Here is a 67099-nt window from a genome sequence, read left to right as displayed (position 1 = left end):
TGTAGCAGTTTGAAGAGGCAGTAGCTTCTTTTCTGGTCCTTAAACTTTCAAGGGCTGGAACCGCAACAACTGAGTAAGCAGGAATTATACCTGCCCCATTAGTCAAGAGGCCTGAATGAATAAATTTGATTTTCCATTAAAGTACAATCTAAGCTTAATTTACCTCTTGAGAGCATCAGAAAGATGTCAGAATGTGAGCTTTATGGAAGCTTAAGCTTAAGCTTCAACAAATAAGCCCTCATCTGCTTGTATGTTCAACAAGAGGACATTAAACATCTCAGATTATAATCTCCCTTATACCTCACAAAGTGTATAAATGCTGGTAATATTTTTCAAGTCTCTAGAAAGAACTCATGATGACATGTCCATATTAATTGTGTCTTGAATTTGGGCCAATTTGTATTAGTTACTGATCTAGGGTAGGAGGTATGTGAAGAGAAGCATATTTACAAATTGTGTATGTTGACGTGGGCTGCTGATTTTTTTTTTTTCACGAAGTCAGATTCATCATCATTATTTTTGGGAGTAAGTCCGTAGTTAGAAGATAGTGATCTCACTTCTTTAGAATAGGCCTGACATAAGAAACATTAGTCTTATTGTATAGGTAAAATCTACGCTACATACATGAATTATTTTATTTATCACCAGTGTACATTTTAAAAACTGCATATAGCAAAACCATACTTCTTTAGTATCAGGATAGGTGTGTCGTAGGCAGTGATTAGGATTTAATGAGTCCTGTCAGGTTAAGATGGACAAGCAGAATGGCTTTGTGTCCTGAGCTCCAAAGTTTGCTCAGTGTTCTTAGAATACATTAATGACTCTAAAATCATGTGTTATATTTTCAAGACTCATATATGTGAACTACCCTGTGCTTTTACTGTAACTAGTAGTGCAGACATCTTGGTATAAAGCTGGCTTCTCAAGTGGAATATACTGAAAACAAAATTCTGGAGAAGAATATCAATTCCTTTGTGTTAGTAAACTTTTTGTGTTTTTTTTTTTAAGGCCTCAGTCTTTCTCTTTCTACTTACGTCCTCCTTTCCAGCAAAATCTGTCTTCAAAGCTCCTGTATGTGTCCATTACTAATTGCTGACTTCTGTCTAACCATTGGAAAGATGTAATACTTCTTTCTGATCTGCTTAAATGGGCCTAATTTATGATGGACAAAATAGGATATGGTCTGTTATTCTTTTCTAAGCACTTGAACTTTATTAAAAGATAATTTTTTTTTTCTTTTGGCAGTTTACATAAATGGACTTGGGCTATTTAGTTTAGCTTTTGGGAAGGCAGTAGGACTCTAATGAATTAGTTCACTGTCCGCTGTAATGGAACCTTTCTTCAAGAAGAAAAGTAAGCTTCTTGCCAGCCATTCAGGATTCCCCCTTGTTCTTGTGGCAGAACAAGAATAACCCCTTGAGCAAAATGTAAGTGTTTCAGGATGATCGGAATTTACAGCATTAGAAAGCTGCCAAAAAAGCAACTTCTAGCTGAGGCTATATTTGCCTAAATTGAAAAGTTTGCAAAGCTCATAATTGACCTTTTTCTTCGTGTGTTTCTATGCTTCCCATGACTTCACTGTCATATGCCTGCGGTGACTTCTTACTGCTATTACCCATGGTGACAGTAATGAGTCTGAAGTATTTATAATTATCAAAAGATACTAAGACAGAGATTTTAACTACAGTTATTGGAGGAGGAAAATTCTGTAGCTTCAGGCAGGTGGAATGATGTTTCTGGGTGCTCGGTTTTTACTTTTCTTCAGGCCTCTTCTCTGCCCACTGACTTGGGAGCAGTATTTCATTGGGTTCAAGTCTTGGAAACTTAAGTATTTTTGGCATTTTGCTGTTGTTGTAGCTGTGTTATGAATACAGCTGCATGATGTATGGTGGCATCACAAAAGTAGTCCAAGTCTGATTAAACCAGTAACTGCCCTTTCCAAAATAAATTCTGTTCCTTCTCGGTGTTCAAGGGCATTAGGCTAAGTGAATTCCACTTGTTCTACTGCACTTAGGAGTACGATTTATTTCCATGTCATCTCTGCAGGGTGACAGGGGTTAGTACTGTGCCGAGGACAACTTGCTTGTCTCAGATGGGAGCTTCTTGCTGGAAAGCGGAACTGAGATCCCATCTTCTTGCACAAACAAGACTCCCAGGAAATAAGAAAACTTGAAACAACTTACACTCAGGCACAAATGATGCAAAATTACCTAAATTAAACTAATGACATCAGCAAGCATGCTCTTCCAATCTAAGCAAAACCGTGGGATTGCATTTTGCTGTCAAAAATGTTGTGGCATTACTTCAGAAGATTAAATAAACCACTACCTGTTTAAAATCCCAAATTCACGTGTTTGAAGACTGTCCCTTACAGAGCATTTAAACTACACCTGCAGACCATACACATATGTGAATACTTACTTGCAGAAGCAGGAGCAGAAGCTTGCATTCACGCACTATGTGTGCACCTGTAGTTACAGTTAGTATGTGAGCCTGCATGTTTTATAGCCTGCAGTTGTGTTTTGTGTAATCTTAGCCCCCAAATTATAAAAACCTAACAGGCTTATATAAACCTAAAATGGAGGTTGGCCAGCTGTCTGTTCCTAGACAGGTATGGTTGGTTTTCAGGGTTTTTTGTTTGTGAACAATGTATGTATGTCCTATTCGAGAAACTAATTTCTCAGTATTCTTCTAGAAGATCTTTGTGTTCATCCATTTTTGATCTGTATGTTCAGAAAAGCAATGTAGTTTAACTCACCTTTGAAGGACTTTTAATTCAGCTGTTAATCATCAAATGGGATCTTAAGATTCTTTTGTGCTGTGTTATCACAGAGTTAATTAAAATATGACATCTAACTGTTTCTGCATTCAAAGAGCATAATAGTAACAAAAATAATTTATAAGAAAATCCCAGAAAGTTTTTACCACGTTCCATTTGTCTCAGGGCCAATAACCATGTTTAGAGATTGAATACCCTATTGAAAAGCAAATTACTGAAATAACAAATACCAAACACTTTGTATTCCAGAAGGCAGTACCATTTTTAAAATAGCCCTGCTCCTCCCAAACTTGTGCACTCCATACTACAAGTCCTTAAGGAGTGGTGGTGATCCTCTCTAATACCAGTCTTAGCTTTTATTTAATATTCTTGAGGTTTTCTCATTGTGAGTGTAAATTATGTATTATGCGGTCAGTGTTTTGTTTTAACCCTGACATGTCTTCCCTGGTTTGTATCAGGAAAAACTTCGGTAGAAGCACAATTCAGTTCTCATTTTGTGTTCGGAACTGAGGGACTGGTTCCATTAGGTTTACAGCTTTGGGAACTGTGGTCTGAAATACAGGGTAGGTTTGTTCCAACTCACAGTGTATGCAGATAAAAGTAAGTGAATTGAGCTGTTTGCATTGCTGTGGACTAAGAACCTGTGGATCGGGTGGTCTATGGTGACATTCCTTGGGAAGGAATAGCTCTGAGCTGTTGCCCATCCTCTGCACTGCTTCTGGGTTTGTGAATGAAAGCGCAGCAGCAGGAAGAGGCAGTGCTCTTGTGGGGCAGAAGGTGAGAATTTGGAGAAGACCAGGTATGCAATAGAAAGGTAGATTAGGGAGGTGACTGGGGGTTGAGGGCCTGGTTTGAGGAGGTGGAGCTAGAGAAGATGGTGGGAGAAACAGCTTGGACTTGTCTTTTATTCAAGGTTGAACTTCTTAAGCAGGCAAAAAATAGTCAGTTTTGTCTGCCTTTGTATTTGCCATGACCTCATATTTAGGTAAGGACTTTATAGTAGACACAGGAATATATTGACCATTATACTGACCATTCCAGGTTGTTCATGTGCTACTTGCTAGCAGTGCTTACCAATACACAAGAAATTAAATTAGCGATGAAGTACAGCAGTAGCTGTTGCAGCATGACTGGAGTAGCATGACTGTATCCAAGCCGGCCAACTCCAAGGGAGATTCTAGAAGCTGGAAATGACTAGACTGTAATGATTCTTATGCCTGAGTTCCTAGGAAACAAGGGAATTAACACAGCACCGCACATCCTGAAGTTACCTTTAAATCAAGAGTTTTAATAAAAAAATATTTAAGCTCTCTGGTTCCATATGCTTTGCATTGTTATTGGTGCAAAGCTGCGCAAACAGGACCATCGAACCCGGGCCATAAAAGCTAATGGCTGTGGGAAATGAGTCTCTTCTAATGATATAACCAAAGTAAATTGTCCTGTGTGGTTTTATTTCCAATAGACAGAATAGGTTGGTTTCAGAAGCCAAACATCTTTTGACTCATTGTTTGCAGACATGGATTGCATCAACAAAATTTAACCATCTCCCGTAAAAGCAGGAAGTTTCATAGAAAGGAGAGGCTACAAGTAAAGTTGGCCAAGGAACAAAAATTGTGTTGTGAAAAATTTCAAGGTTACATTGCTTGTTTTCATTCTGTATTGCGGCTTGGGAACAAAGTCAGTCTGGAGTAGTCAATAGCTCTGTCTCCCACAGTCAAGGTCATGTTTGAGGCTGTGGTTTGAATGTTCTGTTTGCGAGCCCTAACTGCTGTACCCGTAGCTATTTTGGGTAGTACCTTTTCCAATATGCTGCTATATGCATCTTTCTGACAAAATAAAAAAATCCTGTAAATTGATAGATATGTATGAAAAACTTGAGTTTATATGCATCTGTATGAGGCTTCTCCACGTTTTCCTCTTGAATGATGTGCAACATTCATATAAGTGGTGGAACTTTTCAGAGAGATGAGGCTAAGACAGACCCACGTAGGCTCAGAGAGGTGTCAGGAGTACCTCCTTGAAGCCTAGCATCTATATCCTTCCCTAGTTACTGCAGTGTCCAAGCGCTGCTTGGGAACTGCATCTCCACATGCCATTACACAGCAGACTTCTGCTGTATTTGCTGTCCTCCAGCCTCAGCTACAACAGTCCTTTTCTGCCACAGCTTTCCTAATGCTGTGCTGACAGAGGTTTCCCCCTTTTCCTCCTCCCCCTTTGCCTCTGCCTTGTTCAGCTGATATCCAGCATCCGTTCTCTCAAGTGGCGTCACTCAGAGCTTGCACAATGTGCAAAAAAAGGAAGATCTTGGTTATTTTGCTGCATAGCTTGCAAAGGCATGAAGTCTGTCATACAATGAGGCAGACTGCTGCATTACTTTGCATTTTGGTGGCTTTTTATATCATTTGTGTCGCTCTCAACACTGCCCCTCATGTTCATAGGGTAATGCAGATTAATTGGGGAACCCCAAAAGTATCAGAGGGATATTGGCAGGGTTAGGAATGGGAGTCCATACCAGTCATCAGGACTTGTTCGCTAGTGATGCTTTTCACTGCATCTATCCACGTGTGCCTGTATACCTATTATTTATGTCTCATTTATATCTCTTATCTTCTCTATAGCTACATTATGGTTTATCTCTTCCAGTATACTCCATTTTTCTTTCTAGGAACACTGTAACACTTGATTTTTTTTTTTTATGACTAGGGTGGGGTTTGGTTGGGTTTTTTTGTTGTTTGGTTGTTTGTTTTAATGGAAAGATGTTTTTACTCACTTGCCATGTCTACAGAAGTATTTTTGCTTTTACTTACTTGCCAGGTTTACAGAAGTATTTTTCCAGAGCTCAGGATTTAACAGTGCCAGTCATGTTTTGCACCTTTCTTTTACACATCTTCTTTTTCTTAGCAAACATATGTGTCTCTTACATGCCAAGTTTTAGTTTACTGCTGCTTCTCTTGAAAGGATATTTTCACATCAGTGTGCAGCTTAGCTCCTGTCTGAATAGTGAAACTAAAGTGGACAACCATTAATAGAGAAGTGAAACCAATTAACAAATCCAGTATGTAATAGAAAAAAAATGGGAGAGGGAATAAAAGTCTGCTATTTTTGCTCAAGTAATCTTAGGAATTTATTATAAAGCATAATAGGTGTACAGTTTTCAAGTTGAAATCTCCTTTTCTGGGCAAGGGTGAGGACCTCTTGAAGCTGATCCTGAGGCATATCTTGTAACCCTCTTGGAAAAGCTGGTGGTGACAAAACATGTTTTTAAAGCATGGCATTGTGCACAAAGGGTAGAGATAATTATTGCTTCTTTGGAAAAAGGGGGGGAAAAACCCTAATTCCAGGATTATGTTTTAGGATTGGCAGTTAAAGCACAGGCACTCATTTTTTCCTTGTAATCTGAGCGAGTGAGTGTCAGACACAATAATCATGGCAAAAAAATCCCCCTCTAACATTTTTACAATGCTTTTCATTGTATCTGCACATTCAGCCAAAGTGAATTGAGAAGCTGTGTGTTAGCTGGGACAGTTACTGCCTGTCCCCTCTGCAGGAATTGCGTTTAGCTCCTGAAGACAGGCAGAAAGGTGAAGATAACTTCAATATACTGCATAAAAGCTGCAACTTCCCTCTGAAGTGATGCTACACGCAAGTTATTGAAGGCCACATTACCTGTGGGGAGGGACAGCCTGGCTGATCATTGCCCTAGAACAAGATTGGATACAGAATTTAAGGAAAAAAGCTCTGTAGAGGCTACGTGATTTCTTATCTTCTTGCCTTAACTAGTGTTGAACAGTCTGAGGAGCACGATCCGGGAGTATAAGCTGCTAGTTACAATTTGGCTTTCTCTTTAAGAAAGCAAATGGTAGTACACCCTCCAAAACCAGCACAAACGTGTACCAACAGTGAAGTTGATCTAAATCCGTATTCTTGGCTGTACTTGAACAAAGTGCTGTCTGTTTGAAAACCTGTTTAACATCCCCTCTCAAATGCCAGTGTGCGTTATTGTTATTCCATCTCTGAGATAAATACCCTCATCATGATAAAGTTATTTTCATAATAGGGAGGCAGGATATGATTATAACATATGTGATATTTGTCTTGCCTTGATCCCTCTTGTTGCTGAGAGTTTAGGCTTGCCACACCTGTGATCACTGTAAGTAGCTGTGGTCTTTGAAGCACGGTTGTATTTTGTGGAGGGGGCTGGAAAAGCGCAGTTTAACCTGCTGCACTCACTTTTTATTATATGCATATGCCTGTGCAGTTCCCAGCATAAAATTTGGCCCTTGTTGAAAATACCTTTTGGCATACATCAGTTATAACTAAGCCAGTAGAAACTTGCCCTTAGCTTTGGCTGAACAGTAACTCAGTCTTGTCTGGACTCTGTTTTTGGTGAAGTGGCAGGAAAAATCTCAGTTCTTTTTTCAGCCAACTCATTAAAAAAATGTTTCTTGCTTTAGCATATGATTTTTAAAAGAAACTGAGAAGTTTATACTAAATCAGTTATGGTTTTAGAGTAGGCTTATAACTAAATAATAAATATTTGGTGAATGAAAGCATGTCCATAAATGTTACTGCTGTAAGGGACTATGTACTTGGGAACTACAGTAGTGCTGTAGCCAGAATGTGTCTCAGGCATTAATAAACCTTTTTCAAGTTTCTCTTTAGTCCAAAAAAATCAGCTCTTTGAGCCAATGGTACCAAGGTTGTCAATTGCCAATCCGTGACTTCATGGTGTGAAAATGGGGCTCTTGAGATTGGAGAGTTATCAGCAAAGAGATTTGCATCCAGCAATCCTGTATATCTCATTTGTTAAAACATTTCATCTGCCATGATCACATTGAAAACCCAAACTGGATTTTAAGATCTTGTCTTCTGCCTGAGCAATTCAGAAACACGCACTCCTCTCCCCACCCCCATATTTTACCACATAGGTTGTATTAATAAATGAAATCAAGCTCCAATGGATTCAGTACCTAAACCAACCATACAGAAAAAAAATTTGGGGCAACTATTTTGCAGTCAGTTTTCTGATGCATCTGGAAATGTTTCAGTCATAGACACATACTATATATTTTTAGCAAGTACACATTGCAATACGACATGAATGTTTTGTTAGATGGTCAATGGCATTTAATTTTGGGAAATGCGTGCTATGCAGACAGGATTATCCAATTTAAGAAAGGAGTCTCAGAAATTACTGCAGGAAATTAATTAGGCCAAACTCATCATTTGGTTTACTTTTGTTTACTGATTATGATGACCAGGAATTAATTTGGCTTATTCCTTGTCTGTATAGCTAGATACACAGATCTCTCCTTTCTTCCTCTTAACTATTATTCTTATCAGAACAGCTCTGTCTTTTATGGTGGATGTTACTTGATTGCTAACCTCAAAGTTCACATCATCTCTTCCCTGTTTTGTCCCATGGTAGTCTGTACCTGCTGTTAGCGCTGCACATCAGCAATTCTTATCTTTCCTTGTCCTTTGACACTTTTGCTGAATCCATCACTTTATTCTCTTTTTCTTATAATGTCTTTCATCTCTGCTGTCTTTGGTATCCAGCTGAAGATGGGAGTGATGTTTCTGTGCTAAGAACAATTACATTCCTTTTATTTTTACTCCTTCAACAACTTTTCATCCCGTGTCTTTGCGCTTTACCAATACCGTCTAGAAGGGGATCTGTGGCAAGCTCCACAGCCCTGTGCGTGTTGGTACCTACCTGGAATCCTCACCCTCGTTCTCCTCTCCTGCGGTTTGCGGTAACTTTTTCTGTGGCCTCCAGCTCTGCTCTTTCGGACTGCAGAACATGAAGTGCTGTTGCCATCATCTTATAAATGCAAAGAACTTTTATTGTATCAGTGCCGAATGAGCTTGCTGTCATTTCACATCCAAGTCAAACTTGCTGTGTTTGCTTTTATAACAAACAAAAACCTTTTGGATTTTGTCGTGTTCTTTTCTCTCTCCTTAGTGACTCCTCCTTTATTTATCCCAGCCCACCTCTCCCACCCTTTAATCAGGTTTCCCTTTGTTCCAACACCTTCCCGGGCTGCTTTTCAGCTTATTGTTTCTATCATATCTGTAAGAGTTTCTCTCCATTTCACATACATTTCTTTTCTCACATCATCTGCATGGCAAAAATTGTAAACAACAGTTTATATGAAATAGAAATATGGGTCTGACCTTTGAAATTAATGAAATTGCCATTAACCTGTATGTTATCAGTATAATGCTGCAATTGTGCTGTGCTAGGCTTTTCTATCTTGTTAATACTGATAATGGTATATATGTTATTGATACTAATAACTTCCAAGCTGTGATTAGTTCCTTGGATCATCAGTTATTCAAAGTGACCTATGGAGGACTAGCTGTTCATGTGATACAGGACCTCATCTTTGAATCCATAGCTGAAATCAGTTAACTAAAGATAAAAAAGTTATTTCAGTACATGTTCTCCCAATACAGCTTTTCACTGTGAGACGTTGCTCTCATTACTCTAAAAAGAGAGATGGTTTGCATTATTGCAGGTTGGAAAGAAATAATCTGAGACACGTACATGTAGCCAAAACTTTGGATGAAAAACAAACCTTTCTTCAGACTATTTTGGTATAATGGTATGCACTTTATCATGATGGATCAGTTAAGAGATATAGCCTTTCCAGTATGCAATAATTCATTTTATTTTGTTTCCACTATATTTTATAATCATACGATATGCCATGCTGAATGTGCCACTAAGCAGTGTTGTTAAACAGCACAACTACTGTGCTGTGCACTGAAGAGGCATACTATGGGCCTTCCTCATAGCTCTTGGCAGGCAAATTCTGTCTCATGTAGAGGCACACTGGTCTGCAAGAGCCTTGTGCTGAACATGCAGAAAGGATACCCTAAAGCTGACATTCAGGTTGAGCTGACCAAGTCCCTTGAAAAGGCTATCTCTTCTCAATGCCAATTGCCAAAGTTGCGTATGAAAGAGTGGTAACTTAAGCAGCAACCTGAAAAGCAAAGCTGTGAAAAGGGTATAAAGGGCTTTGCTGATAGACCTGTCGGTAGGCACAATTTTTGCAGTTGTTAGTACAGAATGATGTGTCTTCAATCTGTGACACACATAACGTTGGATAAATTCATATTCATTTCTGAAAAAAAAAAAATCTGCCTCTTCTGGGAAACTATTCATTCCAGAAAATGTGGAGGGGGAATATTTATAGAAGGTGAGAAAATATTTTGGGTTCCATGCAGAGTGAATAATGAATAACTCACTCAAGTGTAAATGACTTAAAAGGAAAATGTCTATGAAGAGATAAGCTACCTGGTAAGTTTTTTCTGTTAGGCAGTAAATCAGCAAGGTACGTGCCAAAGATAAACTTTTACTTCAAAATTATTCTGTATCAGGGTCTTAAAAATTTGGCTTTGAGAATGGAGTTTATTCAATCTGTACATATAGTTCCAGACTGTAGATTAAAAAAAAAATGCTGCAAGTATTCCCTCACTGGGCTGCCTTTGTTCTGTTTTACTTCTGTTTGGATACGTTGTCATCACTCTTAATCTGGTGAAGTAATTTTTGAAATCTTGGTTTAAAATTAGGTATTTTACAATTCCCACATATCATCATAAATCACGAATGTTTGGTTTTATATTTCATTGCAGCGGAAAACAGATGTGCCACTTCAAATGCAGTAACATGCACAAAGTGTCTTGCCTTGGGTCCAGAGTGTGGATGGTGTGCTCAAGAGGTATGGCATTTTGCTTACTTACTTTTGACTTTATATTTTAGCTGCTTCTGATCTTTATAAAGACAGAAGACTTTTAAACCGTGAAAATTACAGTGAGAAATAGTAAGAAAATCTTTAAGTGACCTCTGGAGACAGAACCTGAGAAATCATGTGAAATATATTTTGTTTCCAAAGGAGAAAATGCAATCTTTTATTTGGAAAATTGCAGTAATTTTAAATAAAGTGAGAACATTTTAATGCATTCCATCTGCTTTGTAGACAGCTTTGGCAGACTTATAATAACTTTGGGACTTCGACAGTTTTTGGCTTCAAAAGCAAAATTACTTATCAGTAGTTTATATTAGCCCTCATTATATATCAGAGCAAATCTATACATATATGCCTATTGAATTTAGCAGAAGGTTGTACTAATAGTAGAATTAACTTTGACTTCACCATATATTATGACCCTTTCACAAATGGAAAAAAAATTGTATTTTTCTTGGTTTGACACTTGAAACTATCAGTTCTGAGACTTATCACAGAAGACAGATCTTAGGTAGCAAGAATAATTATGAAATGTTTATTGCTTTGTGAACTGTAAGAATACGGGAATTTCTGGTTTTGTTTGACAGAAAAAAAAACAGTTGATTACCTGATTTCAAGTAAGGCTGGACCATTTTAAGCACTTCAGAGGAGCGAGGCTTTTAAGAATATCACTGGCAATTAGAAACTCATATGCTTTTGAAGGTCACATGCAAATTATCTGTAGTAGCTTTCACTAGCAAAGATGGTAGAAAAATTCCTAGGATAAGGAATGTAAGGCACTGGAGTAACTTTATCTGAGATGTTGTGTCTTGGGATGATATAACTTAGTCTGAAACAAGCATAAGGAAAAGTAATGCAATAGAGTCATGGAGGGCTTGTTTTCCAAGAGGAGCCTTAGGGCATGTGTAGATGGCACAACAGATTACAATGTCAAGTGGTACATTATTGTGGCTTGATGTCCTGTCTTACAAAGGGCACGATTTTATCCTGCTACATCTGTAATTATCACGGAACAGCACTTCTTAGCTTTCCATAGCTTAGTGCTGTGGAGCTGCAGTAGGTCTCCTTCTAACTGGGTGCTCAGATGTGACCAGGTTTCACTTCTGCCCTGCTTCTCTTGCTTCACTTCTCCTGTCAATCCTCAGAGCTGGTCAGGGAAGCCAGGGGTTTGTCAAATCTTCTTAGACCATGCTTTGATAGCTGGTTTACCTACGCACAGTCCATGGTTGTGGAATGGCAAAACCCGTATTAAGGCAGATAGACATTTTCCAGAGCAAAGTTACAGGAGCGATTTTCAGCTTAGCATGCCTGCTTCATTGAAACAACTTTTTTTAATGGGAAAATCAGCCCTGAGGAACACTTGAGATGCTTTGACTTTATACGCCCCCCAGCAAACTTCAGAAAATGCTACATTCATCGTTATTGATAACAATGAGAGTGGCTAAGTTCTTTATACATTTAAAAATCTACCTTTTTGAAATGTAGATACATCAAAAAGGGTCTATAAATAACAGTAACCTAAAAAAGTAGTCTCTGTTGTCTACATTAAAGAAGGTTATGGAAAAAATATATCAGAAGTAGACTACAAAAATGAGTTGGAACTTGGAAAACAAGATACATGGTTGTTGAGTCTCATTCTTCAAGGGCTTTCTCTGGTCTTTTCAGGGTCTGGATGACTATTCTCTAATACACAGTTGGCTGTACGCACTTTTTGATTGTTTATTTTCCCCATCTGCTTCTGAAATATCAGAGATTGTCCATTGTTTGGTCTCCAGCTGTGGCTGGGATGGACCAATGCTTTGAAAGAGTACAAAGGATCCTGTCTTTTTTTTTCCTTGCATGATCAGGATCATTTTAATCATCAGATTTGTGGTCAGGAAGGAATTTTGCATTGGATCATGTTGGCACGATTTTGGCAACTTTGCCCTTTCACTGCAACAAAGGATGTGCTGCTTCTGAGATCATCCTACTACTAATCACATTTTACAGGGCCTTTTTTATGTTAGTGGCGTCTTAAACTGTCTAGTCTTGTACTACACAGCTTCCTCTTTCTGGGGATTGAAATGGTATAGTCCAGCTGGTCTTTGGATTTGGTGTAGAGTATGGGGTAAAACTTCTATCTGTGATAGACAAATTCAGGTTAGGTAAATCTAAAGCTGACTTCTGCTGCTACTTTTAAATGTTAGCCTAAGTAACACTACCAGTGGATTCCTGTGAAAACTAACCTGGTTTGATGTTATATGAATGACACTTTCTTGGTATAACTAACACGTAGCGTAGCACAGGACTTTTTGTAGAGACAGTACATAGTTTCCTTTTTCTTCAAAGTCAGCTTGTTCTGATTGTGCAAGATCCTCTTTCTCATACAAAAGTTTTGTCCTTTGTAGAAAAAAAGTCATCGTGGCAATTAGGTTTAGTTTCTAATTTAAATATTTTGTCATTGCCCTTATTAAAAACATATGGCTTCCATGAACTTGTTCTACAATTTGTGCAATTATAGGAGCATATTTTATTGTTTCAAAGACTACTATTTTTTTCTTTTTTTCCTTTGAAGATATTACAGTTGGTTTTTTTCAGCTCAGATTGTTTTGTACTTTTTTGTCTCTTATAAAACAGGATTTCATGGCCGACGCAATCCAGAAGGGACGCTGTGACACTGTTTTCAACTTAATGAAAAGAGGCTGCCAGTCTGATTTTGTAGAAAGTCCCACAGTTCATGTCACAATCCCCAGTGACCATGAAACAAACACACAAGTGACACCAGGAAAAGTTTCAGTCCAACTGCGTCCAGGTTGGCTTGTCTCTAACACATTGATATTATAGTCAATTTAAACAAAATACAGTAATATTAAGTACAAATATTTTGCGAAGAAGCTGCTGGAATAATTATTTTGAAGAATGATGCTATAACATTATGTGGTAGGACTATGATGGTGTTGCTCCCATATTCAAGTATGGTCTTAAGCATGAAGTGTTTCTGTCAAACACAGCTGATGGTCAGAATAATGCAAGTGATAAGTGGAAGAGGGATTTTAGGTAGTCTTTTCAGTTGTGGTCTTTATTCTTTTTCTTTAGCCACTTACACAAATAGTTTTCCATGCATATAAACTGCATTCCTTACTGAAAGTAAATTGGGTTAGAATTCCTAAATTCATCATTTGATAAGCTTCTTGATTATTTGGTTACTTTTAAGTGCCTTGACTAGACAACTGTGAAGACACCAAAGCCAATATATAAGAAGGGGACTGTATTCCTAAAGGTGACTTAGGTATTCACTGCCTAACATTTCATTTATTAAATGTGAGACACCTGACCCTAATAGAAGCTACAAGACCTTTTATGGATCTGAGATTTTCTAGTTTATCTGTTTGCCCTCAGCTGAACTCAAGTTAAATCAATGCATGTTGTCTGTCTCTAAAAGAGCTGTAGTCAACAGCAGAAGTGGAAGGCGATATAAAGGGATGCAGAGTATGTTTCATATCATACAATTTAATTTATGTATTTATTTTGCAAACGATAGTTGGAGAAAGAAATCCGTGATTTAAGAGGGATCAATCGTTTGTAGAAAAACATTAAGTGAATAGGAAAAGTCTGAGTTATCATAGTATCTTGCTGATCTTCACTGTGTAAAAGATAATTTTCTGTCAATTACAAGGGAAAAAAAGGATCTGCATGAGTGTAAAGCACAAAGGAACTCTGGTTCTCCATCTTTATAATAATAAAACTAAGAAAGTAACATCGTCTCCTTGCCCTACTCTCCTTCCAAAGAAATGACTGGTACTCTGCTTTGTACTGAGAAATGTTCTCAGGAGCTGAGCTAGCTCTAGAAGTGTCTGTAGTCACATTTATTTCCAAAGGCATACTGGATTCATAGAAAACACTTTGCTTTCTAAAATTTGGTTTAATGAACCTTTTTGCCTGTAAATAGTGAAATTAAATTTGGAGTTCCATATGCTTTGCTGAAGCTCTTGCATCAGGGAGGCAGAAGACTGCAGTTCCGAAGACTCCAGAAGAATAACTTTGGATATACAGACATCCTGCCCATATTTTATTCCCCCGGGAAATACACAGATATACAGCTGTAGTTGTGCCTCAGAACAGAAATTTGATACAGTATAATCATGCAGACAAAGATGGTTTTGTTTTGATACTAGGTTTATTTGTCACTGTTTACATATACCCAACTGTCAGGATTCATGTGGGAAAAAATAAAAGCTGCACTCAGCATCTCACTATATGCGAACTGGAGACTTGCAAGGGTCATTTACAAAAGGTCATTTGATTTACATTGGCAAAGAGGAAACACATAAGTTACAGCACACTGAAATTCTGTTTTCTTCATGCAAGACCTGATACAGACAAATCCTGAAATTTTCAGGTGGATTAGGTTCAAAGACCATTGGAAGAAAGTACTTTGCATGTTTAACTTCTCTGGGTCAGATCTTTGTAACATGCACTTTGATTATGCTATCTAGCAATGTCATATGCAGTAGTAAATGTCATGAATAGATAAGTCACATTTCCGGTGATTTTTTTAGTGAATCTGTTCCTGAATGTGTTTAGATAGCTTTTATTGAAAACCTACATAATTCTTCTATGTCTCCTTTCCTCCTGTGCTTCGCTGTATCTTCATTGCATAATCCTGAATTGCATTCTGCACTCATCATGCAGCAATCCCACTCCCTCATTTAATCTGTGAGCTCACACTTCGCATGAACAATTTGAAGCCATGCATTACTGTACCTAACGTTGCCCATACTCAAGTCACTTCACTCTTTTTGCTGGCACTACAGAATATTAGGCAAGCAAAAATGTGAGACTTTTCTTACTGGCTTCCAAACCATTAACGTTTTTATTACATATGATGATGTAATGATGTGGTTTTGCAGGAGAGGCAGACATTTATCATCCTGAAATATCCACCAAAACATGGATTTTTTAATATTAAAACCTCTATTTAAAAAAAAAATATTTTCATCCTACCGAGTTTTCTTATTGAATCTTTGGAAGTAGGTTGATAAAAACCTGAAGCATAATTTACCTGAGTTTTTCAGGCTGTGCTGTCTTTATGGTACACATATAGTTTTAGACTCATATATGACAAACTATTTGCAGGATATACTTACGTACTTAGAATTGTCAACCTTGAAATGACTGACCACAATTGGCGTGCAGACCTGTGTCCTTTGTGAGTCATAACTGCTTTTTAGTATAATGCCAAAGGGATCGAATAACCAGGAATTTAAAAGAAAATGGGCAGAAGCCAAATTTTTACAATAAATTGCACAGTGTTCTTGCAAGAAAAGAAAACCAAGATGTTCTGCAAAGAGCCCCTTTACGGCATATTTTTGAATGATGCTTCAAGATTTCATTTACTCTTGGGAGGTTTTCTTGTTTGTTTGTTTTTCTATTTGCTGACACAAACAACTGTGCTGAGGTTGCTGCAAGAATAAATGTATTTTTAAAAGTGTCCATTCAAAAATAGTAAACAAACTTATTTGTTTCCTTTGAATCAGGAAGTGAAGCAAACTTTATGTTAAAAGTTCGTCCTCTAGAGAAATATCCTGTGGATCTTTATTATTTAGTTGATGTCTCAGCCTCTATGCACAACAATATAGAAAAACTAAATTCCGTTGGATTTGCTTTATCTAAAAAGATGGCAAATATTTCTCTTGATTTTCGACTTGGATTTGGATCATATGTGGATAAAACTGTGTCACCCTATATTAGCATTCATCCGGGTAGAATCCATAACCAATGCAGGTATGTAGTCTTTTTATATTTACTGTAACACCAAGAAATTGTTTAATTACACAAATATGCATTATGCATATTTCTTTTTAAAGCTCTTCAGAATCTCTTTCTTTCATTATACCTTGGTTCTCCAGCAAAGTTCCTAAGAAAATGCTGAAAATTATTATGCAATGTTTACTTCTGAAATATCTGGTGAGTGATTTCAGAAAAGCTTTCTATATCAGAAAAAATATGCAATATTTTCTTTACCAAACCAAGCCAAGCAACATGCTGCTTTGGTATATTTGAATATGTTTTGCATTTCATTTTATAGTCAACTGTTGTAGTCTTAGTTATTTTGGATACATGTTGCCTAGATTAATCACAAAGTTTTGTACTTTTTGGCCTAGGACTTCTCTTCTTGTGTATGGTCATGTATTCATTAACTCTTTACTTAAAACTCTACTTTTGTTGATGGAATGCAGTTTCTTTCAGCTTATTTAATGAACAAAAGCGATCCTCTGATCTAATGCCACAGTTGTAATATGAATGAACTCCCATTTTAAGTAAGAAAGGTGTTCTGGCTTGCATTTCTTTTTTCATGCCATGTCTTTTACACCTTGCATTCAACACTTACATAAAGTGAGGGATTGCTTCCAAAACCTGGAGAATAAGATTATTCATAATCAGTTCAAGTCTGTAAATAAAACTGTAATACTCGGAAAAGTGGATATTAACTATTCATACCTTGTTGCTTACTGCTATCTTTCCTGGGAAGATATGATCCAAGGTTCTATGAAGTCCATAAGTATCTTTTTTGATTTCAGTGATTTTTTGAATTGGGCACTAGCAGTGGAGTTCATTAGATAGATATAAATGTCTGTGAAGTAGTCCTCTAGGCTGCCTATATAGTCAGTGGAGATCAGTTAGCACTGCCAGGACACGATTCATTTTGCCTAGAAGTAGACAGCTGCAGAGGTCTTAATCCCTCCAGTGCCAGTTTCTCTTCCTTGACTGTAAATTGAGGCGGGGGCAGGCAGGTTATGGTCCAGAGGCCTGCACTGTGTGCATCGGAGGGTAAGAGAGATGAAACCTGCTCAGCAGCTCTGAATCGGATGAGCACCTCAGCTTGTGCTGTAAATTCCACTGCCCTAAATGGGTCGCAGAGCAGCGACCTGTACAACTGCTATGGCATTAGCTGACTTATGTCAGGCTTCATCCTTTCTCTCCTTATATGTAATTTGAAAAAGTATCACTTACAACTAAGACCATAGAGTAAATGGAGTTTCCCATCCATTTAATGAGGTAATTGTCACTAATCTCAATATTAGTTTTATGTACATTTGCATACTAACAGTGGATGTAGACACTTAAATTTTGTTTTAGTTTTGATCCAGTAGCCCATGTATCAAGCTATTAAAGGATCTTAATGCTGCGGTGTAATAGCCCTTTCTCAGGATAATGAAAAGCAAAGCTGTACAGCTCCGTAGATGTTCCAAAAGGGGTGGCATACTCTCTGAGATCATACTGTCACTCACATCATGTTTCTTCTCATTCTGTGCAGAAACACTACATATGTACTGTTACTATATGAACTAAATTATATTGTATACATTTCCATAACTTACCCTAAAAACCTGTTCTCAAGAGTAAATTCAAATTAATCCCTACTGGACTTAATCTCACTTGAAGTTATTTTCCTTTCGTTAAGTATTTATTTTACAGTGCATATATACATCTTCATTAGTAGAAGGATTTTATGACTTGATAGGGAATATTTTCATCTCCTTCAAGTGGAAAATATAGAATGTGTTAGACTTTTGTTTTGTTTTGTTTTTGTACAGTGATTATAATTTAGATTGTATGCCTCCTCACGGTTATATTCACGTGCTATCCCTGACTGACAATATAGCAGAATTCAGAAATGCAGTGAATAAACAAAAGATTTCTGGGAATATTGATACACCTGAAGGGGGTTTTGATGCGATGCTCCAAGCAGCTGTCTGCCAGGTAAGGAGCTTATTAACGAAAGACTAAATGGTATTTCAGACACAGATAGATAGATATAGATATAGATGATATAGGTGTAGGTATATCAGTGCTCAGTGTTCCTGAATTCAAAATGTCATGTCAGTTCCAGGATTGATAACCATAAGATTTCTTCCTCCTTTTCCATTATTTCCCCTTTAGCTATACATTTCTGTTTCCCATTGAAACTGGTAAAGGAGAGTATAAGGCCATATTTTTCAGTATTGATTAATGATGTTCTTTAACCAATCTAACCAGTGTAGGATGGATGATGAAAGCAACTGCTTCTTGCTTGAACAGGCACAGGTACTAATTTCAGCCTATTACTAAATTTGTTTAAAAATTATTAAAGCCCCCCTTGTGTTCCTAAGTGAAGAGAAACCATTTGACATTCCTTCTACTTAAGAATGTGTTTGAAAACTGAAGGATTGGTTTCATATCTGCCCATGTAGATAAGGAAAACAAATACACTTTGGTGTTATCTCATCTTTTAAAGAATTTAAAAACAATACAAATCAACTAAGAGTTCACTTTTGCATATTGATAAAATTTCATCGCCACTTCTCCCATGCAGAAAAGGATGGAAAGGGTGTGCATCAGTAGTTCCCAAGCTATAAGCATATTAAATAATACGAATTTGTTTGCTCTAGAGGGCTCTTTTGCATATTTTTTTTCTTCTATGCATAGTAGTGCAATAGCAATTTTGAGAGTTGGCTGATTCATATGGGTTTTCTAATGCTCTTTCTGGTGCTCTTAAAGAAAGTAATTCAACTCCTGTCCAAATCACAGGCTTGGTGTGTTTCTCATCTCTTGGGATGATGTCAGGACAATTCTTTTATCTCATCCATCTTCACATTCTCTTTTGGAGCACTAGAATGAATCAAGGCCAAAAAGGAATCCAAATGGTGTTAAAAATTAATACTTTGGCCCCAATTTTATTTTCACATTTTGATGAGCTGTAAAACAGGTAAATAAAAGCCACTCTTCACAGACACTGTGATCACAGCTGTTATAAAAAAATCATTCTGAAGCTTTGGAAAAATTCCTTAAATCAGTGTTTCTCATTGGACACATTCCACACTTATGACATGTGAGCTCTAGAATAATATATGCTTCCAAAAACAATAGGATGGAAAATTCATGAGAATAGGGAGGCTTTCCTGCTAACCAAATTGTGAACCAAAATGGATGAGAACAATGTGTAATTCCTAACTACCATCATGGACTATAATTTATGTTAATGTGCACTCATTTTGCCTGCGACAGAACTTTAGAACTTGCTTCATCTTGCTTTAACCAATACACCTCTGTTGCCAGCACTAGCAGGTTAGGACATGAAGCTTCTTTAAAATTTTGGTTGCTGTGATGTATGTAGGTAAGAGACTTGAGGTGACAAAGTGAGATGATGGAGTCTAGGAGCAAGAAGTTTCTACTGTGATGGAGAAGAATTTGAGACTATTTAAGATATAACCTGTTTATAAATAAAATTTTAAATGCCCCTTTTTAGGGGAATGCTGTCTAGGATTGTCTGAGGGAGGCTGAGCCTAATGCGTAAGATGGAGAAGACACCACATGCATCTGTACTTCTTATCCCGACTATTAGGAGATACTCCTTCCCCATTCAGAGCTAGCATGAGCCTGAGAAGGGAGCTAAGTTCCTCTTTGCGAAGCAAAGAAAGGAAAGGTAGAGAACGAGAAGTTATGAAGCCTGGCTGAATACGTGGACCATATTGCAGATACATGTTTTTCGTGAGATGAAAGATAGCTGGCAGCGTTAAGGGAAATAGTAGAGATGAGACAGCATTGTAGGGAGGAGGAGCAAGGAAGGAGGAAAAGGAGGAAAAATGGAATAGTCGAGAGAAGGAATAACGAAAAAGAATATGAGGTGACTCGTGTGCCTCTAAAGTTTGATTTGAAGCAGCTGTTTAGTACTTGCAGGGAAATAAATGTTATGGAAATACAAACTGGTACCTAACCCAGTTTAGATACAAGCTTGACCTGCTACCTCCTTCACTTCACTGAATTCCTAAAACACATTAAATTCACCCTTGTGGATGCCACTTTGCTATTGATCCCTTAGGATGGTGGATGGATGTAGTATTTTGCTGCATAATAAAAAATTTCTCAATTTGCAGGTGCATGAAGGCACTCAAACTTCAGTTTATTGGTTGATCATATGCCAATGTCCTTTCTGGAAGTCTGTGTAGGAAAAGGAAATTACAGAATGATGAGACTATCATGTTAATAAATAGAAAAGCAAAAACGGAAGAGAGCACCAAGTACCAGTATGAATGAATGCATATTTGTTAGTTGTAATACTTTTTGAATCCCAGAAAATTACACAAGTGCTCTGCATTGGCATTTGTATGTAATAGTGACACACGATGTGGCAGCTGTTACCCAAGCGCACTGTATAGTGTATAACTTGTATATATTTTAGAGAGATCTTTAAAAAGCAAAGAAAGTGGTAGGTGGGTCTCTGACTCACAGTAGTAGTTTTCAGATACAGGACATCTGTTATGTTTCCACGCAAAATGCTTTAAGTAGCCTGGTTTAAATCAGTGCTGCTAAGCCGTGCAGTATCTGAACGTAGACTTTCACATTCATTTTTTTATTTATTATTTTAGAAAATAGGTACTTACTGCTTTCTTATGCTTAATTCTGTTTTCTTTTTAGAGCCACATTGGATGGCGCAAAGAAGCAAAGCGACTGCTTCTTGTGATGACAGATCAAACTTCCCATCTGGCTCTTGATAGTAAATTAGCAGGGATAGTAATTCCCCATGATGGAAACTGTCACTTGAAAGATAATGTCTACATCAAAGCTACGAGTATGGTAAGGTATATGTCGTACATCCTGCCTTCAGAGAAGTGGTGTAAAGCTGCATAAATGAGGTTTTTGAATTGCTGGCAAAGCATTGATTTTAATTCAGTTGTTAGAATAGTGTTTTCCCAGGTAGGCAAGATGTGACATGAAGAATCAATCACTGGGAAATATTGACATTGGTTTTGTCTAGGATACAGTATTTTTGAGTCAGAGGCACAGCAGAGGAGAATATGTTACTGGGTTTGGTGTGGGGTTTTTGTTACCGTTTCATAATGATGAGCAATTCTTACATACGTATGTAGGAATTGCATGATGCTGCTAGTGAGACAAAGGTAGTGGTCATGCTTTATGGTCAGAAGATGCATAGTTGCATTGATTGAAAAGGCTTGGTAAGACTAAAACAGGAGATGTACAACAGCAATGAGCTAATTCAACTGTGATGGGCTAGAAAATATTTTTGTGGCACAAAGCTTTCCTGCGGTAATGTAGCATGAAATACATGTGCAACTCACAGTATAAAACCAATGTGTGGTAATACATGCCTGTTTGAAAAGTCGCATCAAATCCTCTGTAGCGAGATAATTCACCTTCAGCAGATATTTTTAGCAAATTTCAAAATAATTTCTTCAAGAATGTATAGTCATGAGTGATTGAAGACAGGCATTTTTTTTTCCTAAGATTTGTAGGTTTTAATTGCTTTGGCTATTTCCTTAAATACATATGAATCATTTATTTAAGAAGCGTGAATCACTACTTAATTGCCATGTAATCACCAGAGAAGAGAAATACGAACTGTGGTACCATTAGAGCACATTACAGTTCTACTCTCTGTGCTAGCTGCACTAGTGAAGTCAGTGAGGGCTGTGTGTAAATTAAGCCTGAACTGAATCCCAGCAACGGGTGTTTACAAGGATGGTGGGGCAGCAGGAAGCAGCCGCCGTGTGGTGTGTGATCATGAAATACGGGAGGTTTCTGGGAATCGGTGGGTGTTCGGGACCTCGCTGAGCGGAGGAGGGAGTTGAGCGTGTGCTAACAGGAAGGTTGTTTGGATTTCTGATTATCTGATGTTCTTGCATTCATATACTCCCTCTGTCACCTCTTAGATGTCAGGGTTATTTATTTCCCTCTAGCCAGTCTGTTCTGTTTCAGTATTTCTACAGTGTCCCTGGGATAAAAACAACCCCTTCCTTTATTCTACTTAAAGCAAATAATCCCAAAACCTTCCCTTCCCAAAGCAGAGCATACTTACAGGTTATGGTGTCCCTGTATCTATTTTTCTTTCTTCCCCCCCCCTCCTTATTTCAGTGGTATAAATGAGAGGAAGTTTGCTCTGCTTATTAACAATTGCTGAAGGTACAAATCTTATTCTGGTGTTCAGAACTCCTTTGGTAATAAAGATATTGTCTGTTTCAGGAAAAAAAAAACAACTATATTTATTTTCTGTTCAACTTGAGAAATTAACTTCTATTTCAGCTGGAAAACCTCACTGATATAAAATACAGGCAAAATTTATTAATCTCTGAGGAACTATGACAGATTGATGGCTGGCTGAAGAAAGTGTTTTCTGGATTCTGGGCTGAACGATCATGATTTTACTGTCCCATATGCAATAAGAAATCACCATGATTATTGCTATTGATGCCTTTTGTGAAATGAGGTGGTCTTTTCAGCCACCCAGATGAAATGACCTTGAAAGATGCTTAGACCTGTGGTGGCACGTTTTGGCCCATGTGTTCTCTGACTGCTAGCCCATATCTTTTTTAACCATGGGCTAATTCTTGTATGCCAAAATGTAATAGCGGGCATGCACTTAGTAGTAGAAAAGGGGTAGAATGGAAATCTTTCTCAGTATTAGATATTTTCTGGAGTAGATTGGACATGGTAGACACAATAGTGTCTATAAGGGTAGGTGTACTGGTTTCCTGCTTTTTGTCTTCTCAGTGGTGTATAGCCTGTGATTATTTTAGTCATAGAGACACATAAAGACATTTCAAGTAAACAAGTAAAATCGGGGGGGGGGGAGGGGAAAGAGCATTTGATATTTAAATGACATTTCATGAAAGGCTATCAGCTTTTTTAAGAATACATCATATGAAACATAATTTTGCTTCTCCTTATCAATGCAATTTTTTTGTGCTATGCTAAATTAAAGAGCCGTCTGTAATCACATTGTTTTCCTACTTTGATCCTTAGCTTCTGGTAGTCCTGAGAAGATTGCGTTTTGGCATATTTTTATTTCCTCCTTGTGCCAAAGTCCAAAGCGGACTTTGTTTTATTTATTTACATAAGCTTAACCCTTAGATCAGAAGTGTTTCCAGTTAGCCACTTTTCTGCCTGTTTCTTTCTAACTTTTGCTAAGCAGTCACACAGAGGTCAGCAAAAAAGCATAAGGCAGGAAAGAAATCTAGTCCATCTGTACTTGGTTACCTCCCTTTCTGAAATACTTAGCATGTGCATTAGTTATCCTCTCAGCTTAACATATTAGGTTAAAATAATAAAATGAATGATGTAATTGGACCAAGAGAGATGATCTAAAATGAAAGTACATTAACCTGAGCAATACTGGGAAGAGATAAGGTAAAAATACATAAAGTACAGCAAGCAAAACGAGGCTCCATGAGTGACCAACAGCTCCTTGCATCATCTCATTACATGCTTAAAATGAAAAAGATACTGTGGGTCTGTTGATGGTTTTTTTTTTTTAAAAAAAGTGTCTTCTAATAAAAAGAAAATTTTTCTTTCTAATGTGAGGTGAAGCTTTAATGTACTACTAACCAAGCTGGACACTCTAGGGAGTTAGATCTGACAAGTATATTTGTAAGCAGACTAGGTAATTTGGGGATCTAGTCCCTGCAACCCTTGCACATCTATGCCTGTCATCTCTTGACTTCAGTAAGCTCCATCTGAATAAGTTTGTGTTTCATGAGGGCTTGGAAACCCATTTCTGATAGCACTGATCCCAGTGTTTTGCCATTAGCTGTAGAGATGTTGAAGGGCCACTTTGCTGGAATTCGAACATACGTAGCATCATGTGTTAAGCAGGAAGACTGACTTATTTGATCACCATCTCATGATCCGTCAGTGCTGGTCCTGTCTTTCACACAGTTATGGTGTAGGAGGTATTTGCAGAATGTCTGGCTTCACTCGCCTCTGTCCTGGGACCACTTGGTGTGTCTGTGATCTGGCAGACAGTTGCATGTGGCCTGTAGGGTTGTGCAGGCCAATGCAGGCCCCACCACTGTGGGTCTGTGGTCGTGGAGAAGGCAGGATGCTGTAGAACAGTGTTGCAGGCTGTTGAGAATGGCAATAAGGCTGCTGCAGTCCCCCCACAGCTGCTGTGTAGTGGGAATGCACGCTCGCTGAAACCCTCGCATATGGCATGATCCCCAGCTGCAGCTGTAAGAAGGACCATTAATTGCTACCTTTCATCACTTACCTTAAGGAATATAATCTCTTACCAAAGGGTAGAAAAGTTGAGAGAGGCGTGGACCCTGGCTAAGATCAAACTGCAGCAAAAAACTCCTCTGTTCTTTATATACGAGGCTCTTTAAAATGGTTTAATATGATGGAAAATGGATTTTGCCCCCTTGCATAACTTTGTCTCAGCTGTCTTGGCATTCAGATTACTGTTAGGAGAGCAGTTGACTTGCAGGGTGCCGTGAGTGACAAGTGGCACTCTGAGGAGGAATGAATTGTACAGGGAAACAGAGTGTGTTTGTGTGAGAGAGAGATGGTGAAAAATATCAGGAAAAGAAAGACAGCAGAAGTAAATGGGGGAAGGAGGTGGACCTGACATCAGTGGAGGTGTCCAGATGAAATCTCTGTAAGGGGAAACAAAGGCCAAGGCTCCAGTCACTCCTCTGTGTTTAGTCATGAATTTTAAGTGTTGAATTTACTTCTTGAGAAGTATTCACAGATGTATGGTAAATAAGTGGTGACTTTCAGATACAGTTTGGTTTAGAGTACTGGAGCTGGAGGGATCTCACATCGCCCAGGGACAAAGCTCACTGGGACCACACAGGCACCCTTGTGCTTCTCCAGATCTTAGATGAAGAGATAGCAACGCCCCTCTTGTTCTCAAATCCATGTCAGATCTCTCAATGAGAAGTGTAGAAGGGCATGTCACTGGCACAGGGCATGCCATCATAGGGACTTCACCAAATAGAGCAATGTCATTTCTAGGGAGAGATGTGAAACTCATGCTACCTACTTCAAGCACCAGTGTGCTTAAGAAAACATAGCAGATGATTGTCACAGTGAGGACTGCAGGCATCACTCCTAAGGCAGTTCTTGGACATAGAGAGAAGAAGAAAGCTGTCAACTGTAAGAAAGATATGTACAGGATACTGACATTGATAGAACCTGACCCAGTGGCTGCATTTAGCTGACGTGTCTGATCCCTGGTGCCAAAATATATTTCGGAGAAACAAACTTTTAATTACTCTCCTTGCTATTCCCACAAGTACACCTCATCTCTGTGCCCACATGTTGTTATTTCTCCCTGACTTGCACAAGAACCCACCTGTCATTCTCAGGAATCTTGTTATTCTTCCAGGTGGATCATGGACAACATCACATCCATATTTCTTAAGCATCAGACTAAACCCAACAAAATAGTACTGTATGAGTTAGTCCTCCCACTGTGCAGCACCCGTGCATGCAGTCTGGCTGATGCCCTGATGATTTTTTTTTTTTTGTCATGATCTGTTTGTTTGTTTGTTTGGTCCTACCTTCTTTTAAATGTAGGCCTAGCATTTCTTTGTACATTTAGAAATAAAGATTGGGGTGGTTCTGGAATCCTGTATTGCATCATATGTGACATATAAGGGTTTTCCCTACTAATCTGCAGACTTCTCTTTTCTGTTGTATTTTGCAGGAACATCCATCTCTTGGGCAGCTCTCTGAAAAGTTGATTGACAATAACATCAATGTTATTTTTGCAGTTCAAGGAAGCCAGTTCCATTGGTATAAAGTAGGTTAGAAACCTGATTTCTTTTTCCAATTTTGAAACCACAATATTTCTATTAAAAATTAAAACTGTGAATAAACGATTGTATTTTTTCATAGGATCTGTTACCTCTGTTGCCTGGTACTGTTGCAAGACAGATAGAATCACAAGCAGCAAATCTCAATGATCTGGTGGTAGAAGCCTATCAGGTATGATGAGAGTGACAATGCTGTATGCCATGTTTATACAGGGATTTTTCACCTTTCATACCCTAAAATTGGAATTTCCAGGATCCTGGCTTCTCTCTGAAGTCCTCGAGGATAAGTTCCCTACTTTTCTGAATGTCCAGGTTGGTGTTGGTGGGTGACACAATTCCACGATACCTCTCAGATTCCCAGGGTGTCGGGGTCTCAAAGGCAAGAGCTAGTACTTTTTCTTTTCTAAGGATGCTTCTAAGTATGCTGTTTGAATCTCTGCACATGTTGCCATGTAGCTTCAAAAGAAATGTCTGACTTATTTGAATTTTGGCATCTCCGATCTTTAGTTAAAGACCAGACCCCGCTGTGTAGGCACCATATAAATTCAGAGCAAAGAGATAATGCAGTATCTGGGGGGGGTTCCAGCATAATTCTCAAAAAATAGGCAACACGTGTGAATTTACAAGGAGGTAGTTTGACAACAGTGGATATTGTGGAAAGCAGGATTTACACGGCACAAAGCAATGTAATGACTCAGGGGTTTGAGGCATGGCAGTGAAGAAGAGTTTTGATAGGGATTTGGGAGAGAACAATGGAAATGGCTTTGTGAATTCTTGCCTGGAGTTCTCAACTGAAAGTAATAGTATGGGAAAGAGCGTAGAGTCATTTCCCACAAATGATTGACAGGGAATGGCAGCTTGAAAGTGGAAATTGGCATCTTGATAGTGAATGAAAGACAGCCTGGTAAGAGGGGGCATGAACAGCTATTACAATGAAGCCAAGTGGTATACGTTTAATGTGCTAGAGCACAGGGAGCCCATAAAGCAGCATCAAAATGAACGTGATGGGTTAGATGGTTGAATGTTGTTAAGGTGTGCAAGTTACACAAACATGCAAGTTCCAAAAGTTGAAAAACCAGTTATAAAGCTATATGCAAGGTATTAACATGTATCACATTATTTTTAGTTAGTTGGACATGGGAGGCTGAAATTATCCATTGTATTACATTAACCATCTAAATCAGGCTATTTGCTTTCAGCAGATTGGCTGTAATGAAGAGCCAAGTCCCATGTCTGTTCCTAGTCAACAGAGTGGGTTTGTGCACATTTTTCTCACTGTCATGTCGGAAACATTGGCAGAAGGCAAAGACACTCAAAAGCAGAGGAGGTTAGGTGTAATCAAATTGCAGAGCAGTTCTCACTGATACTGTGCTTCCTCTTATAAAACTGAGAAATCTCATTTTGAGTATGGGGCGTTGCAGGAAATTGCTGGCAAAAAAACGAAGATCATGGTCCTTTTGTATGCCACTTTTACACTGTCCATCCTAAATTGTATCCTGGTTCTTAGAGCACAGTGCAAGGCAAACATTCAAGGAGAGGAAACGAAAATTTACAAAATAATAATTTAGTTCAATGGAAGATTCTGTGGGACTTTCCTGCTCCAACCACCCCCAGTTCGCTCTTGCCTTATTTTCATTTTTTAGACAGTATCTTCCTGCCCATCCTAAACTTCACTGGATTTGATACTTTGAGATTTTTATCATAGTTTTAGGGGCTTATAATATACAAACACACAGTCAACAGCGCTTGAATGTTTTGCTTTCTTGAAAGCAAAAGTACTTAGATGAGAAAATAAATTTAGTGTTGATGTTTGATGACAGTGGGCCTCTTGCACTCTTGTTCTAGGCAGGGAAACCTTAGGCTTAGTTGTGGAAAACCCTGGCTGAAAATCCCTGGCTAAAAATCCAAAGATGAGTCACTAATTTTCAAAAAGTTACTAAGATAAACATCTGTTCAGTTTCATGTAATTAAATTTCCATTTGTAGCAGGAAAAATATACCATTAAACTAATTTTTAAACACTAATATGCCATGAATTCTAATGATCTCTTTGTGAAATTTTCAGGTTATAGGTTTGTACAGAGCTTTAATAAATATTCAAAACATCAAGAAGCAATATTCCTTCTTGGAAGGAAGTAGGATTTGAGAGCATGCAGTAAATAAAAGTTACAAAGTAGCTGGCTTTTTCATTGTTTTATATTGTAAAAAGCCGTAATGGGAATCAACCAGTTGTTGGCTTAAGTAGTCCTAGCTGACCCAAATAAATCAGTAAGAATAATCCCAGTAGCCTTTAGATCACCCCAAGGTTTGTTCAGAGAAATCTTTTCCAAGACAGATGCAAAATATCAGTTTATAGTGTGTCAAGTCCATTAGGAACCTTTTCTGCTGGATAACAATACTTGTATGCATGTTTACTGTTTTATTTTAAATGTCTGGCTAAAAGGCAGTGTAGGCTCTAAAACAATATGCATTTTTTGTTGCACACAGTTGTTAGAATAGATTTTCAAATTGCCAAAAATACAGTCTCAAAACCATTTTAGAAAAGCTGAAAACGTTTTTATCTGGAAAGCATAATCCTCTTTATCAGAATTACCAGTTCAGTGGTTGTGTATATTTGGAATGTAATTGGGTCTTTATATGGGAAACAATGCTTTAATTCATTCCTTTATTCACACAGACAAGCTTTCTTCATTTTTAGTCAGACATAGTAGTCGTACTTGGTGTTAGTCACTAATGCACATTATACGTTCAGATGCAATGCAACTAAAACTTGTTTTCTGGTTACAGAAACTAATCTCTGAAGTGAAAATTCAAGTGGATAACCAGATCCAAGGTCTTCATTTCAATGTCACTGCAATCTGTCCTGATGGAAGTAAAAAAACTGGCATGGAAGGATGTAAAAATGTGGGGTATAATGAGGAAGTATGTTGATAGTTCTCGTTCTTCAAGGAACTGGAATACTTAATTTTCTGTTCGGTTGGGTGGCAAGGGTGTGAAATCCTCTAGGGATTTACTTAAACTGAAAATGGATTTATGTGATTAATGATCACAGACGCTCTATTATTCTCTGGTTTTATTTTTCCTGAATCTTATTTTAATTCTCACTAATCTTATGGAACTGAGGCTCAAAGCTTTTCCTGAAAGCTAACGTCCATTAAAACTCTCCTCCTTTGTCCTCCACTGGGCACAATGGCCATGTTCATTGTGATGAAATCTGTATGTAAAGAGACTGAAAGATAATCACCCGGTGGAAAAGAATCACTGGGATTTGTGTTCCTTGGGTGTGTATGAGATGCCACCTTTCCCTCCCCTTGCTCTAGTAGTCTCCATGCACACTCAGGGTTGTGGATAATTAGTTTATTTTATAAATCCAATTAATAAAATGATTTATCCCCATTTGGATTGGTGCCACCTACTGAATGAAACAGATTGTAAAACTGGAGGATCATGCACCGTGAAAATGCAGGGGAAAATGTCTGGCTAATGTAAAGAACGCGGTTTTCTTCCCAGAACAACTTCTCTGTGCCTTGATATATTTATTTAATTGCCTGGACTAGCAGAGTAATTCATTTAACTTGCCAGGAAGAGGTCTGTGTTTCTGGAGAGCAGGGTCAAGGAGTTCTTTCCTTCATGACATGTACATACATCTCAGCTGGTGTGATTTTACCCATGTCTGTGTGTGGAAATAGCAAAACAAATCAGAAGATTAAATGTGTGAAATTTAAATATGATCATTTAGATGTATTTTATGCTCTTCTGAATTTCGTCTGCATGACTTGCTGCTGATTAACTTAACTTCTACAGTTTAAGGGAGGTTTGCTGTGCTTTTCTTCTTAACTCAGCTCTTCTCCAGTGTTGTTCCCTGTGCATGTCATAAGAAATAGGGCTGGAATTTGTTCTGTTTAATGAAAAGAAAAATATTTATATCTGTTTCTTTTTAATAAAAGGCCAAGCCAGTTGATTGTAAAAGATTGCATGTGGTCCTAAACCTCTACTGCTGTTGAAAATGAGCCATCCTCAAGAGATTAATTTAACTGTAAATCCTCCTTTCAGTATTTGTTTACAGGCAAAATGCTTTTCCTTAATTCTCACATTCCTTTCATTGTCTAATCCTTCTTCCTTCCTTTTCTTACCAAAACAGTGTACTATATTCTGGAAGAATCCTATGGCTTCTTCAGGGTGCCAAATTAACTTTGGCTATTAGCAAGTGTCAATGTTGACAGTGTTGTAATTATTTAGTCACAATTCTTTTAATCTTTCTGCTGCTGTGTTTCAGACCCATCAAATTTTATAACTCGAACTTGAGACATGATTTGCCCTTCCCTCCCATCTCCCTGCCATTCCTCCAGCAGTGTCTTGTATGTGAAGATGATGTTTCCTAGCAGGGCTCTGTGTTGAATAAAAAGCACATTCTCTGGCTGCAGCCTGTCCTCCCCACGTGATACGCACCTGCCATATGAATTAATTAGTGCATAGCCACACTTTTGCCCCGTAACTGAAGGGAAGAAGTCTCATGCACAGAGAGTGTAGGCAACTGAGGGGTTACGTGTGTGGTGGCGCATTTAAGAAACAAGAAGAAGAAAAGCAAAGGGCAAGACAAAGCCTGCGTGCCCCCTCAATCCGACACTGAGAAGCGCATGCTTCTGCACAGCATTCTTCTCCTGTTGTCCATGTAGGCAGCCGCAGCCCCGCTCACCACAAAGCCACCATTGTCCCCAAGGGCTCGGCTGTTCTCATGTGGGGTGCAGCGGGAGGGGGAGACAGTGATTAGAAATGAATGGTCTTAGTCTTTGCAAGTAGCTTCAACCTCGTATGCAATCAGTTTCTTAGGTTTTCTCTTTTTTTTACTTGGAAATGTTTGTCCTTTGGTGGTAAAGAGTGAAGGTATTTGCTTCTGTTGGGCTCCTTTCTCGCCTTTTCCTCTTGATTATATTTTCTAGGTGAGGAGGTGAGGAAGGGTTGTTTTCTGGCAGCAGGCTAAATAGCTGTAGTGAGAATACCCTGTCAGAAGCCTACCAATCAAAAAAAAAAAAAAAATACCAAACCAAACCACTTGTGAAATACAAGATTGTTGTCCAGTGAAAGTATCACAGATGTCAGAGAGCTGTCAAAGAGTTTTGGTAGTGATTGGTGCAAACTCTATGGCAGTCACTTAACTACCAAAATGACCTGGGCTCCTGTGCAGCAGGCGCTACAAGGGTGAGGTCCTGGGGCATGGTGGTGATGGCCATGGTGTGCCCAAGACATAGGCACTGGGTCCACCCCAAAGCAGCACTTGGTCTGCCCAGGGCCACAGCAAGAGCAGCAAGACTCTCTTGCTCCATCCCTACCGTAGGAATGACAAAAATCAGCTGCTGCCAAGGTGTGAGCCATTTCTGTGTTTTAGTAAGAGTAGATAGGGCCATTCAAAAGCCCGTGTGGTTTCTATTTGCACAGACCATTTCTGCAGCTAGAACATTCACTATAGGTTTGTGTATTGTATTGCTCAATCTAGTCCCAATTCTCAACTGAGTATTTCCATAATATATGCAGAATGTACACATTAAATAAGATCAGGAGGGTGATGATGGTAATTCTATGACTACTTGTATTAAACTTGTCTTCTGGAACTATGCTTTCTTCACATGAAGAGTAGGCTGCTGTCAGTCTTCTAATGTTAGGGTTTCAGCTGTGTTTATGATGCCTATTATTACTAATATATCATATTTGACAAATGGCTGCTGTGTATTTTGTTACTATTAGCTATCATACATTCATAAATAATGTAAGATTCTGCTTTATTTATGTGTTAAAAAAATTTAAGCAGTTTATAGGAAATAATAACGATGTAAAATCTGTCTTTATTTCTTCCTAGGTACTTTTCAATGTATCAGTTACAATGAAAGGATGTGATACAACTGGAGGAAGAAAATACGCAGTACTTAAGCCTATTGGTTTCAATGAAACCGCCATCGTTACTGTGCAGAAAAGCTGCGCCTGTCAGAATGGAGACAGCACAAGGCACAAAAGAGTATGGGCTGATGAAACTTTTTCTGATGGCAAACAGTCCCATTGCAGTGACAATAATTGTAGCTCTAATAGAGATACGCTTCCTTCTGAGAGGTGCAGACGACACCAGGACCAGCCCATCTGCAGTGGTCAAGGAAATTGCATAGATGGAAGATGTTTCTGCTACAAAAACAAGCTAGGCAAGGTGTATGGCAAGTACTGTGAAATGGATGATTTTTCCTGCCCATATCACCAGGGAAACTTATGTTCTGGTAAGCTGCAGAGTTTATGTCTGTATTTTGGTTCGGTTTTGTTTTGTTTTCTGAAGCTTATATACATGATACAGCTGAAAACAGTGATACAAGGCTGTCGAGCACAAGCATTGTATGTGCAGAATTAGTGTGTGAAATGTCCTGAACAGCCGGGTAGGAATTCGCACTCCTGGGCTTTCTCCACCACAGAGGTATGCACTGTCTTCTAAACTTCAGCACTGCTTTTTAGGGGATTAATTGAGTTTTTTCTAAGTCTAGGACTTAAATCTTGAACTTCTTCAGAAGTAATGCTACTGATAAAACAGTAAAATTATTCCAGGAAGTATGTTGATATATTTCAATCTAATGGGAATAGGAGATACTAAGAGATTAGGAGGAATCATAACTTTCAGATGAGGTTCTGATTTTCTAATACCCTAAATTGGTCTCGTGAGAGATAGAGTGACACTTCATTTCAAATACTGATATATATGCTATCACTGTTCAGAACATCTGCTCCAGAAAGGAGAGTGGAAGTGAAACATAAACAGAGACAGTTGTTAGAAATTCTTATTCTTTTTGTGGCCTACTTTATATTTTCTAAAGAAAGCATGCAAATGAAAATTGCATATGAACAAAATACAAAACATGTACTTCTAAGTTAAGAGTTATTAAGGAAAAATGGGATTCAATCGGTATCATTACTGTATCTCTACCAGAATAGTTTTTTTCCCCCTCAGAAGTAATTAAATATTTTTAAATCTGTAATGCCATCCTGCATCCTTTCATTTCACTCTGTACTCACCAATGAGTGAATTGAGGCACCAATTTTTTTCAACTACAGTTGGATAAATTTAGAGTAATACTGTGGACTTTAGTAGAGTTACTTTGGTTTTGCTCTGCTGGTGACTGTGAACTTTATATAAAATTAAGATAAATAATGTTACCTCATCCCATTCCAACACAAAGAATTACTGTTCATCTTCTCACTCTTTTTCGCTCCCACCATCCAACTTTGCAAATTTACTATTTCTTAACCATAAGCAGACCTTTCAAGCTTACAAGCTCCTAAAGCCTGAGATGCAGTGCCATGGTCAGCAGAAGATACATGGAGATCTTTATCTAAGAGGTGTTGGAGACCATCACCTACGATGGAGTCCTGCCCTGGGGTACCACAAGGGGAACCTGCTGTCCGAGGCTATGGCTGAGCAGTGTGCCTCTTTGTGGATATTTTCCAGTGCAGAGCCTTCCTCTCAGATGTCCTATGATCCCCTTTCCCCACTCCATTTTGCCCAGCCCAGGCAAAAAAAGCAGCAGCCTGTACCTTGGCCTCGCTCCCATTTAGGGGATCCTGTCTGTTAGATGGGGCTGTCCCTGCAGCTGCTCTGTGGGTCCCTGCAGCACAAGAAGGGCCATTGCAGCGTGTGTGAAGCTTAGGTACTGCCAAGGCATAGTTGAGGAGACCTCATGAGGTTTGGTAGACCTGCCTGTGCTTTATGTGCTCTCTATTTCTGTATTTCCTAAAGGTGCTCTCACACGATGTAAAAATGTGGCTAAACATTATCAGCATGTCAGTTGTACAGCTGCCTAAATGTGCTGCAACGTGGAAAACATGGATTTTGCCCTAAAGCTCCTGCTGCTTTGCCTGGAAAATTGTAAAGACCACCAGAGGTTCTTCATAGCCTTTGAATCCCTGAAGCCATGCATTTTAAGTTCTTATTAAGCAACCTACAGTTCATAAGCACAGCGTACCCTCCTGTCCGTTTCAGTCATCTGTCTTTTAGAAAGGCAGAAAAGCAGTGCTGTCCTGTGTGCTTCTGAAAAGAAAAGAAAAAAAAAAAATCTGGCACGTGCACATGAACTTGGTACTCCTTTGTCCGCCGAATCTTGCTGTTTATTTGAATCGAATGCTTTCTTTCTAAAGAGAAGTTTGTTTAGTTTGCCTGAAGACTGTTTTCCTGGTCATTGTGTAATTTTTAATTCCCTCTGCTTTGATCCAAGGCAACAGGGAAAATTCTAGTAAAACATCTCAGGATGACACCAAGGTAGCAGCTTTTGCTCAACTTAACAACAAACAGCTGCCATAATTTCAGCCCAAATGGTTAACTTAAAAACTAATTAGCAAGCCAAGGTCTAAATTAGCTCTGTTTAATGTAAAGCACCAGCAATACAAATGTATGCATATAGAAACTGAATTTCTGGGTTTTTTTCATAAAAGCATATGACTCAAGGCTCTCTGATGTTGTAGGTAATGGTGAATGTGAAGCTGGTAAATGCAAATGCTTTGCTGGCTGGGAAGGCGACCGTTGCCAGTGCTCGTTACAATCGGCAAAGCACTGTCTGAATTCAAAGGGCCAGATTTGCAGTGGAAGAGGAAAATGTGTATGTGGAAAGTGCGAATGCACAGATCCAAGAAGCTTTGGCCGCTTGTGTGAATATTGCCCTACTTGTAACAAAGCCTGTGAAGAAAACTGGTATGTTTCTTGCGCTAGATTTGACTTTTTGACTCTGTAATGTTGAAACAAATTCTGCTTGGCTAGGTGCGTGCTGTATTTCTTAGATACTTTGTAGGAAAATGAAACAATTCATACCTGAGACTTCTCTCTCTGTAGCTGAGGGGTTCACACTGGCAATTAAGAGAGTTGCATGTCTGTGTGAAACTTTCAGCTTTTTGAAGTCAAAGGTGGTGTGTCCTATGAATATCTATTTTTTTCATAGATTTATTAAAAGATGGCACTTCATATAAAATCTTCTGGGTAGGAAATAAAGCCCATAAATTTGGAGTTCTAAAAATGGACCGTAGATCCTGCTCTTGAATGCCACCAAACCAACACTATTCTTCAAATTTGTTTTTGTGCACTCCTTGTGCTTCTCAGCTGAAAGAAGGAGGTGAGGAACAAGAGCAGGACCTGCACACTGTCACTGCCATCGGTCAGCAGAGCAGAGCTGCTCTTACCCAGAGAACAACTTTCTCCATTACTCAGTTTTAAACCACTTGGTCTTCGCTGTGCTAGTTTTAAAGCATGCCATTTTTCCTTACCCACGCAAAAGAAGGGACAATGTGGAGGTCAGAATGAGCAGCCCAAGGAGGAGAGACCAAGCTGCCCATGGCACACTGGCTGGTGCTGGCTTAAAGACTCAGTGAAGCCCCGTCTTTGGGCCCAGCTCCTCTACACCCTTCTGTCAGCACATCTAATCTTCTGCTTCCTGCTGTGGCTGAGAGGGTGAGAGATCAGCCTTTAGCTGGAAAGGGAATTGTCATCAAAACAGAATTGTTGTTTATTCGTATTCATCTGAATTATAGCTCATCTGGTGAACATACCAGAGGGACAAGCTGGGCCATGTCTGAAAAGGTGACTGCTAAGACTTCACTCGATAAAATGCAGTTAAGCCTTCCTTGCTGGCTTCCACTTGTTTAAAGTTGCTGTGAAATGTGTGCCTGTAATAAATTCAGAAGATGGCATAGCTTCATTAAAAATTCAGTCAGGGCTTTTTCAGGATCACTTGTGATGTCCATCCTCCGCAAGGCTATAAAGTGAAGATGGCAAGACTGACAGCACTGCCTCCCACTGAGCTGCTGACCCTCTGAACTGCCCAGCAGCGGCGCCTTACGTGGCTTTGTCTTACCATAGCATCCCGAAAATGATTAACAAAGCTGTGTTTCCTACACCTATCTCTTCCCTTCAGCCCCAGCGCGTATCCCAAAGAGATTGATAGATAAGAAACACCAGGACTGAACTAGAGGCTGACAGCTGAAGAAAGGGTGCCGGACCCTCAGCTACACCCCCTGAAAAGCACACATCAAAAAAGCAGACCAGGGGCCGGATGAAGGTGGCTCGAAGCCAAAGACGTGTTTTAATTTATGACTCTGACTAGTTGATTCTGAGAAGCATCACAGGGATAAAATGCTGAGAGAGGCATCTTATTTCAGAAAAAAAAATAAATTAATGTCACAATGTTTTTACTAACAACAGGAAAGCAGTTATGTGCAAGCGATACGTCAGCCTGTTGATACAATCTCTTTAAGGGGAGTGCAGAGAAAGGGGTCATGGGTTTTTAATTATATTTTTGTTTTACAGGAGTTGTGTTCAGTGCCATCATTCTAACAATGCATCGCAAGCTAAACTTGACCAGTGCACAACCTCATGTGCTTACCTGCTGCATTATATTGACCAAACTTCAGGTATGTGACGTTTTCTAGGTAATTTTAACGAAAGATGAAAATCTGTTGGGATTAATAGTTGAATTCAACACTATTACAATGTCTTTCAGAAGTGCGTCATATTATTACAATAACAAAAAAAGAAAGCAGGAAAAAGAGAAAAATCACACATAGCTTCAGGGAAAGTAAAAGAGAAAGAATAACAGGAAATGTGATTGGCAAGCATTGCTAAATCAAGATTTCCAAGCTCCTTGAGAAGTCACATCTAATAATAATGAATCCTGCCTGAGCAATGCTTAACAAAATATGTCTTAAAATCTGTTATGGCATCTATATGTTTTATGACTTTGGATATGCTTACAATATTTGACATTACCAGAAATGAGGAAGAATGAAGTAGAATGCTTACCTCACATTCAGTAACGTTTAAATATTCCTTTCAAGTATAAAAACCGCACAGTTAAAAGGGCTATGGAAGGATTTTTTTTTTTTTTTTAATAAAATCTTGTAAAGCTTAATCAGTCCACACTGCAACACAAATGCAGGTAAGTGGTTACCTTTTGTCACTTCACGTTTTTGTATGTCTTTTTGTCTTACAGCTGTTCATAAATGAGAAAACTAACTGTGAATACTTTCCTCATAACTTTAGTATTAATTTAGTATTAATTAAGGAAAGCTTGCTGTGTGAGGGAGGTTTACCAAGGGGTAGAGCACTGGACAAGGATTCAAGAAACCACATTTTCTTTCCTATTTTGCCAATGATCTGCACTGTAATCTTGTGAAGATTGAACTGTCTTGGCCCCATACATCTCTAAGTATCCATCCTCTCTATTTCAGCTACAAACTCTCCGGCTTACAGAGAATTTACAGTGGCCAACACAATGAAGCCTGAGTCTTAGTTCTGTAGACTGAAAGAATAATAGTTTCACTATTTTCCTACAGTGGATCTTAATCGGAAGTACCTTTTGTTATATGCCCAAGCTTTAAAAGCTTCCCTATGGCAACTTCTCCCCTTAACTTCCTTAAAGTTATTTTCCCTTAACTTTTGTCAGGCTCACGTTACATTTATGCGATGTTACTGTGCAGTGGTAGATACAACTGTGTCTGAAGGACGTGCCTATTCCATACATTAGGCTTTACACTTGTGTTTTCCTTTTGTTGCAGAATGTTTCTCTGGACGAAGCTACTTTAGAGTCTTTTCCATAATCTTTATAGTTACCTTTCTGATCGGGTTGCTTGTTGTCCTTATCATCAGGCAGATAATTCTGCAGGGGAGTAGCAATAAAGTTAAATCTTCAGCTGATTACAGAGTATCGGCAGCGAAGAAGGTAATTGATTTCAGAGCCATCATATTCAGTAATCTTTTTCTTGCACGTAAAAGTTAGCTAATTGTTGATAAAAATTGTATCTTCTCCTTCAAGGATAAGATGTTTTTGCCTACTGTTTGTACAAGAACAGTAACATACAGACGTGACAAACCAGAGGAAATAAATATCGACATCAGCAAGTTGCGATTAAACGAAACATTCAAGTGTGAATTCTGAAGACAGTGTGGTTTCTGCAAATGTCTGTTTCCATCATGCTCGACTTTTAAAAAGTTGCCTTTTGTACTCTGTCGGAGTCCTGACTGTTGCCGTGTGGGTTTGTGTCGTGCGTTTTCTTGAATACTGTAACAAAGTGACATGTAAGCATATTCACGTAATGTGACTATGTTTGAAACTATAGCTGCTGTATTTTTTTTTTATTTTTGAAAGAGAAATGTGCGTTACTACTGTTCAGGAACGTTAGTGTTGATGTAGCACTTTAGCGTATTCTAATTTATTTAGTTATGGCCTAGAATGTAGATATGAACCGGTCTGACAAAGCACTGATCTCACTCTACATGTAGCTAGTACTGATGTGCTCTGTGGGAATGGACAAAAGCTGTGACTGAAATATTAACGTTGCTGTATATTATAGCAATAGATAAAACTATTCAAACACTCTTAAATAGAGTAAACGGTACTTTTATAGTTCTCTCAGTTGACTAAATTCCACTGATTTATCCGCTCTAGCCTCCTAGCTTCTCCTTATTGCTTAATAAAAATGACTGGATTAAACGAGTGCTTAGTTACTGGTGTGGATGTATAGTTGTGTGTGTATGCACACACGTGTGTGCGCACACACCCAGATAAATTTTATATATATAGTTTTTTATACGTTATGTTGTCACTTAAAGATAATTTATATCTGATAAAGAGTAGTTTTTAGCTTTTTTACTTGTTTCAACGTAAAAATTTATATATGAATTTCAAGGTATTTGGAAACTGAGTGGCTACAGAAAATGAGATTGTTCCTCTGTCCAACAGCATAGTCTACATGATGATCACTGCCGGCTGACTTCACCTTTGGAGTCAGCAGCATCAGATCCAGTGCAAGCAGATAAATTACAGCAGAGCTGTATTTGGTTTGCTAGCTACATATCAGTGTTTTGCCAAATAAGGACTTTGTTCTTTTCGTATGATGTCAGACGCAAGTCTGATTTTACACACATGCTATTTTTTCCTATGTAAATTAGTTGACAGGATTAGATTTTGTGAATCCTTGCAAAACCACTTCAATTTTTGTGACTGTGCATTGAGAAATGTGTCCGATGTGATGTGGAAAAGAACCTGCAGTTCGGAAGATGGTGAGGCAAACAGGATTCTTTTTCTCAAGAGAACACATTCATTGACTTCATAAATGTGGGATCGAATTCTGCCTTCAGAAATGGGCAAAACTCTTCTAAACACAGTGGGACCAATATGAGCTTATCTGAGAGCGGAATTTGAGCTACAAGGTCAAGCAGAAGCATTTTCTTAGCCCTGAACCCGGCTATAGTGGTAGAAGATGTGTTACTGTTATATGCTAGTTGGAAGAGTCAGCCAAGAGTCTGATTTACTAACTTTATGCTGCCGAAACCCTACGAAAACCTGATCAACTTCTAATACACTAAAATCTTGCTGGTAAAAAAAAAAAAAAAAAATCATCTCAGAAGAGAGTATGCAGTGTATCATTTTAGCAACATTAATTAGCAACAATAATTCTATGATTCTTTGATTACTGATATCTAAATACTGGTCATAGATAGGAGTTACAGAAACAAAGCTGGACCTCTTTATATGCAGTTTTTAGAAATTAGTACATATTCATATTTCCTATTCTGTATTTCTTTGGCAAATTCCCACTGAAATCTGAGGAGTATACATGTGAGAGGAAGGCAAGGTGCAGAGCAAATGACAAGTGTTATATGAGTGTTCACAGTTGATTTATTGGGTTGTGGATCAAGTGAGGGATCAAGAAAAATAATAGAGACCATGAGCTTTCCATTAAATTGTCGTAAAAGCTTTAGATTTTAGAGCGCGTTTAAAAATAAAAAAAATGCAAACTCGACTATTAAATGTTTTAAAAGCAGTCTTCAAAGCAGTCCCTGAGCTTTCTACCATACAGGTAAAAGTGTCTCATTTAAAGAAAAAGGGGGTTCCTTTCACTGACCCTGATTTTAGTGATAGCTCCATTGCAATATCTTAATTACAGATTAATTCTGTAATCTATCAAGTACACCTTAGACTTTCATTTTCTTTTAAAACAGGTAGAACCATTTTCCTCCTATGTAAAATAACAGATCCAAACCATTGGTTTTAGTGGGATTAAGAGAAGACCGATAAAGGTTTACCTGCGGTTGGCCTTGTCACAATTTATTAGTATTTTTGAGAGAGCAGGAAACAAAGTCTCTGGGTATTTGTTTCACTTAACAAAACAAAACAAATTTAAAAGCTCAGCAGAGAATATCTGAGTATATAACAAAAGATGTGATAGTGTTCTTTAAGCAGTGTGATTTTTTTATTATTTTTTTTTTTTTAGCAAAAAAGATTCCTCAGATGTATTTCCCGTAACGGCCCTGAAAGCGTTTACTGAAGTGATAGCTAATGTTTTTTTCTTTAGAAATTACCTTTCACTGTTAGAGGGAGTTAAATGATGTGGGTAGAGGACAATGGAGCTGTGTTCTTTGTGGGAGAAGGATTTGAGCAGTAACACCCATCTTCCGCACACATCGCACTGCTACTCCTTTCCTTCTGCAGTGCTGCCTGCGAAGGGGCACGGCCACTATTTCCTTATCAAGCACCTGCCTGAATGTTTTAAATGCTCTGGTCAAATAGAGCAGACTCACAGGACAAATTGCACTGTAAGCTGCTTGCTGTCCTGAGGTTAAAAAATAAAAAAAAAAGGGTATTAATTTAAAAAAAAAAAAAGTTTTTTAAGAAAAAAAACAAGAAGAAGAAAAGCTTTTTTGCGTCTCCCTCATGGTTTTGCTGTATTGTGGAGGAGCCTAATGAAAAAGAATAAGCTGCTGCTGATGTGACAGATCAAGGCTTTTAGAAGGCCCATGGGGAGCTTATACAGAGCAGGATCCTTGGGAGGAGGCTTTGTTTCTAGGGATGGAATCTATCCATGAGAAACTCTGGCTTTGCTTGGTACTTGTTTCCCCCTGCCTTTGACCATGTTTTTCAGAAGAGCTGCTGCAGGAGATGAATAGCCCAACAAAAGCCTCACTATTTAGGGAGCTGTGTTCCCTCAGCACATGACCTTAAATGAGAAAGCAGCCTCTAATTCACAAGGAATTTCCTCAGTGATTGCAGAAGGACTCTGCTTCCTATAGTGCTTAATATGGGAGATATTAAAGATGAATTAATTCGTGTTAGTTTTCAATGTATTGTGCGTCAAAGATGCTCGTAAAAATAGGGGAAAAAATATCTAGCCTGAGAATAGAATGTTCCAAACTTCTTAAATAAAACTTCTTATACTAGGCTTCTTCAAAAAATGAAAAGAAAAAAAAGTCAAATAATTCGACTGCATGCCTATACCCAAAAATATACCGGCAGATACCATTGCATCTCATCATTGGTTTGGGGACTTGTTTTTAGATTTGGTCCGGCAAACAGAGCATGTGCATGACTTTTCACAGCAAATTTGTGAATGTTAAAGTCCATATGTATAATTTTCAAATTTTAATCCCATTTTTTTTACCTTTAACTGGTTACTTGTCTAACATTTCAGAAATTATATGTCTATGCAATTAAAAAGCATGCATTTTACTTTCAGATTTTTTTTAAAGACTCTTAAAATGAAGAAATACTATGAATTGATTATTTCCAACCATCATGAGTATGTTAATAACATCGCTACAGAAGTGTGTGGGAAAATAGCTGTTTCATCCAGAAAACGTGCACATGGTATGCAAGGAATTTTCATTGTGCCAAGCCAAAATTCCCTTACGTTCACAAGGAATGTTGAAAGTGAACCTTAAAAAGGAAGGACGTTTGTATAGGCATAGTTTACATTTTATCCGTTATTTTCAACTGGATTTATTTTTTCCTCTCTATGGTGTCATGAAAACCTGCTATGTAAAGTATTCTTCTGACTGCAGTGGAAAAAATTATTTTCCCAGTCTGATCACATATAAAATTTGTTTCCTGCTTAGTGTGCATACCTAAATGTACACGTGTTGCAAACTGTGGGAGCAAACGCGTGAAGCAGCTTCAAACAACCCTTAGCCCTAAAGTAGCCATAAGGGGCCCTAGCGATGCCCGAGGCAGCGAGACGCAAGGGTACTGCTGCCTGTGCAGGGACTTGCAGAGGGATGGCATCCTCAGGAGGCACAATGCGTCCTACAGTTCCCAGAATTGGGACTGATCCTACAGCTTCCCTACAGAGATGGTGCTCTGCGACCACACTTCTCCATTTGTCAGGGCAGGAAGCCTCTTTAAAGTAGATCGGCTTGCCAGAGGTGGCGCAGTTTGTGTCCTAAGCGCTTGGCCATGCGCTATCCTCAGCACTACAGGCTTTTCGCATCTTTACTCACCAAAAAATGCTTGCATGTAACATAGCAAGGGACCGCCTGTGCCAGTACGTACTGTAAACCTGGATGCTGCAGACCTCCATTAAAGCTTATGGGAAGTCTTTGAGCATCTGCCCGTTGCCTTCCCACCAGCCCAGGATCTCCACCAGGCAGCCTTAAGGAATGTAAGCCATAGCTGGGAAAAGGCACTTCTCATAGAAGCATTCGTGCTGAGTCAGTGCTGGGTGACACTTGTGCTGCTCTGACCGTGAAGCGTAGTGCCAGTGTTCAGGCTGTCATTTGCAAGGGAGGGGAACGATTTATTTCCTAAGGAGAAAGGGAGCAGTAGTTTAGAAGAACACTACTTTTTAATGATGATCTTGACACTGCTCCGATGCACAGACATCTCATGGATCTTACAGAGAACTGAAATTCATGGAGAGGGAAAAAAGGTTAAAATTAGGCAGCGTGGATGCGTTTCTATTGCGAGCCAAATCAGTGGGGTTTCACTGAGTGCCAGCCAGCTCAGAATGGTTCGCCTTACGGGGAGAGGGGAAGAAAAAGACAAAAACTAAAATTAGTAGCGTCTTAAGCTTTAGAAATGCTGCCCTGGATTGCATGTTCTCTTTGTTTCCTTTCCTGCACATACTCTTAAAAAAAAGTACCTACTTATTAAAAAAAAAATAAAATTTAGATGTCTGGCATTTGTTAGAATAATGGCTTCTACTCAAATCCTAATGTTTCATCCTGATACCTATATTGTGTTTGGGCTGTTTCAGTTATATTTTGAAGGGAGATTTTGAAAGACGAAAGATTCTTTTGGGAAGGAGAGATTCTTTTGTTGGATGAATTTGCTGTGCTAACATCTTCTTCACTTTTACCTACTACTGCTCCAAAAAATAAAGCCACTTTCAAGTGTCTTATTTAGCAATGGTGTGACAGCTATTAATAATACTACAGTTTTTAACTTTCTATTTAACATGTACTACCTTTGTAAAAAAAGTATATACAGATAAATAATGTTTCGCTAGATTTTATGCATAGAGAATGTTAGTAAGGGAAGAGGTTTTAAATAAATTTATAACTTCTTACTGCTCCTTTTACATTTTAAATGATACTTTTAAATCACTACTTTTGTTTGTCTGGAAATATACTGAATATTTTATTATTTAAAATAGTATACTTTTATAGCTGTTTATTAATTTCAGTTGACTACTAACTTCTATTTTGATATTTATTAATGAGTTGACACTGTAGTATACTGAGATGTTTATTTTTCTATCAGAGCTGTAACAACTATGACATAGCATTATTTTAATGCAACATCATTGTACTTGCTCTCTAAAAAATAAAATCAATATTTAATCCATATGGGTTTTTCATATATTTAATTTGTCTGTGATAAGTTAAGGAAGAGATGCTCACCTTTTGCAAATATAAAGCACTTTCATTAAGGTGCAGAAATGTCTGCAAAGGGACACATATGATTGCAGTTGTTTTTAAGTGGAACAATACTGTGTCAGGAGAGATGAAATACGAAGAATACAGTGTTTGTCAGATGTAGGCAAACAGATGAATGCAAGTTCAGGATGAACCTTGAGACAGTGGGAAGGAACATGATAGCAGCAGCTTGGAGGTGCTGCTGGTTTACCTTGCCCAACCCAACTGAAACATGAACGCACCAGGAGTTAGCACTTTATAGGGGACAAGAAGACGCTTCTTGTAGAAACATCATCTGTAGATTGATAGGTGGCTATGACAGCCTTTGTTCCACTTTGCTCTTTTGGGTGGTAGAGGAGCTGGTTTTCTGGGAATGGGTAAATCTCTCCGCAGATGCTTCATCTATGCCACTTGCTGCAGGCTTAGGTTGCTTTGTGAGTGCTGGTGAAAACACATCACTAGCTTGGGAAGGTGACACGCATTCTGTTCTCAAGCAGAATCAATAATAGCATTTGCTTTGCACAATGCCACGAACTTTCTCATGAAGAGGACTTCAGACATGCTGTGTGTAAGGACATTCAACATTTGTGCTGTAAGACCACGATGCCTCAGTAAGAGACAGCTCTGGCACTAAGACACCTGGCAGACATCACTGGTAAAACTAGCTTTTCATGCCTCTAACATGATCCAGTTTTTCTCCTGGGGATGAGAGAGTGAGCTAGAATCAAGTGACAGCTGCTATATGCTCAGTCATCACGCCACTTAGTGCCCAGGACATAGCAACACAATAGAAAAACCTGGGAAAAGGGGTACAGCAAAACTAGAAAGAAAAATATCACAAGGACAATCTGTTCATCTTTGTTGCTTCTGCCGAGGCAAGGAACACAATCCCAATATCCGCTTGATGAGATTGAGGCTGAGGAATTTCCTTTCACAGAGGCAGGAGTCATAAGTCTTCACTGACACACAGGGCAAGCACACCCAACCAGTCCTACAAACTGAGAAATACACATTTTTCCATGAAAGTGCTTTATTGAGGGAACATTAATGTTGTCACTAACTCAGAGTAAACATAAACCTAGATCTGAATTTCAGGCATATAATTTAAGCATATAACTTGTGCTACAGACATAGGGCTTCATTTTGCCATTTGATAGTGATCTTAAACTAAGGTCAGTGTAGCACTTAAGTCTCCTATAGAATGTTCCTGGCAGCAAGCTGCGTTCCATGTCCTGTATGTCGTGGAATGATGGTAAGTGATCTGTATGAAGTCTTTCTTCCTTTGTCCTGAAATCCAGCAATTAAGTAATGCCTAAATACCTTTAAATGTCCAGATAATGACAGATAGGTTTTTGACACTAGTGGCATGGTATTTAGCCAATTTTTATTCACATCCACGAAGTTGTCAGTGAGGGCACAACAGTGCCGTGATTTGGCTCTAATGTAACACAACTGCTATTTCGTTGCAGATACGATTGCCAAGAAAAAGGCTTGCTGCTCAGTCTCTCCAAAGAGGAAAGAAACCTGAGTTACAGCCCCTAAAGCGGGAGGAGGAAAGAGATCCTGATTTCAGCCACTTTTTTGACACCGGTCATGTAGGTGCACGCTATTACAGAATTTCTCTCCCTGAATGATTGCCTTTGTGGTAGGCGCAGAGTTTGATCCAATATACAGAGAGGATGGGAGGAGAACAGTTTGGCAGTAGGGACAGGTGGTTTGAATGAAGACCTGAATATGCATGATGACAGCCAAAAGGCAATAATTAGAATGGAGAATAAAAACTTTGTTAACAGACTGATTTTAACTAGTAAGGAGTTAATCTGAAAAGTGGGTGGTTTCTTCTGCTTTCAGGTCTACAACAAAGACAAGAACCTTGGAAATACATTCCTGTTACCTTGAGCTTAAAGCCAAACAGTTTAAATATATAGTATGAATTAAATAAAAAGTCTAGTTTTTACAGAAACCCAAATGGTCTGAAGCTGTGTTTAGAGCACAGGTACTGTCAGTGTGGTGTGTGGGGCTTCTGGCTGCTCATCTTCCGCTTGGGAATCTTGGGGTGGTCCAAGTTGGGTTGGACTGTACAGAATTCATGTTACCTAGATGTAGGCTGCCAGTCTGATTTATTAGCACTAAACAGGCCCCAACATTATCATCTCCTCATCCCAGGGGAACTGTGGTGGGTGGCAGAAAGCAGCGTCTTCCTTTCTGCAAACCATTCTATCATCTACTCAGCCCAGAGCATAATATGGCCTCTGATTATTTTCTTGGCCTTGAACTGCATGATACATGAAGGACAGTTACTGTTTAATAAAGATGAAGTGTATGCAAGCTGATAAAACTAAATGATTAACCACAAAAGCATAATATTGCCAGGTTATGTCATATATACTTACTGAAATCACTGGATGTGATGTATTTCTTCCAGCTCTGCAGCTTGCCATGTCCCCCTTGTGGGGCCCTAAGCCTCATCCTAAGCCTCTTGTTTATGCCTGGCAATCTGGAGAGTCCAGGACCTGTTCCTGAGTGGGGTTCCTCTGCTCTCAAAGCTGCCCACAGGAGCAGCCTCGCCCACAACCCCTCTTCTGACTTTGGCCTTTGACCATAGCCTGAACACATCCATCCTAAAAGCATCACCGAGGCTGTAAGATACATGGCTGAACTGCTGAGGAGATGGGAATATTGTCAGTGAATGGTTTTTCCACAGAGTTTTTAGACACACCTTCGCTTTACTCTGCTTTAGACAAAGCAGGAATTTCAAAGACTTCCACAGCTTAGATGTGGTGCTCTCTACCTAGATTATCATTGCCTTCAGCAGTATTTAGGGTGGACAGCTTGAGGTTTGGCTTCTGTCCTTGAATCGTTCTGTAGCTGCACCCAGGCTCCTGTGAGAAAAAAAAAAAAAAAAAAAGCCAACTAAAATAAATACTTCCCATCTTTCTCAGCTTCTTGTGCATCTCTCCATGTCTAAATTGGGCTATCAGAGAAAATTTTCCTCGCTGTGCCTTCTTTGAAAATTGCAGACACTGAATCAGATGGCTTCATCAGGGAACAGCTGATGAGGGGAGCTTTTTCTATTTTGGGGGCAGACAGGAACAAGTTAAAGTCTGTCGCGTGAAGCTAAACAAAGCATTGCGGAACGTGGTCAGATGCAGTCACCCTCCTCTGCTCCTTTCCAGTGTTAAGAAGTCAGGGCTATTTCTTGGTGAACTAGCCAGTGCTCAGATACCCATGGGGATTCTCCTGCTGTAACCTTTAAATCTGATACCCTCACAGCTTCTGAGCCCAGAGACACATTTCCCTTTCAGTACCACCATTCCAATGACAATTTTTATTATTTGTAAATATTCCTTCTTGTTTACTTCTGTGTGTGTGTATGCATATTCCATCCAAATTAGCTTTTCTTCATCAAGAAGTCCATCTCTGATTGCTGCATAGCCTGTCAGACCAAACTATATAAATACATGTACTATATAAATACATGTACTATATGTACATATACAGTCTCACATACCTTTTTTGTACATATTTAAAATGGGATTCCTCCCCTAATTTCTCATGCGTAGTGGGATCTTCCTTTAAAAATTCTTCTACATATCCCAGGTTCTGTTAATGGCTAGGCCGCTCTCATGTTGAAACCATGACTTGGAAGTGTTCCCCAATGTTCCTCTCCTTCAGTCTTTGCACTTTTATCTTTTTTGGCTGCTGCCTTGCAGGTTAAACCTAAGTCATGGAAGACAGACACAGCACCTTATACAGGGATTCTTGACTCATGAATAGGTTCTAATCATGATGTTAAAAATAATAAATTAATATTTCTTTAGCCAATTTTTTCCTCATGCCTTTGAAAGCGAGGTCTTGCTTTTTAAAAATGAAAGAATTGTTAGGTCAAAAGAAAGAACAGATAATGTTTCAGATCATTTTGCAAACCAGAAAAGTAGCATTCTCAGAAGGAAGATTTATTGTTATGTGACAGACTGAGAGTGTTTCATGCTGCCTAAAATGAAAACCAAGTAGATTAATTTCCAGGGGGGAAAAAAAGAAAGATAACTGACTTCAACAATTGTGTCCAAGGTTCAATTCTGTGAAAATGCTGGGCCCTTGCAGTTCAGCTGAAGACCATGTTAGGAGTGAACCTGCTGAGCATCTTTGAACATCAAGTCTATAAGGTCCTCTCTGAGATCAGATATATAACAGATTAGGAATGTTAACGTAAGATGTTATATTCCTTCTTTGAAAAAAACAATATCTACAGGACCTGTTTGGCAAACCAAAACATAAGAAGCTTCATTTATTGTCTTAGCTGATGTTCCCTCCTGGATCACAAAGAATTTATACAGGCAACTGTTGTAGAATATTCTTACATTTTCTATTTATCCTCTTTTACTCACTGAGAAAAATAGTTTTGATTTAAACTACGTGAAAATAATGCAATGTATAATTCACTGTAAATTCCTGTACTACCCAGGAAAACAAGTGGCTGTCAGCATCACTTGAAATGTTTTGAAGGAAAGTGTGTTACTGAGTTTAATTGCTATCATTTAAGCCATTTGATACATTTGGTGACCTAGTTCCTCTGGAATTCAAGTGCTTTTACCTTGCCAAATTTTACTCCCTACTTGGTCACTACCCAGTTACTACTGCTTCCCTAGGCCAATGCAGGCGCTTGCCAACAAAGTGAAATCTGCAGTGTCCTTTGAACCAGCGAGATAAGGAAATTGTTGTCCTTGAGCAAGCTTTGGCAAAGAAGGCAGCATTATAATTTTGCTGTGATTACAACGCCTGGGTCAGAGCAGTTTTTTTGAGTATAAAATTTATCAATTTATACACAGCTGCTGCTGAAGTCACCAGTATAGCATACCTGAAATCTTGCTCATTTTAAGCATTATTGTATGAGGGATTGCTTGAAGAATTATTTTTTTTTTTAGACTTTTTCTGAGATGTCCCTTGGAATGATATTTTTCAGACACTCCGCTTCCCCAGGGTGCCTCCCTACAAGACATTAAAATAGGATTTAATCTACAGTATTCACAAGGCAGGTGAGCGGCACTGTGCCTTCCTTGCCTTAGGGATACAGAAGTGACGAGTTCTCTCACAGCACCAAAACCATGTTCTGACAAGAGTACTTAATTTTTATACCAGTTCCCAAGAGAACAGCCAGATTTTTTCAGACCTAGAGTCCATCTAGCCCCGTGTAGCTGCCTCCGACAGTGGACACGAGCTGCCATGGGAAGCATAAGCACACCCCAAATGTATGGAAACTTCCCCAAGTTTCTTCCAGCCTCAAATCATTTTTCAGCTTAGGGAATTTCTTACATCTGATTAGTTTGTTTAATCAGTAACCCTCAGTTTCAGGTATGTGCCATTGAACTGACTTTAAAAAAAAAAAAATCCACCGAGGTTGGAACTGCTGCATGAAGAACTGCTTCCTTTTGGTTTGAACCCAGCACTTGGTGGCCCATAGCTCCTGCATTCAAATAGAGGGAATATTGAGCCCCAGCCACTCTCTTCTGTAGAACTTGTCACGTCTCCCCAGCTCACCTTTTCCACACTGCAGAGTCCAAGCATACATGGTCATTCTTTATTCCAAAGCCTTTCCTTACCTTTGGCCATTTTTGTTGCCCTTTTCTGATCCTCTCCTATCACTGGCATCCTCCTTTCCTTCCTTAAGGCCAAGAGAGTAGAGCTATTTTCAAGATTCAAAATGTAGATGAACCACCTATTTACATAAGGACATACTGATGTGAGTCTTTTCCTATTCCTTTTATAATACTTCCTAACATTGTATGACTTCACTTGATACAGAATTTCCATGTCTTTCTCCTTAACAGAGGTCTTACACTGAATTACTGTCCTACCATGTTTAGCTCTGAAACCACAGAGTGAAGGAAAGCTGATCACTCATAGCTGTCTTGAATGCAAATGCTAGCAGTTCAGTTCCCTTTTGGTTCAAGTAGAATCTCTCTTCTTCATAGCTTCTGCTTAGTCTACAAGTAGCACCATCCCTAGAGAAGCAGAAATCTCCTCCAGCTACCACCCTCCTAGCATTACAGCTCTGCCTTTTTACTTCCCTCTCCAGTCCTGCACAGGGTACAGTGAATGTTTCAGAGAAAGCTCCCACCAAAGTCCTGGTCTCCAGCTTTTTTTCAGAGCAAAAATCTTCTGCCTCCAGAATTTCCTACCTTTCCTCTTCTTTATGTGGTTGATGTTCAGATGAATACTACCAGCTGCAACCCACTGCCTCTGAGGTTTACCAGCTTTGCACTAAGCAGGCAAATTGCATATTTGTCTGTATGTCTGAACCCCTGTACATCTGTTTGCTGGATGAGAGCATCTTCCCTCTTTTCCCTTCCTGCTGGACATCCCAATTCCAGAAGGGCACTTGCATTGAGAAAGGGCAGATATATATAATCCAGTTTAGAGGAATCTGTTACCGTAGTCATGTTTCCTTTCACTTGCCAGTATGACTTTCCTGGATGAGACACCTGTCAGCTTAGGTCTCGGTAAACTGCTTTTTTGAAGACTAAACTGTTAAGCAGCCTCAGTGTGGCCTCAATGAACATCTCCATTAGCCCACTTTCCTCTGGGTCAGCTATCATACACTGATATCCATACACACATATGCTGGGTTCCTCACAGGAGAAGCACTCATGTAAGTCTCCCTCTCTCCCTGCAGGAAAAGTACTTCTGGTGTTCTTCCTCCCTTTCACCTTTCTGAATAGGTGCAAGAGCAACTCCTAAACCAGTCTCTTGCCAGCTGCTCCTTCTTCCATTAACCTTCCATAGTGCAAAAAACAGACTGCCACCAACCTCTTCAGCACTTATCTCTCTACAACAGCAAAAAAATCTTGTCCTGCCACTTCTAGACTCTTCCTACTCACTCATTGCTAGAGCTGGCCTTAACAGAGGAAGGCATCCTCGCCTTGCCTCTGGCTTTATACCTGTGGCTGGCTGGCCTCCTCCCACTCACTCCCCTCCAAACTCTTCCCACACTGGGTTGCTGTCCTTGAGTGCCCTTGGTTGGTTACTTGATTGGCTCATTAGCACCTTGGCTCTATACAGAGGGTTCTTGAAAAGGGAAAATTTCTTAAATGTCGTACTGATTTAGGTCTACAACCTGCAGAATTGTAAGAGGGATGTGGAAACAAATTTTATTTAGGGAGATGATAAGATTTACAACTGAAAGCATTGCAATACTTTTAATTTTCATGTAACAGAACTAAGTTCTTTAGCTCCTAGCTCAGCCTATTACTTCTTTTTAGCTTTTCTACCTACTAGCCAGTCCACAACTTCCCACAGTGGGGACAGTACCTGTAACATCACAACAATTGCTCAGCGAACCAGCTACCTCCTGGATAAATTTCTCTTCCCATTCCCCATGCTTCATAGGACAGCTCCTTCAGTGTCTAGGCTGAAGGCTTCCTGTGGTTTTCCTGGTTTCCTGTGCATTGTTTCTGCATCCTTGGGGACCGATCCCTTCCTACCTTCAGGACTTCTGCAAAAGTATTTTTGGGGGCGGGGAGAAACAAAAAAACCCAACCTTAATCTGTGGTTGAGTAACTTAGATTCAAACTTTGTAGATCTTAGAGAAAGGGTCTAGAAATCTGAGGAGGCTTCAAGGTTTGGGGGCCAGAGTTAAGGGATTATGCCTAAGGCATATAAAAGACAAAGTTTTTATATATGGGTCCTAAACTTTCCTGCTGTAAATGATATCATCTGATAATCCAGTTCATTTGGTAAGTGAGGGTCCCTGAATTATAAACTGAATCTTTAATTAGACACAACTATGGCAGTGGGAAGGATTGTTTCTAAGACAAAATGAGACAGAAACAAGGGTGCATCTGAAAACAGTTAAAACAAGGATTATCATGTCCTCTACTATAGCAACTATCACCTTAAAAATGGAATTTTGGGGGTGGGAAATCATTATTTCACTCCTAGGCTTTGTTCAAAGTCTAAAGTTCTGAACTTAAAAATTTTGGCAGAGATTTCTTCAACTTTTGGGACAGCACAGAACCAAATGCACTCCTACATTTGTTGAATCCCAAGAAGTGGAAAATTAAAAGACAAGAAAAGACTACTGGGATAACTGAAAGTAAGAGTCAGCACAGCGGAAATCTATTAAGATATTTTCCGCAGTATGAATCTCTAAGGCTTTTCCACATGGGATGAGTACTTGGATTAAGGAAGACATCTTGACAGGCTGGAGAAATGGGCCGACAGGAGCCTCATGAAATTCAGCAAGGGCAAATGCCAAGTCCTGCACCTGGGGCAGACTAACCCCTTTGCAGTGATCCAGGCCAGGGTCTGCCTGGTTGGGGAGCAGCTCTGCTGGAAAGGATCTGGGAGTCCTGGTGAACACAAGCTGAATGTGAGACAGCGGGGAGCCCTGGCACCAAAGCAAGCCAACAGCATCCTGGGCTCTATTAATAGGAGCATAGCAAGTAAGATGATGGAAGCCATTGCCCCCTTTTACTTAGCACTCATTATACTACATCTAGATATTGCATACACTTTGGGGGCCTCAGTACAAAACAGACATTGACAGCCTTAAGCAAGTTCAGGAGAGGGCCACTAAGATGGTTGGTGTTGCAGCACTTGCCCAGTGAGAAGAGGCCAAGAGAGCTAGGCTTGTTCAGCCCGGAGAAGAAATGACTTTGGGGGACCAAAGAGCAGCCTGCCAGGGCCTGTGGGGAGGTTATCAAGAAGACGGAGTCAGCCTTTTCACCAAGGTCCATGGTGACATAATGGATGTAAGTTTAAACAACAGATTGAGACTGGACGTAAGGGAAAATATGCATTTTGAGGGTAATTAAGCATTGGAAGAAGGGTCTCTGTCCTTCAGTGTTTTCAAAACCCAACTGGATAAAGTCCTGAGCAAACCGCTCTGACGCAGTGTTGATTCTTCTTTGAGCAGGAGGTTAGACTAGAGACCTCACAAGATCCCTTCCAACCCGAGTAGGTCTGTGAGTCTGTGATAAATGTGGACACTGGTTAACTCCCAGGAAGACATTGTTGTTCCCTTCTATTAACTGCATTTACTTCAAGACTATGCACTGTATGCAAGCGGTAAGTGGCACTGCTAGCAACATTATACTAAGAATATGCTGGGAAGGAAAAACTGCAAATTTCAAACTCCTTTACGAAGCAGACAGATCTTCATTGAAGAAATGGCTATATAAGGAAACTCAATACGGTGAAATTTATAGCATATGTTGATTTTTGAATGTGTATTTCTCATCTGGCCATGGAAGAGTTTTGCCATCTAAAGCAACAGACCATATTCTGCTCTGAGGCATATACAAATCCCCTTAGCTTCAATGGGAATAGCATATATGTAGCTGAGGGCATGGTTTGGCCCATGGTCAATTGCCTCCTAAAAGCTTTTTTCCTACTTTTTTTTTTTTCTTGCAGTATTCATATTTTTCCTTTCCAAAGGTTCTGATGTCATTCCTGTTGCTGCAGTTATAGAGTTCAATTTAGTGGGAACATCTTTGAAGTCTAATTAGATTTCTTGAGAAAGACCATGGGTAATCTGAAATACAAATTCACAAGATCGCTTCAGGCCAGAAGTGTCATGCAGCAATATTAGACCAAATATTATGCAATTGTTCTGTAATTCATGCTCACTTCCCACTCATGAGTTGGGTTTTAAAAGCTCATGGAATATATATGACATATCAGAGAAGTGCCAAGTGTTCCTCATTTAGTCCATTCTCACATTTCATATGGAAAATGTCCCTTCTCGGAATCTTCCCCTTCCCACATTAAGCTGAAATTTGTCAATTAAACCAGGGTAACATCATCCATGTCCATAAAGCTGCAAAGCATAGCTTGGTTTACTGCAATTCAGAAATACTGTGAAGGGTATTGTGAATTTATAGGGAATTTAAAGGGAATATATTGCACGTGTATAAGAAACTTCACAACAGACTGACATCCACCATATGTCAGCAAAGCATGGAGTACCAGCATAGAAAATTTTATATACAATGTCAACATTAGGCAGAAATGGAGTCTGCCACAAGGCATAAGACAATAACAACACAGGAAAAAATATTCTTAGGCCTTATCTTACCAGGGCTGGCTCCACAGACGGGATAGCTCCTATCACTTCCCCAAGGAAAGCCCTGCGTGTACACAAGATCTGCTCTGACTGCAGCATCCAAGGCCAGGTACAGACTGCAGCCACAGAGCCAGCAAGATAAAATATTATAAAATAAACACAGCTGGCATCTATGCCCTTTTTCTAGATATGCACAAGTGATTAAGCAGAATTATTCATATATGACTATAAAAAGTCAAAAATTGAGCCTTACAGCAGTTCTGCACCAGCCTGGCCTTGCCCATCTGCCACAGCGTTTGCGGTGGGTGTGAGATCAGGTCTGATTTGCCTTCAGAGTCAGGGGCCAAGGGCAGGGAGAGGAGGGAATGGGATTTCACATGCACACGTCTGTGCTTTACTGGGGCGGTCCCTCACAAGGCGCGCTGGGAAGCGCTGGGGAGTGGGGCAAGGCGCTGTATCCCATCTTCTAGCATCTCGCCACTTCCCTCATGCCCAACAAGCAAGCACCTCTGCTTTGCAGTGCAGAAAGGAACACAGCATGGACTGCTTTTACGCTGCAGTAACGTCTTGTTTACAGCTGCAACGCTTTCAGCCCAGAAGATCCCAAAGTGTATTTAAAAACTCTAAGTTAAAATTTTTTAAGAGTCACTTACTGGTAAGCCATATTCTGTCTTCAGTGGACTAACGACAGCAAAGCTTGTGTCAGGCTTGTCCCAAGGTGTGATTGTCTCCGTGGGCTGAGATCAGCCATGCTCACCCCAAAACGCCACAGCCACCTAATGCAGCCTAACACGGCTGCACTTGAGGAGGGAGTGCTGGAAGGAAAGGCTCCATGGCCCAATTGCTGCAAGAACTTAACTAGAGAGATTGTAACAGCAGAAGATGAAATATTGGTGACAGGCCAGCTTTAACAGTCCAGCAGCTGAGCAGAGAGCAAGGAACCTCAGTGGTGGTGGTGGCAAGTGCTCGGTTGATGTCTCCTCAGCACTGTCCCCACTGCTCTGCCAGGGAGGGGGACCCCAGGGCCACCTCCTCCCAAACCCTCACTTTCTGTGGAGGTTTCTCACTGAGGCACCAAGCAGGCATGGGCCTATTAAGATATCAGGAGATTGTAGCCCGGGGCTGGATGGCCACAGATCAGTACTACTGAACAGACTAGGAAAAAAGAGTTGAGTTTTCCATGTAAAAACCTTGAACCGATACAAGAGAAACCATACAATGTGCATGCATGTTGCTCAAGGTCATACGGAAATGTTTTTTTCTTTTTGGTTTGTTTGTTTCTCCCCCTCTGAGCATTGCCTAAACTATTGGGATGCAGCAGTAACATTTTTCCTATTAAACTGGGATCCTAAGGGGAAAACTCTTCTCATAAATTTTTGAGGTGAAAAGAACCGCTGGGATGGCTATAGCTGAGGGAGACACTTAAGCCCTTAACTTCTGACTGATAGTTTATAAAAAAAGTAGAGTTTGGCAGGGAAAAGTATGATTATGAGAAAGCTTAATCCACTGTCAAATATTTTATTGCATTTCAGAATCAAATTGCAGGCTCCAAGCTATTCTAAATATTAAAGAGAGGGATACAACAGAGAGATTCTATAAACAAAGCAAAATGTGATACCACTCACGATAACTTTAGGAGGGTGCTGTGGTACTACAGCAGTGAAGGTAGATTGATTTCATAGGGAAAAAAAAAGAAAAGACATGAGATATATGTGTATTTTTATTAATGGTTTTCTTTGCCTGTCAAAAAATGGACTGATTGACAGTCTAAAGTGAAATTTCAGTCATGTTGATATTTCAAAGAAAAAAAAAGAATGTAGATTCCTCAATCTGGCATTAATTTCCCATTTTATGTAATAAAAATGTCAAGAATGAGGCTAAAGTGAAATAGTATTGAGTTTAACTTAACTTTTGCATCTCTGCCTTCTCTGATGTTTTGAGATTGCTTTTTAACATGTTTAACAAACAAGGAGAAAGGTAGAAGTCCTAGATTAAGACTCAAACTGAATATTTTCCAAAAATAACCATTAGCTTGATTTGTAAAGGATGTATTTCTAAAGCTTGAATAAAACATTCTTTAAAAAAAATTCTAAAGCAATCCATATTCATTTAATCTTCCTTGAATTTGAAGCTGTAATACAGTATGTACCTGTAGGAACTGGAACTAACAAAAAATAGAGCTGCCATTAACTTTGCAATGTTTAAAGTTAAAATAAGCCAGACCTGCTTTCAGTAACTTTATGGGCTATATATTTATAGAAACGCATGACATCAACTTACTGTCTTATATTTTCCCACATTTTCAGGTGTGAGTGCAACAGCTACATCTGACAAAACTTGGTCTTTTTGCAAGTACTCCTGGCTAACGGGCCGGCCCATGTATACTTCCTTGGGCAGGGTCTGCAAGCGCGAGAGTTAGAGGGGTGACCAACAACATGCATCTTTATCAGCAGGTCATGATGATGGCAAACCACGTGGCTGCAGTCCATGATATTTCCTTTATTTAATGAATATGAGCAAGTTTAAGATCCCAGAAGATACTTGGAGGTGGGAAGGTATTTCTTAAAAAAAAAAAAAAAAAAAAAAAAAAAAAAAAAAAAAACCTTTTTTTTTTTTTTTTTTTTTCTTACAACTTATCCTGCAAAAGATTATGTACTAATTTGGGAACAAAGGACACAAACCACTCCTGAGACCAGTGTTCTCCATACTGGCAAGGTTCAGGTTTTGATGTTTGCATTGTTCACTTTGCATCAGGATAGTAAAAGTGAAGGGTGAAACCTGGCAAGACTTAAATCAGTGGCAGATTTCTTATGTCAGTAACCTCGTGCTTTCATCAGGTTTACAAGAAACTCACTGTTGCAACCCAGGGAGGTAGCCACCTTACGGACAGCTGATACTGGTTTCCTTTGCACGATTTTGTCACTGGTGTCAGAAGAGCCCTTTGTGCCTCCAACCAGGATGTATGGGGGTTTTTCATGTAAACTGTGTAGCATAGACCTGTCATTCTGGCATGGCAGGAAAGGTGACAGCAGTGTGCCATGAGTAAGACTGTCTCCCCTCCTGGGAGGCGCTTGGCTTGTTTCAGGTGGGCATGTGCCATTTGGGTGAGAACATGGCTTCAGAGCAAAACACGAAAGACACCATCTTGCCAGTACAGATGCACTCATAAACTTCCTATGGATGCTGTATTTATATCCCATAAAGTTATCACACAGTTAAGACTTCATGTGACAGATTAGCACACCACGAAAAATATTAACTATCCCAAATATATTGCCCAACACTTCTATTTTGTAACATATTCCAACTCTTAGTCCATTGTCATGGTCCTTCTCTTAGGCAGCAGTAGGAGACCTGCAGTGCATTTCTCCTAGTAGACTCACAGCCATGAAAGTTTCATTCAACTGCTGCTTTTACAACAGGTAATAACTCCAAAGTTAAGGAAAAACAAACTATTAAAACATTAAAAAGCCAGATTCATCCAAGCATCATTCTAATGTTACTCTAAATGCCATTTATAAAACTGGAGCTATGCCATAATGAGTCAAGCCTCAAAGCTATGCACTGCAAACAGATGGTTGTAACCAAATATAAGCTTTAATTCACACGAAGGGATCTATTGCTGTTTGTGGGTTGTGGCATCAGTAAAGCTCTGAGAATAAATTAGGGGCCTACAGTATATTTGTTCCATGGGCTCTATTCTCTTGACGACTGCTTTAAATTCTTTATGAGAAATAAACACTGGAAGTACCAAATGGAAGGCTTTTATCCACAAATCTTTAATTTCAGAGACACCAAAAAACCTGCTGATTTTGCCTGTGGATTCAGTAGGTCCAAATAACTCTGCATTTACCTTTAACTCGGTCCAAAGCAGAGTTATTAGCTATACTGCAGGAGCAGCCAAGATCCTGGTTACTCACCTGCTGTGCCATGGGCCATACAAGCCCCAGACAAAAAGACCGTCCCCACCTCAGGCATCCATCAAAATCAGGATGGTCCATCTGGGATGCTGTGGACAGGAGGAACATCGGCTTGGGGGTATTTGGTGGGTGCCCCAGAGTGACAGGGCGGGAAGCTGCTCTCCATCATTTGGGTAGGGCCATGCAGACAGGCGCAGATGTGTGCAGAGCAGCAGGGGGGGCAGGAGGGTAGAGGGCTGAGTAGGACCCACCCAGCCAAAAACACCCCACTTGGACGTCTCTGACCTATCATGCTTTCCCCCCCACTTTCTATATCCGCTGGTTTATAAACCAGGACGGGGATGAGAGCAGCATAGCAGTGCCAGGGGGCCAGGACCAGCAAGGGCCAGCTCAGGAGGAGCCCCACGGGGGAATCCCAGCCCCAGCTCAGGATTTGGGCACTGCGATCAGCACCTCATCGTCACGCCCCTCTGCTCAGCACCAGCAGTGCCTAAACTCAGCCACTGCCCTCTCTATTAGTGTATCATACTCTGCTTCTTTTTCTGCATTTTAAATGCTCTGAGGAGAAAGAATTAGGATCCCTAACTCATATGCCTTCTGGAGCAGAGCTGAGTTATGTGCTAGAGACTGGTTGTGTGCCAGGACTTCTCTTCTCCTTACAGAAAAGTGAGCTCTTCTTTTATGCTCATGCCTCAGATTTGTGTAGGAGTCTTTGGCAATAATAAGTACAGGCTTTTTTTTGGTTTCATCCAGTGGTTTTAGGTCTCAGGGGTACTACTCCTTTTCCCTGTCAAGGGGATCCCTCCTCCACACATGAACTGGTCAGCTATTCATACAAATACTGTTTATTCTTCTGTTTTTGAATTATGCCTATTAAAGAATTTGCTTTGCTGCGAGAGCGGCGTCCCTGGGATTTGGAACTGGCCACGTGCCACCGTTTCCACATGGAGCTACTCTCAGCCTTTCCATCGTGGCTTTGTTCTTCTACAGCCTTCATGGGTATCATTACTTATTTATTTCCTCTTTTTTTGATGTGCATCTGAAACTAGGCATCTGACTGTGCCTTTCAGACTTTAAAACAAGTTGAAAAAACATGAGTCATGGATCTGATGAAGTCTGGTTGCTCTCCAAGCACCAGAAGCCTCCCCATCTTTCCCTGGTAACCCCAGCACCCTCTCTCGTGTCCCTGTTTATCTGGTTGGCAGACCAGAGGTTGAAGCAGTGCATGCACCGATCGGCAGGCTGGTGTGATGACAGGCCAGCAACAGCCAGTTTCAGAAGGGTAAGAGGTCACTGCTCTTTCCAAGCCTTGTGTCCTCAGGCACCATTTTATTCCACCCCAAACCAGGATAAATTTCTACATTTAAGAACTGCAGGCTGCTGTCATCTTTCAGAAGTTATTAAAGGCAAGTGGCCAACTGAAAAATGATGCGATTGTGCAAATCTTTCTTTCTCCTCCCTTTTTTTTTTTTTTTTTTTAGAAAACCACAATAAAAACTAAATCAACAGTTCTTAAGCTTTTTTCTGTGACTGATTTGGGCAAACAATGATGCCCACCCACTTTGCAGTTGTCACATCTCCCCATGAAAAGCAGTCGAAATCACAGCTGAAAATGGAGTTGGGAAGAAGAGGTCCCATACGAGCAATAGGCTGCCAGTAAAGCCTATCAAAAGGACACTGCTGTGGCTATTGCTCTGTGCTATTATTGTACTACCAAGGTTTAATATCAGCCTTATGTGACTGCTTTTTTCTTGACATACTACTTGGCTAACTAGCAATGTACCTCACTGGAGGCAAACATCATCTGTTGTAGCCTTCCACGCTATGACTTACAGAAATCTTCACCACTTTTCCTCAAGGGAGAAAAAAAGTTGTGGATCCAAAGAATACCAGCAAGAAAAAAAAAATCAAGCAATTATAGCACACTAAACACCATGAAACAGAGGCCTTGAAACAAAATAGGCAATAAGGTTCCAAAAAGCTCATCTGGGAAATTAGGGACTCTTCCATAATTTCAATGCTTAGACCTATTAATTGTAATTTATTTTTAAAACTATGAGTATTTGATCAGGAAGCCTAATCTCATTTTGTTAGACCTTTATACTCCTACATTTTCAGCCGCTCTACTTTTTTTTCTTTTTTTCATGAATTTGAAGACAGTGGAGCTGCATAAACAGGAAGGAAAGCAAAGTTCAGTGTTGTGACAATTGCTCAAATAGTTGTTTTGGTTGATTGATCTATTAAAGTAGTCGTGTTTGCGGGACATCATAAATTGCGCAATGACAAATTGTATTTCCTACTTGGTGTATGACTTTGGTTTTCTAGTTTGGTTTATTACACTGTAAATAACTACCTTCCATCTGGGTTGATTTGTTTACTCACTTGCATCTGAAGAAAAAAACAACCCAGTTTTGCAACAGTTAAATAGAGCAATTGTGCCATCCAGTGGCTTAGCTAGGTTAACTCATTTCTTGTTCTTCCACATAATCATTTGGTATTTCTTGCTTCTTAATCAAAAAATGTGTAATTATTGTAATGTACAATGTTCATTCCATTGCTGCATCCCATTAATATAGGTAATAAAAACGTTAATTTTATTCACACCTTTTTCCTAATATCCTACTCAGACTGAAGGCCCAAAAGAGAAGAAAGATGTTCCATATATCCTTTTGGGTCAATTAGAGATAAGTTACAGGTTACTACACATCCTATCATCAAATGTCATGGACCATTGACAACACTGAGCCAAGAAAAACATAGCCTTTGACTCAGTTTGTCTACTGTGGCCATGGACCACGGCAGAACCTTTCTGTAATAACAACCATAATTGAGTTTATAGATTGGTTTGTGAAACATCTCTGTGGTTGTTTGAAAGAAAGAGTCAGAGGAGGCAGACAATACAACAAAATAATCCTACAGTAAGATTATATTCTTATACAATCGGTCTCACTCATTTCACCACCATAATTTCTAAAGCAATTCTCCGGAGCACAAGGTCAGATCTGGTCTTTGTTGCCTGAATCTATGCTGAGTAGGATGGGAAATGTGGCCATGACTCACGACTTGAAAAGGTCTCCTCTTTTCCAAACCCAAGTCTACTGTGATCACTTCTGAGGAAGGAGCTTTCTGATTGAAACATTTTGTTGGTGAACCACAAGCCTGTTTTGGGGGACAGCCTCACTGAGCAAATTAACTTTCTGGCATCCATGTGAAGCCTCCAATTTGGACAAAGCAACACATGGGAAAGAAAACAACAAGTAGAAGGTGCTCAGTGGAGGGGTAATGCAAGGGAAGAGGCTCAGCCACGTATGATGCCACACAGTTGCTACTGTGTTGAAGAAGGAAAACGGATTCTGATGGATGATTCTGGCTCTTTTTCCTAATCCTGTGTTTTGAGACCTCCCATTGCCCTGAAACAATAACCTTGTGCAGATGAAGTTGCACGTCCCAGGGACTGTCACCTAGAGAAAAACTGCATCGTTAAAATAGAGTGGAGGCCTCATGCTGTGGGTATGGCTCACGAAGGGAAAGTTCACAGTTGCAGCGCACAGCTAGAGCTCAGTACTCGTGCAAGAGACCTGCACTCTCGTGACCTGGCAGCGAAGGGGAGGGGAATGCCCAGCCACCTCTCTCTTAACAGATAGACTGTCCATTTATTTTCACTTGGGTTTAATTGCAGCTTTTCAGTTTCTTGGGCTCTGCATGCAGTCCAGCTGTGAGAGTCCTTCCAGGAGTGGCATAAACGTGTGTTGTGACCCCACGCAAAGCACCCAACCCCAGGTACACCAGCCAATCCAGCCCCCATTCTGGTGTGTCCTCCCTCTCTCCCTCTCCACTACATTCCCAACATAGTTGTGACTCACTATATCTCAATCTGATTCCTCGAGGATTAAGTCTTTCCCAACATATTTTCTTGAAGACAAACAGCAACTTCCCCTATGCCAAGAAGAACTTCCAGGGAAATCGCTGTGTAATTGTGTCCTGCCTTTTGGGGACATGAATCACTGCACATTGGTGCCTTATGTACTCCGCCACTCTATGATATGAGAGACTAGTTGAAGCACTGATAATCCTTTTGCTACAGAGGCACAGGAAGGTTCTCCCACAAGGAATCTCTTTGATCAAAATGGAATTGTGTCTTGGCCTGAAGTTTAGAAGGTGGCTAGAGATTTAAAGAGTGTCTTGATTCCTAGAGGGCCAATCTAAAAGGAACTTAAAACAACTTTTCTCCTGGCAAAACCCCAGCATTTTCCAAGCTTCCTAAAAATGAGGCAGCAATATCACTGGTCACTTTTGAAAGTTTGAGATACTTTGTCCCTGATGCACACAGCTCACATTTATAAAACAGTGTTCATACCGTGCCTCCACACCTGGAAAGAACATTCATACTATTATTTTTATTTTGGTATCACCAGTTCTTCAAAAATGGGGGGGGGAGGGAGAGGAGAGAGAGACTTTATATATAATATACACTATAATACGTATAATTTATATTATGTTATGCTATGTAATGTTACATTGTATTATATATTACATTGTGTTATATTTATTATATGACATTATTTATAATATATACAAAGCTATTTTCAGAATAGAGATTAACAACAGCTAAATGCAGAAGTTCTCTGCTAGTTAATTTCTTTCTTTTCTAAATTGTTATTAAAAACTAATGAATTTAAAAAAAAAAAACCCTGAAGCCTAGCATCGAGAGGTCAGGAGTGATGGAAAAGCAAGAGCTTCACAAGTCAAATTTTTCTCACCTCCTCAATGGCAAAACTGTAAGGAGACCAAATGACAATTCTGAATATTTGTGGGGGGTAAAAAAATCCTTCCCAAGAGGAAGACCCAGCCTCCCAAGGCAGATCAAGAATTCACTATTCTGGGGCCCTTTGAAGAAGGAAAGTGCTGACAGTCGTCACCATTTCACTCCCACTGAGCGTGTGTCTGCCGGGCAGACCCCTGCCACCCCTCCTGCATGGATCCCATTGATCAAATCCAGCTGAAGTTGGGGCCAGGTGTGGATACAGATTTGTGGCTTAGATCAGCATTGCTGCAATGACCATTGTTCAGATCAGAGGAGAAAAACTTTCAGTTTGAGCCCTCTTGAAGAAACATTACTGAATTTTTACCGAATAGATGACCTAATGTGGTCTGGGAATGCTTGACAATTTCTTACAGCCTAATGAATATATTATGAGTTTATACGGCCTCATATTTAGCACCAAGAGAAGAAAGCAGTATTAGTGTTTTAACATGGTTGATATTCTTGCCATGTAGTTAATAATGAGCCAAATGAAAAGAAGTGCTGGTAGGGATATTTTTCCACTCTCACCATACTGCTAGGAGAGCTAGCACAGCTTTTTCAGTCAAATCTGAGCAAGAGGGAGACAAGGCCATGATCATTAGCTAGAGCAAGTCTTCCTCTCAGGGGCTGTTACAGTAGCTTTCCAATTTGCATGAACTCCTGAGCATTAGACTTGGTGGGGGAGATTTTTTCAAAGGTGTATAAGGGGGTTTGGAGTTTTCAAAACTTCCCCATGGTATCTATTAACCAGAAGAAATTCAAAGCTGGTCCCTCAGTGACACTTGGTGGTTTTCAAAACCTTACTCCTCCATCCTGGAGCAGCTCATTCATCTAAGTTCCTTAACTGTGGTGAAGCCCCAGTGATTTCAAAGCAGCTGTGGTGAGACTTTTGATATTTTTCACAGGAACATGCCACCTACACACCAGAAACCCAGTGCTCTTCACCACAAGACCCCAATACACCCTGCCAGACTGTGACCTTTGAGAAGGTTCAAGCCAACTGCATCCACGGTAGCTGTCAGGTGAGATGAAAAACATGCACCCCCTCTGCTCCTGGTAGCACCTCAGCTTTCCACACCGAGAGAGACCTCCACTGCAGTCTGACACCAGCGAGAGCGTTAAGGAGTTGCCAGCACTGAGAACATGGGCTCTGAGCTGGGACTGGGGCCCTGAGCTGGCACGGTCACTCAGGGCTGTGCATTATTAGCAGATGAATCACGTGCCTGGTGATGAGAAGGTGGAAGGGGAAAGAGGCACGTGAAACACCCACCTCCTGGTAAACCCAGCCTGTTGGTGCAAAGACTGGACCTGCAAACAAGACGGCAGTCACTGGGCTGGGCTTTCAGCCCACTGGGGTATGTGTGGCCTCCGTTGTCCCACTGTGTTCAGATTCCTGTGCACTGGGTTATCATGGTTCCCTAGTTAAGTCCCTCCACTACTTTATTTTTGCCTTCCTAAGCCTGGCTGCCCATGTCCCATCTCCTCAGGGAGCTCTTGGCTGTGCAGGCATGAACTCCTGTTGAAGTTAAAACTACTCTCTGATAGTTTTGATATGCCCTGGCCATCTTCCAGGGGCTGCTCCGTAAAAGCAGAAACACAATGATGAGTCAGGCTCATCTTTTTTAGGACTGTGTGTTTGCCCCATGTACAGTTTATCTGTAACAGAAGATAACAGCCAAGCCTGACCTCGTCTTAGGACACATTTATTAGCACAGTGCTAAATGGTTGTTTTCATTTATCATAAAAAGCAGTTGCCATGATATCAAGTCTGTAAGGAAAACTTTGTCAAAAGCAATCATCAGAGATGATTCTCTGTCTTCTTCCAGCTATGAATTCTTCTGCAGCAGTAGTATTTGTGGGCTACCCTGACACAAATTGCTCTCAATAATTAATTTCTCTTGCAGCCTGAGTGGTCACCACCCAGGGGAGGATGCCAAACTTCTTTTTGTGCTGTCTCATTAGTCACAAGTAATGAGCACATGAACAAATTGCAACTCTGATTCCTAAAACTTCAGACAGGGAGGCAGCGTCAGGAATAAACTACCAGAACTCAGCAACAAGTTTACTTTTGGCTGCGCTGTTTTGTGTTCACATCCAGATCTACAGCTGCTTGGTAACTGTGTTCAGTCATCTTTTCTCACCATCTAAGGTTACGGTAAATAGACTTTTTCCTCCTTTTTAGTACTGTTATCCCATATATAATTTTCCTGCTATGTTTTCTAGTGGACTTTTCATGTGTAAGACTCTCTTGTCTTAGGAATTCATGTTCACTTTTAGAGAAATTATGGTTTTATTCTAAAAGTTTTCGGTAATATGTTAGATCAAAAGCTCAGGACCCAGTCAGCATCTACTGCCTGCTTTTGGTACTGGTACGGAGTCTTGTAGATGCAACAGTTCTTTAAATTCTTTTTAACATTCCTGTTCTCCCAGGAGTATTTCTGTTGCTGTGGTTTCTGATTTATATAATACAACTGTGATGAGAACCAGACTACCTGCAGGATAGTCCTAATTTGTAAGAAGCCACCTGACCTTAATTTTTCTCAAAACTGCTTCCAGAAATTCACATTGACTTGTTCTCTTCTTCCACACCTGCAGCATCACTAAGCTTTTGGGGAGGAAGCAGAAATGATTAAGTAGACAAACTATGGACTATTAAAACATTGATAACATTAAAAGGTACAGGCTTTTTCCCACCACTTCTGGCACTGGCCTTCCTATGACAAGGGAAGGAGATTTTAAAGTGGTTTCCTCAAAATTATTCCTCTGCCCCAACCACCTCTGGTGTGTACGTGTTGGCTCAAGGTCTGGTTTTTGTACAGAACTAACCATGATGGGGCATAAACACACATTGTTGGGTTGCAGGTGAAGTTAGTATTAAGGTAACTGATTATAAACAGTTACAAGAGGCATGAACTCCAACTGGAAGAGATGATCCTCAGTCGATGTTAATAACAACCTTAGTGTAGGAATTCCTAGGTGAATTCATTTTTACCATGAATCAAAAGTGAATTAAGATAAAAGCAATTAAGTATTGAATGAGAGGCTGACATCACCTGCAATTGCACAGATATGCAGCCCTCTCTCTTGCAATTCCCTCCCAAGTCATAGGTAGCTCCTCTGCCCAGGTAGATATTTATCCTGATCCTGCAAATTAAAACTGGTCACAGGCAATTTGCTAGACCTGACTTGGCCAGCACTTGGATGGGTGAGCAAAGCTCAAGGGCAGAGTAGTGCTATGGGCTCAGTTTGCCTATGATCTCTTGGAGTTGCTGTCATGTCATTAGCACAAAACGCATCTGCAGAAACAGGTTGAACAAAATTCGGCTGAAAGTTTGTTCCCTGCAAAAATTGACTGTGCAAGTTTTATGGTAGCTTTTAATTCCAAATTCCTTTTGTAAAATAAAATAGGCACAGAACCATTGCCAGCTTCTTCTAAGATAAAATCACAGACTTAGGAACTTGTGGTGACTTAACTGGTTATTCATTTACTTTTTTTTAACAGGCTGACTTAATTTCTTTCTAAAAACTAGAACAAAGGCCTTTGCTGAGTGTTTGCTGGCAGGATCTGGGAACTGGCGGCACCAGATCAAACGCTGCTGCTTAGCAATCCAGTTGTCTTTTGCTGAGGACAATGGAATTGTGTTGTTGTATTTTCTTTACTTCTGTTAAAGTGGCACAACGACGCCCACGGCCTTTTCATGTCAGGTGCAATGCACGGAGCTATATGACTTAAATAAATGTGTAAATGGGGTAGGAAAAGGAAGTGCTTAATTTTAGGGAGAGAAAATAAGGAAATTAGGGCAAGAGAGCAATGAAGTTGTCACGGGGATTCCCAAGAACAAGCACTCGTCTAGGGTCAGCTGCAGGGACGTGGCTTTGCTGTCAGTGAGTACGTATGTTCCTGCCTCCCTCAGGGTGGGTTAAATGCTGAGTGCAAGCAGATGTGAAGCTTATTCCCACATCATTGCTGCTTCCCATTGCAGGTATTTCCAGAGTTGAAGGTAGTTTGTTTTACAGGACTGGAAGACCTGAAGTGCAAGAAGCCCTCTTCTCCTCCCCCACTGACACTGAATTTATGAGCTCAAAGAAAAATACAGCCATTCATACCAGGTAATGCAGTCTGTTGTGCCTGTACAAAACGCACTTGCAGGTACCAGTGACAATGTTGACAAACGTGTCTGCTCCCACGCGTAAGGTCAGGTTTTCAAATGTTCACCGCCTAAAAGCTGTTAGTCAGTGGGCACTTGAAAAAAAAAAATCTGTTTTCATCAAGACCTCTTCTTCCTCACCGAGTCGCCTTATTCAACAATGAATTGACTCCTAGCCTTGTTCTCCACAATTAGTGAGTAAGTTGTTGAGAACTTATTTTGGAAGGAACCCCAATGATGGAATTTTTCTTTTTCCTGTTTGAATAAAGTACAATAAGAGGCTTGGGGATACAATTGGGTTTGGAGGCCAAAACCAATTGATGTTCTTTCATCAAAACAACCCAGAAGATGAAAAAATATTT

General features: G+C 39.7%; 1 protein-coding gene across 1 annotated transcript; it reads left to right on the top strand.

Annotated features, from left to right (window-relative positions):
- The first annotated feature begins 10428 nt into the window (after window positions 1–10428).
- ITGB8 (integrin subunit beta 8) lies at window positions 10429–38049 on the top strand. The gene is made up of 13 exons (XM_009638681.2): window positions 10429–10506; window positions 13150–13324; window positions 16050–16296; window positions 18111–18276; window positions 20971–21129; window positions 25997–26092; window positions 26188–26277; window positions 28892–29026; window positions 31959–32364; window positions 34592–34817; window positions 36423–36526; window positions 37670–37833; window positions 37927–38049. Exons 2-13 carry the CDS (start codon window positions 13156–13158, stop codon window positions 38047–38049), a joined length of 2085 nt encoding a protein of 694 aa, XP_009636976.1. The 5' UTR covers window positions 10429–10506; window positions 13150–13155.
- The last annotated feature ends 29050 nt before the right edge of the window (window positions 38050–67099 follow it).

The sequence above is a fragment of the Egretta garzetta genome, unplaced genomic scaffold (assembly GCF_000687185.1).
Source record: "Egretta garzetta isolate BGI_Z169 unplaced genomic scaffold, ASM68718v1 scaffold94, whole genome shotgun sequence".
In the NCBI taxonomy this organism is placed as follows: domain Eukaryota; kingdom Metazoa; phylum Chordata; class Aves; order Pelecaniformes; family Ardeidae; genus Egretta; species Egretta garzetta.
The sequence above is the reverse complement of the archived record's forward strand: the minus strand, read 5'-3'. Positions and strand labels throughout refer to the sequence as shown.

What these genes read in the sequence shown, in the direction of transcription:
- ITGB8 (XM_009638681.2), top strand. Translation starts at nt 13,156, where the DNA reads ATGGCCGACGCAATCCAGAAGGGACGCTGTGACACTGTTTTCAACTTA. An exon ending in TCCAAGCAGCTGTCTGCCAG is followed by an intron (nt 18,277 to 20,970) that starts GTAAGGAGCTTA and finishes TTTTCTTTTTAG; the next exon opens with AGCCACATTGGATGGCGCAA. An exon ending in ATGTGGGGTATAATGAGGAA is followed by an intron (nt 29,027 to 31,958) that starts GTATGTTGATAG and finishes ATTTCTTCCTAG; the next exon opens with GTACTTTTCAATGTATCAGT.